The 72,089-nt window shown below is 32.7% G+C and overlaps 6 protein-coding genes across 9 annotated transcripts; all 6 read right to left on the bottom strand.

Annotated features, from left to right (window-relative positions):
• Positions 1 to 461: 461 nt before the first annotated feature.
• On the bottom strand, positions 462 to 5,668 carry LOC131651515 (WAT1-related protein At1g25270-like). The gene is made up of 5 exons (XM_058921175.1): positions 5,346 to 5,668; positions 4,874 to 5,114; positions 4,609 to 4,770; positions 4,157 to 4,308; positions 462 to 690 (listed from the first exon to the last, which is right to left on the bottom strand). The coding sequence occupies exons 1-5, from the start codon at positions 5,666 to 5,668 to the stop codon at positions 462 to 464; spliced, it is 1,107 nt and encodes a 368-aa protein (XP_058777158.1).
• A 10,542-nt stretch (positions 5,669 to 16,210) lies between these two features.
• Positions 16,211 to 16,940, bottom strand: LOC131654112 (WAT1-related protein At1g09380-like). The gene is made up of 2 exons (XM_058924532.1): positions 16,650 to 16,940; positions 16,211 to 16,493 (listed from the first exon to the last, which is right to left on the bottom strand). Exons 1-2 carry the CDS (start codon positions 16,844 to 16,846, stop codon positions 16,427 to 16,429), a joined length of 264 nt encoding a protein of 87 aa, XP_058780515.1. The 5' UTR covers positions 16,847 to 16,940; the 3' UTR covers positions 16,211 to 16,426.
• A 3,897-nt stretch (positions 16,941 to 20,837) lies between these two features.
• On the bottom strand, positions 20,838 to 21,206 carry LOC131651516 (uncharacterized). Its single transcript, XM_058921176.1, has one exon. It carries the CDS (start codon positions 21,204 to 21,206, stop codon positions 20,838 to 20,840), a length of 369 nt encoding a protein of 122 aa, XP_058777159.1.
• A 4,011-nt stretch (positions 21,207 to 25,217) lies between these two features.
• Positions 25,218 to 28,345, bottom strand: LOC131654115 (WAT1-related protein At1g25270-like). 2 transcript variants are annotated; one of them, XM_058924535.1, is made up of 7 exons: positions 28,050 to 28,345; positions 27,859 to 27,921; positions 27,676 to 27,792; positions 27,197 to 27,437; positions 26,939 to 27,100; positions 26,683 to 26,834; positions 25,218 to 26,585 (listed from the first exon to the last, which is right to left on the bottom strand). In XM_058924535.1, the coding sequence occupies exons 1-7, from the start codon at positions 28,244 to 28,246 to the stop codon at positions 26,414 to 26,416; spliced, it is 1,104 nt and encodes a 367-aa protein (XP_058780518.1). In that variant the 5' UTR covers positions 28,247 to 28,345; the 3' UTR covers positions 25,218 to 26,413. The 2 variants fall into 2 exon arrangements, with proteins under 2 accessions (XP_058780518.1, XP_058780519.1); XM_058924536.1 differs by lacking the exon at positions 27,676 to 27,792.
• A 145-nt stretch (positions 28,346 to 28,490) lies between these two features.
• Positions 28,491 to 32,483, bottom strand: LOC131654114 (uncharacterized). 2 transcript variants are annotated; one of them, XM_058924534.1, is made up of 6 exons: positions 32,294 to 32,483; positions 31,060 to 32,161; positions 30,290 to 30,878; positions 30,000 to 30,186; positions 29,365 to 29,421; positions 28,491 to 28,882 (listed from the first exon to the last, which is right to left on the bottom strand). In XM_058924534.1, exons 2-6 carry the CDS (start codon positions 32,075 to 32,077, stop codon positions 28,634 to 28,636), a joined length of 2,100 nt encoding a protein of 699 aa, XP_058780517.1. In that variant the 5' UTR covers positions 32,078 to 32,161; positions 32,294 to 32,483; the 3' UTR covers positions 28,491 to 28,633. The 2 variants fall into 2 exon arrangements, with proteins under 2 accessions (XP_058780517.1, XP_058780516.1); XM_058924533.1 differs by having other exon boundaries at positions 30,000 to 30,189; positions 32,294 to 32,482.
• A 13,272-nt stretch (positions 32,484 to 45,755) lies between these two features.
• LOC131654116 (coatomer subunit beta'-2-like) lies at positions 45,756 to 57,842 on the bottom strand. 2 transcript variants are annotated; one of them, XR_009299225.1, is made up of 26 exons: positions 57,690 to 57,841; positions 57,429 to 57,449; positions 57,260 to 57,321; positions 56,821 to 56,875; positions 56,113 to 56,149; positions 55,626 to 55,951; positions 55,395 to 55,526; positions 54,196 to 54,344; positions 53,742 to 53,810; positions 53,425 to 53,575; positions 53,270 to 53,335; positions 52,609 to 52,797; positions 51,110 to 51,250; positions 50,952 to 51,026; positions 50,657 to 50,833; positions 50,474 to 50,565; positions 50,270 to 50,386; positions 49,644 to 49,758; positions 49,446 to 49,517; positions 48,712 to 48,908; positions 48,529 to 48,622; positions 47,610 to 47,716; positions 47,358 to 47,487; positions 46,967 to 47,196; positions 46,374 to 46,439; positions 45,756 to 46,086 (listed from the first exon to the last, which is right to left on the bottom strand). XR_009299225.1 is itself a non-coding variant. In XM_058924538.1 (26 exons), exons 1-25 carry the CDS (start codon positions 57,690 to 57,692, stop codon positions 46,420 to 46,422), a joined length of 2,751 nt encoding a protein of 916 aa, XP_058780521.1. In that variant the 5' UTR covers positions 57,693 to 57,842; the 3' UTR covers positions 45,756 to 46,086; positions 46,374 to 46,419. The 2 variants fall into 2 exon arrangements, 1 of the variants encoding a protein (XP_058780521.1); XM_058924538.1 differs by having other exon boundaries at positions 47,043 to 47,196; positions 57,690 to 57,842.
• Between the last annotated feature and the right edge of the window lie 14,247 nt (positions 57,843 to 72,089).

A 72,089-nucleotide genomic window follows, 5' to 3' on the forward strand; every position in this document is an offset into this window, starting at 1 on the left:
CATATGAAAAATAACCTTTCAACCAAAATAATTTAGTTATTTTTATTCTATTATTGAATTAATTCTTCTTCATGCTAATTAGGTATTCATGAGCCAATCAAATCAATTCATAAATAAAAAATATTAAAATATTAATTTTGTTTTGGTGCATTTTTTTTTAAGTTTTCTTCTACTTATTTAGTGAACTCATGATTTCATATATAAATTAAAAACTACGAAATTGACATGAAATTTTGAATCAAGTGTGTTGGGCATGAAATGATTTCTATAAAAGAGTTACAATATCGACACATTTTAGGTAATTTTATAGTTAAATAACTTAAATAAAGAGAGAATTTTGGTCTAGAATAATATTATTGGACAAAAATAAAGAGTTTATAAATTCTATAATAATAAAAAGTTCAAAAGTGAATATTCCAAACAAGGGACTTAGTATGAAAAAACAATTTTATCAAGAAACATCAAGCGTCATAATTTTTAATGGTTATTTCCTTGACGCCACTTGACTTAATGTCATTGTTACCTGTCTCAACATTTGTAGCATCTTCAAGCTTTGCAGTAATTATCTCCATTGGTTGAATCTCGACTGATTCTTTTACTTGATTTTGCTCAATAACTTTCTTCAGTTCTTTACTTTTACCCCACAAGACAATGTATAACCCAATCACAATTATCAATGATCCTATTACACTGTAATATAGAAGAAATTTTGTGTAGTTAACAGTAATAATTGTTGGAATATATTGAAGATAAATGAATAAAACAATAAAACTTAATGAATGAGAGAAGTGTAAGCCTTTTGAATTGAAGAAGTGTTGTGTTTTTATTGAAATCAATTGAATTAGTTACATGGATAGGTTATGCAAGTTATATATTAATCAAAGCTTTAAGGCCTAACTAACTCGGAATATAAGAAATTCATAACTAACTTATGTTGCAAGTAACTAACTTTTAACCTAAGTAATCCTAACAAATGATGAATTCCATTTTCGTCACACCTCCTAATTCATATTTTCTATCTCCCTCATTTAGATAAGCTCCTCAAGCAATCATACCTTGCTTTCTTCAAAGGTTTAATGAGTATATTTGTAAGTTGTAATTCTGACTTGCAATATTCAATCTCCAACTTATCTTTGTTCACTTAATCTCTCAAGAATTTATATTTTTTGTAAATATGTTTGCTTCTACCGTGACTCATGAGATGATTAGCTAAACAAATTTCATACATGTTATCAATAGGAAGCGTGATCTTCAAATTTTCTCTAACCTTTCGTTTTTATAGTGCTTAGCAGTCTGCATATGAGGTTTCTCCATACTTAACTTTATAGGACGATATATCCACTTTTAATGCTTACTTGAACACCGTGAGATTAGATCTTCTCCAATCATGATTAGATATCATGCAATACTTTTCCCATCATCTTGATCTCCTCCTCGGTATGAGTCATAACCATATTCCATTGCTTTATTGCTAGTGTTCTTCTGGTTTGGCATAAGTACACAAATATCAATTTTAATATTGATGTACCTTAATACCCTTTTAGCTTCTAGTAGGTGACATGTTTAGGCTTTTCCATGAACCTATTTAGCAAGACAACACTCTGACATATGTCTAGCCTTGTGTTGCACAAATGTTTGAATGAACTAAAGATTTGCTTGTATAAGGTTGCATCTACAAGATCATCATTTGTATATTTGCTCAACTCTTTATATGTCCCCATATGCGTGTTTGTAGGATTGCAATTGATTATTTTAAATCTCTTTACAATGTCTTCTACATATTTCTTTTGATGCTAGAAAACTTCATTTCTTGTAATCAGAAGTTTCATTCCCAAGAATTAAGACAAATTCATTAAGAAAGGGACACTACTTATTCTAGTGGTACATTAATAAAGGGAGACTTTACACATAGTTGTTGTATTTTCCATCCTTTGTATGATGTAATTGCAACCATTATTCTGATGGTTGCAAGCCTTGCAACTGATGCATACACTTTATGAATATAATTAATGGCTAAAGTGCATAATGGGCTATACCTTCATTCTTAACACATTCTTTCTCACAAAATTGTGCAAACTCATTAGAAGTGTATTTACCCCCACCGTCATTTCTTAATCTCTTATACTACATTCTACTTGTTTTTTTTATCAACTAACAACTTAAATCTCTTCAACTTATTGAATACTTCACCTTTTCTTTCCATCAAGTAAATCCATATATATCTAGTGAATTCATTTATGAAGGTTAAAAGTAGCAATTACCTCTCAGTGATGTCACTTCAAATAGTCCATATAGATATGAATGGACAATCTCCATATTTTGCTTTAACTTCATATGCAAGTCATTGGTGAACTAATTCCTTCTCTTCTTGGCTACACAACATTTTTTATACAATTTATTTGGCACTTTAATTTGAGGAAGACCATACACCATTCCCTTCGTATGCATCATGCTTCGACTTTTGAAATTTAAATGGCCATACCTTTGATGGTATATCCAACTTTGGTAATTGATAACTGTTGAAGCAAGACATTGATGGTCAAGCATAATGATCATGATTTTGAAAGTCCAGTTACTTGACATAGGTGCTTTCAAAATTAGCTTTGCATTTGCATCAAATACCTTTAACTAATTATTATCCAACTTTATGGTGTAGTTTTTCTTAAGCAACTAACCCAACTAGTCAGGTTTCTTTCTATAAAAGAAACATATATCACATCGCTGATTATTTCTTCTTTTCCATCTTTCATCTTCACAAGAATGTTCCCCATTCCCTCAAATGTGACTTTGATATTATCAACAAATCAAATAAATTTTCTCACTAATTTATTTAGACTGATGAACCAATCCTTATTTCCACTCATATGGTTGTCATGACTTGTGTCAAGATATCATACATTGCTCTTCTCTTATGCCAAACATGTATTAGGCATAAGCATAACTCCATCAGAGTTATCGTTGCATGCATGTAAAAATTGTTCTTCTTCTTTATCACTTGAACTAAAGTATTTGTTAAAGTAACAATCTCTTACATAGTGACCAAAATTTTAACAGCAATAAAATTTAACATCTTTCATATTAACATTCTTCTTGACCTTCTTGTTATTGGAAGTGCCAATTTTGCTTGACTCACCCTTCTTTGAGTTCTTTCCAAATCCTTCATCATTACATTTCTTCTTTTTCCACTTTTATTTTGCTTTACTAACCTTTGATACATCAACCTTCATCTTTTTGAAGAACTTTGCTTGAACTGCTTGTTATGTTGCTTTCTCTGAATTTCTCTTCTTCAATATCATCTCATTAGCTTCTAATAAGGCTTGTAACTCTTCAAGTTTCATCTCAGAGAGGTTATTGGACTCTTCAGTAGGCACGAAAAATATGATCAAATTTAGAAGTAAAGGCTCTCAAAACTTTCTTAATCTTTTGTAGCTCAGTGATCTTTTCACCACACGATTTTATTTGATTAGTCCAAAACACAAATCTTTATAAGAAATATGCAACAAACACACCATTATTTGTTTTTGCTTATTCTTATATTTCTTTCTCAATGCCTACAATTTAACCTTCATTAGTTTTTCATCGCCATCATAAAATTTCTTGAGTGTATCCTATATGCACCCTTAATTGTTTCTTCTTCTATAATCGTCTCAAATATGTTCAAATCCACACAGTGATAGATCAAGAAGAGACATTTCATATCCTTCTTGCTAAACTCATGATGAGTTGCTCTCTACATGTTAGTTGGATTGACTTCCAATCCAGGTACACCATCATTCACTATCTCAAGAACACCTTAAAGCCTGAATATGGTTTTCATTTGCATACACCATCTACCATAGAGTTCTCCTTTACAAACTGGTAGGTTTGTTGTGAATTAATTTTAGGTTGTGATTCCATTCATCATTGAAGAAAGCTTGCTCAAACTAGTACTCTTTGATACTAATTCACTATCTCAAATATTTAATGTCTAACTAACTAAGTTATCTGACATTAAAATATAACAATTGTCTAATTAACTTGTGCTGTAAGTAACTAACCTACGCTGCAAGTAACTAACTTACAACACAATAATCCTAACAGATGATCAATTACATTTTCATCAATAATAATAAAAAGACATAACAAATTAATAATAAGATGAGTTAAATGTTTGAACCTTCCCAAATAAAGTTTTTCATCTAATAGGAGAGATCCTCCAATGGCCACCAGAACAAGAAAGAGGGGGTTGAAAACAGAAGCATAAAGTGGACCTTTTATACGCACACACCATGAAATCAGAATCCAATTTATTCCCGAGACCACAACACCCTGTAAATACCAAATATTCATTAGCCAATAACAATTTTAGTGCTTGAAAATGCAGGGTTGATAGTTTGATCTCTAAAATTAACAAAAATTTAAAATAATTTTTAACAAATAAGTTTAAAAAATTATCCTAAAGAGATTAATCTAATCACAAACTTTTCAATTTTAAGTATCATTTTGAAATCTCTATCAATTTAAATGAATAGATTGAAAATTTATCATATGTTTACCTATAAACTTGTTAACTATGCAAACTTATATTCAAATTAAGGCACATAATAATATAAAAAAAAACAATGGTACCGCAAAAAGTGCAGTGAAAAGTTTGATATCCCAACCAAGCTTCCATTGATTCCAATCACCTCTTTCCATACATAAAGCAAATATAATTGATTGAATGGAAGCCATTACAGACATCAATGCTGTACTTGTATAATGCCAAGGAAACTTCTCACTCATCCTAGCCTATAATAAATAAATCAATATCAAACATTTTATAAAAATATGATTAGAAGTGTCTATGAAGTTAATTAGATCAAATGTTTAGATAACATGAATTAGGAGTGACCTGAATTATCAACCATATTGAATATGATAAACAAGTTCCCAATGCAAGAGATGAACCCCATATATTATTAGAAGAAACATTTTGTGATTGTGGATGATGTTTCAACAAATTCACATGTGTAGACCATAGGTGAATTTCAACACTCTTATAGAATGTGAGAACCATGGCTCCACTAATTCCCATTATTGTGCCAACCACCTTGGCCTTCCCTATTAATGTTCCAATGTTCAACCTTTCCAAACTGAGAATTAAAACCATTAATTAATTAATACAAAAAATTAATCATTGTGTGATGCAACTAATGCACATTTTTTTTTTTTTTAAATAGGTAATGGAATTAAACGGGAGCAAAAGGGATGCTCCGAACCGATACAAGAAAAAGAACTACTACCTTTCAAAACAAAGAAGAGGTAGAGTGTTCCAAAGATAAAAATTACAAAGATTAACTCTCTTATGGAAAGCACATAACCACCTCCAAGAGCTCAAAACTATATCCGACATACATTCGGTAAAGCTAAAAACTTCATTCTCAAAGATCACCGCATTCCGCTTAAGCCAAATCGACCACACCGTAGCAAGCCAAACGGTACCCACAATCGTACGCTTAACAATGCAAGGAATTTTCCGGAAATTATAGAAGAAATCCCCAAACTCTTCAAAGGACAAAAATCCGGATAATTCAAGCCACATAAACACCCTTCTCCATATGCAAATGGTGACGTTACACGAAAAGAAAAGATGAGATAAAGATTCCTCACCGGAGCCGGTATTTTGACATTGATGCAAGAAATTCATAATTGCAAACATTATGCAAATTGTTGAGATGAAGATCTGAATGAACTTGACTTTTTCATTCTCAGGGAAAAAATGAATGAATAATGATTCTTATTGATTATGCATGAATCAATCAATCAACCAATTAATCTCTCTCTCTTTCCCCCAACAATCAACAACAAATTTCTTTGTATCAAGACATATATCCTAATTTGAATCAACAAATCCACGAACCTTTAAGATAGTACTAGAGAAAATGGGGCCTTTTGCTAGAACAAATTTGAGATACTTAAGCAAACATAAATTACAGTCTGCATCTGTAATTGCATAAATTACAGTCTGCATTTGTAATTGCGGCGGTAGTATTGCTAATGTGGTAGCCTCCGCAACTACATCGGTCGTAATTACGGTGTGAATTAAAATAACCAGTCTGATCGTCATTAGAAACCACATCAGACTTTTTTCATATTTCTTCAAGTTTTCATCAAAATTCAAAATTTTAGAATCACAAAACTCTATTTACTTCTTATGTAATGAAAAATACTAACAACAATTTGTTAATGGTGTATTTGAAACACCTTCCAATTAAAATTAGCGTCGTAACGATGGCAATGCGAATCACAACAACTACAATGATCACAATCGCAATTTAAAATCATACATGTTGCATCCTAATAAAGTGGGAAAAGTGGGTTGTATATACACTATTTGAGGGTATACGCTATATAGAAAATATATGGTCTGGAATTGATAAGGTATATTAATATGGACTATCATATTTTTTGTTAAGAACTTCATCCATGAGGGACTGTGTATCACTATGTTTTCTTAAACCACTTCACCCTTATAGATCTTGTACTTCTCTTACTTCAGAGATTGTGGACAGTTATGTTATAATCTAAGCCCATTTTTATATCATTTGTCGCGATCTATCGTGACCATGAGTGACTCAGCAAGCACATTTTAAAATCTCTTATTGGCTAAACACACATCACCTATATCAAAGGAGAAAGCCATTGGTCACAATAGAGGAGAGTAAAAGACGATCTCTACGTGCTTGGGGATATAGACGAAAAGAACAATCTCTACGTGGTTAGGGATATAGACGAAAAGATCAACATCCATCAAAGGAGGATTGAAGATATATATATATATATATATATATATATATATATATATATATATATATATATATATATATATATATATATATATATATATATATATATATATATATATATATAGGGTATATCATATGAGAATGTGAGAATAAATCTGAACCATTAGATTTTAAAATAAATGGTCGAAATTATGTTTGAATCTTTTTTCTCTCTCCTACATAATTTATTTTAATGATGTAGGAGAGAGAAAAAAAGATTCACACATAATCTCGACCATTTATTTTAAAATCTAATGGTTCAGATTCATTCTCATATGATATGCTATATATATATATATATATATATACATGGTCGGACCCGTGAATCACCAGTCGGGCTGCATAAATTCTATACTTTAACCGGCCTGACCGACCGAAACGGTACGAATTTTAAAACTATAATGACCAACTATGCATCAAGGACGCATGTCAACTCAGGTTTCTCATTCCTATTTAAGGTTCTTAAAAGTATAGTTTTAAAATTCGGACCGTTATTGATTGTGAACAAATATTGGGTTATTTACACAGAGGTATGGAAAAAAAAGCGAAAAACCGAACAATTATACAATATCTTCCTTATGTAACACGTTGGGATTATTTAGCTACTATGTTCACAGAAACAATAACTGTAAACGGACAGGAACAATTGGGAAATATTCAAGTACCTAAAAGAGCCGGCTATATACGAGTAATTATGTTGGAGTTAAGTCGTATAGCTTCTCATCTACTATGGCTGGGACCTTTTATGGCAGATATTGGTGCACAAATCCCTTTTTTCTATATTTTTAGAGAAAGAGAATTAATATATGGTCGGTCAGACCGGTTGAACAGAGAATCGGAGAATAAAGTGGCTTTGTAAGGTCATTAGACCATTATTGCAAATGATCCGGAGAAAATCGGTGTGACCCGGCCAGTTTATTGGCAAGACCAGTGAATCGGCGGGTTTCTTGATTCGGGGGTTGATCTTTTTATGTTGTTTTGGCTTAACTATAATTTTGATTCCTTATTTTTATTTTCTTAAGTTTTAGTGCCTCGATTTTTAAATTCGATTTTATTAATATTTATAATTATGTTAATTATTTATAATCACAAAAATAATATTAAAATTATAAAAATGAAAATTTGTCATATTTTAAGAATCAGACATGTGACATTTCATAATATTAGGATTGTAGCTTTACTAACTGCACCATAAATCTCTTTGATGTTTAATTTGATTAAAGAAAAAAATTACTCCGTTCATAATTATTATGATTATTACAATTCTCATTAATTTATTTATTATTAATTACACAATATAATAATATAATAAATTTAAAATGTTAGAAAATTAATTTTAAGATACAATAATATTTTTAACGTACAAAAGTTTTGAAAAAAATCATATTATTACAAAAAAAAAAAAAGTATATTTTTATATTATAGGAATTTATGCAACCCAGCTGGTGATCCACTGATCCGACCATTAATTCAGTGATTCAATAATTTGATCAATTCGATAATTGGTTCGGATTTTAAAACATTGTATTCAAGAATCTTCTGACAGGCTGAATTTCATGAGAAGAGTTCTCAGCTAGTACAATATCATCAAAAATGACTAATAGAGAAGTAAAAGTAGTATGATAAAACATGAAATATAATGAATTAAAAAGCGGTTTGTTCTTTATTTTTATTTCTTTTCTTATGTGATACTGAATACATAGTTGAAAGATATGCACTTATGGTTATAGACTCTTGCAAAATTAAATATTAAAGTGTTGAAGCATGAGCCATTGATGATAGACAATTTCTCCACCATTAATCTTGCAGAAAATCGAGTGTCTAAACTCAAGGAAAGAACAAGACAAGTGATAAAAGGGGGAGTTTAAAGTGGTGCATTGCCATATTGAAGAGATTAGAAGGAAGCTAGGCAATGTTTCTCTTACAATTTTGAAGTAAGGAATCAATGTTTCAATGTAATTCAAATATTATTAATTGAGTGTGTTATGATTAATTAATGTGATTCAAATATTATTGATTGAGTGTGTTATGATTAATTTTAACTGCACCAATTAGTTATAAATTTGATATATAATGTATTGAACATTTTTGTGAATTATGTTTTTCTCTATTATTTTACATTCTCTCTTTTTTTTTTCCTTCTTCTACATTATGAGTTGATGAGCTTTTGTTAAGTTGTGTTACCCAAAACAGACGGCCAAGATAAAGGTAGCACCAGGAATGAAGTTGTACATGACCGTAGCATATGTTACACCTGACAAAATCACAGCTTCAACGTACAAATTTTGTTGTAAGGTTGCCCTGATTGATGTTGCAATTACACAAATGTTAAAATTAATTTATAAATGACCGAATATTAAAATCACATTTTTAATAATATATACCAACTAATCCTAATTAAAACTAGATCCAAGGTTTAAAAAGGATTAAACAAGGGACAATTTTTTTTTTAAAAATTATTTAAGAAAGAATAAAAAGTGTTTGGGTGTGCGGATAGGATAGAGTTGGAAGTGTTAATAGGTTAAAAAGTGTTTCACCATATATCCAATTAAAATCTCAAGACAATGGATGTGTGAGTCATTTATCTTATATAGTAAATATTTTTTTCATTTCTAATTGATGTGGAACTTAATCATTTACACTTGAATTCTAATAATTTATCACACAAGTCTGAGTCACTCTCATCACTAGCTTTATTCTATACTAAGATCTCACTCCTGCTCCACCACTGAGCCTAATTATGGCTCTAATGCCTGTTGTTAGACCAAAAATTATTATAGAAGATTAAAAAGAAGCAAAAATTAAAGAAAATGAACACGATCAATCTTTGTTAATGCGGTTCACTAATGGTGCCTACCTCTGTGACTATAGAGCAACTATAGTTTCCTTGATTTTTTTTTGTTAACCCTTACATTTGTCGCGAATGGTGACTTCCAATGCAACTCAATTCACGGTTCATCGTAACACCACTCATGCACATGACATCTGATATTCATTTCAACATGTTCAACAAAATTTCCAAGGTCGAACATTGAAGTAATCTCCGCCACAATTGTCGTCGTAAGAACCTAATTTTGTCTCGTAATATCTAAAAACTCTAGGATACCGTCGAGATAAAAAAAGGTAAAAAAAAAAGAACTTATTGAAAACATTTATAATCTAACCGTGACTCATCTAGGGGAACCACCACACAATTATCTAATAACCACTCTAGAGATTTCTGCTTCGCGCCTTCCTTAACAAGGAAGACGGCCACATGTTGCTTATATCAATGGAGGATTACCTAACCCAAAAGAAACGTACAATGGAACCGGAAAGAGACATATTGCAGAACTGAAGACAATAAGCAAGAAGTGGAAGAAATCAACAGACAAAAGGCTCATCCTAGAGTTTAAAGACGTCAAGAAAGTGCGCGACATTCCCGATGAGGTCTTTCTATTGGCAATTACGGCCACAATAGCCAATTAGGAGGTGTCAAAAATCCTAAATGATGGGGGTATTTCATGTGACATTATGTACGCATATCATTTTGAGAATTTAGGCTTGAAGAAGGAAAATATATTACCCCACATTATCCAAGAATTCAACTATTCAATAACTCACCTGTGCATGGGAATGCATTAAGCTCATGGTAATCTTCAAGGTCGTCACAAGTTTTTGGAGGCCCTGTGTATATTAGCCGCAATTTAATCATAAAAATTATTAGAGGCCCTATGTACTCATGATTTAACCTACCTGATATTTTATGAGGTCCTATTTAGCTATAGTTTAACTCTGGACAATTTGAGGCCCTGTGCGGTAGCCCGCTTTGCACGCCCTCAAAGACGGCCCTGGTAATCTTCGAGGAGGAAATAAACGCAAGGATGATAGACATGCAATTCCTGATGGTCCCATGTAAAAGTATTTACAATTGTATTTTAGGAAGGCCTTTTTCACATTCCTTGATATTGTTGCTTCCAACGTCCACCTGAAGATGATACCACAACATTCACGATGAACCGACAACTATTTGTGTCAACCTAATAGAAGTTTATCAATCACATAAAGTTCTGTCGTAGAACCCAAATGCAACAACATTCTTGGATAATGAAAAAGTATGTCAACTTTTCCAAACGACGCCCTTAGATGTCTGCTTTGCGGATTTAGGCGACGAGTATGACCCAGAAACATCTCTCCATAATAAATCTAGAATAAAGATTATGACTCGGGTGATGATTTCATAATCGTCTTTCTCGACGAGAATTCATCCAGAATAGTAAATATTGGAGCTAACATTCCTAGTTTTATAAAGAAAGAACTCATCAAATTCCTTAAGGAAAATGGTGACATGTTTGCCATTTCCCATGATGAGATGTCTAACATCAACCCCGGTATTGTCTTCCATCAATTAAACATCGATCCTTATATCATGCAGGCCACCGAAGAAGATGGGATCACTAACCACATTAGGTTGAAGCCACCAAGACTACCATCAAGGGGATCCTTCAAGTAAACTTCATTTTAGAGGTTAAATACACTAAATGCTTTTCTAACATAATTCTAGCAAAGAAGGTGTCAAGCAAGTGGGGAATGTGTGTTGACTGTATATATCTTAACAAGTTGTTCCCCGAAGACTTATATATGTTTCCTAGCATTGTCAAACTATTATGAAACTCAAGTGGATGATATTTTTTGTCTTTCATGGAAGAAACTCCAGATATAATCAAATTCTAATGCATGGTAAGGACATGGATAAGACAACATTTATGACAGAGCACACCAACTACAGGTACAATGTTATGCCCTTTGCCTGAAAAAATATGGGGGAAATATACCCAAGGATTATGAACATGGTCTTTGAAGATAAAATTGGCAAGATGGTGGAAGTAAATATTGATGACGTGATTGTCAAAATAGGTGTACTTTATCTATGAGGCGTTAGTCGATCCCAAGACACGCTACCACAAAATTGAGAAAAATGTATTGGTCTTGGTGATAGAGCATCAAAAAAGCCAAGGCCCTATTTTTAAGTACACTCGATTGTGGTCCTACAGATCAACCATTGAAGTTGATTTTATACATAGCAGGTTTGGAAGGGTGGATGACTAGGTGATCAATCGGGATTTTTGAAATTTCCCTCAAACTCAAGAAATCCCTTAAGACCCAAGTTTTTGCATATTTTATTGTTGAGATGACACCAGTGACATCAGAGCCATGAATGAAGTGTATCGTCTTCATAAATGGACCATCGAATAACAACGGGAGTGGAGCAAGGTTTATTCTCGAGAGCAATGGAGGGCTCATATTTGAAGTTTCATTGTGCTTCAAATTTCCCGCCGCCAATAACCAGGACGGACATGAAAGTTTTAGAACTATTCTTACCCTGGCATAAAAACTTAGGGTGAAATAAGATATATTATGGCCGAACTCACAACTCGTGATTTCCCAAAGTTAATAGAGAAGCACAAGCAAAAGATCCATTGTTGTAGGAGTGTGTAACTGTAGTAAAAGACACTGTGGGTTCATTTAAAGCATATGCAATTAAGTTTGTTCCAAGGGAGTAGAACATGAAGGAAGATGTCTTATCCAAGGTAGGGAGTAAGAGAGTGACATGCACCAACCATTCTTTTATCCAAAAAACACTTGACAAATCCAGTCTAATCACACATGTGTCATGATACTCTGTACATGGCATGTATTTAGTCGAAGAAACAAAGATAAACAAGTCAAAGATGAGAAAATTTGAGGAATAATGGCCAAAGAATTATGCAAAAATGACCAAGTATGAAGAAATAGGGATTCAGAGAAATTTGGGTGAAAAGGGAGAAAAAAAGCGAGCAACTTTCTGAAAAAAATTCTCTGACCATCGCACGTCACCGTGTTGTATTGCACGCACCGTGTTGTTTATGACGCGTGATAGGCCCTTTTACTGGAAAAATTCTAATGCGTTCTGGTACGATCTTGAGGCTTTAAAAAGGGGAATTTTGGCATCTTTTTAAGGATTCGGGTATTTTAGAGTACATGTGACGAATTTCAACACCAATAAGATTTGGAGCGCATTGAATCCATTGGAGGCCATATCTTCAAGTATTTTCTTATGTAACCTTCTTCTTATCATTTGGTATTGTAGTTAAATGATTATGAGTAGCTAAATATTATTAGGTTAAGTTTTTCCTGATGACCATATTTTGAATCAGTTGGAACATATGTTTAATTTGATATTGCATGATTAATCTTAGTTATATTTCTATTTAATTACCTCTTTTACTTAAAGGACATTATTTGAGATACTTTGTTAATGTGATCATGGACGTATAAGGAATATTGAACCTTAGCCTATGCGTTTGAACTAGGGAAATTATTGTACTTATGTTAGTTAAATAGGGATAGGAGACTTCTAGTAGTGCATCAGAATTAACATATTGTATCATCGCCTGATTTCACTTATGCCGGTTGAATAGGAATGTGAGACCTTTAGTAGAAATTAGTGAGTTATACATCAAGGGATTGGGTATAGTAGTTTTATTAATTCGTCGTGGAAATATAACGAAGTTTTATTCATGTAATGCATTAGACATTAACAGGGGAGAAATAAGGAATTTTACACAAATCTTGATCGTTTTCTCATAACTGTAAGAACAACTTTTCTTTTTTGCAAATTAAACTTGAACCCCCCCATTTGTTACTTTCTAAACATTGCACAGTTTTTGTCTGGTTAAATAGCACTCCCTGTGGATACGATCTTATTTATTACTTCGATGTTATCGGTACACTTGTCGAGAATTCATCAATGTGTCATTGTGGTTGCTGTAACGATAGGTACAATGTAGTCATTATGGATCACGTTGATCATGGCTTAAATTGAAAATGGAACTTTACCAACAGACTACGTCGAGGCTAGTTTAGTGAAAAGGGGATCATGGTCATACTTAATTGTAAGAGGGGAGTTGTACATAAGAGGTTTGTCCACCCCCCCCCCCCCTTATAAAAAGGCTTTCAATAGGGTATTATTGAGAGAATTTAAAATAAAGCTCGAAGGATCTAATGGAAACTGGATGGAGGAGCTTCCACATGTATTTTAGCCATATCAGAATACAACCCACTCTACTACTAGAGAGACACCTTTCAGACTCACATATGACGTTGAGGTCGTCATCCCTATCTATGTTGGAGAGCGTACACATATCCCCCATGAAGAGGAAAATTCAAAAATGATAAGGGAAAACCTAGAGTTACTTTACCATAATAGATGTTTTTCATCCCTCATTGACACTAACACTAAGCAAGTCACTACCATCAAACACAACAAGAAAATCAAGCTCTAAGATTTCCATCCTTATGGCTTATTATTTTGAAGGGTCGATATAGGAGGATGAAATACTGGAAAAGGTAATCTTGCACCTACCTGGGAAAGCCCCTGTTGAGTCCATACAAGGGAGCATACACCATTGAGACTCTTTACGGGGAACTTATCCTAAGAACTTAGAATGCTGTCAAATTGAAGCTTTATTATAGCCAAATCCCTTCCTCGATTTTAAATAAAAAAAGCTTATGGAAATCTCTACAAATATAAAAAGTTTCGCCACAAATTTAATAAATAAGATTTTCACTTCATTTTTCTTTGGTATTATTATTTTTCAAGTACAACAGCGGAAAAACTCAAACCCCTTCGCTAACACTAAATCCTTAAACATAGAGAAATTTATAAGCAAAAGAAAAGCCAAAATTAGCCTTAAACCTTAAACATGATGGTGGAAAGCACTTAAAGACACCACACACTCGAAAGCAAAGGTGGTGCATCAGGTCCACCTCCTCTTGGTAGATAGTCTCTGTAAATCACGTACGGTGGAGCCTTACTTATGTCGATCTCGATTGAGTTTTTCACTCGAGGGTGGGGAAGAAGAACATACCCTTGACCGAACATAGTCCCTATATACCTTCAATAAACTAAAAGTCCAATTCCCTAGAATGATCGCAGATATAGAACCGAGGGCAGTGACCCCTGAAAGGAAATGAAAAGAAACAAGTACGAGGTATCGTCACCTTTCATCTACTATATTAAAATCAGCTAATTAATCCTTGCATGTAATAAAATCATTACAATATAATAATCGATGAAATAAAAGATCGTTCATTGATTAACATATTCTGAGGCTAAAGGTCAATTCAAGAATCTCCCAAGAGTAAAAGATAACTCGATATGATAGTCCTAGAAAAAATGAACAAAGAAAGAAATCACCAAAGAGCTAAAAGATACCTCGCGGTTGGGAATGAAGATCAAATAACACATAAAGATTGCTAGAATATGAAAATCTTAGGGAAGGCAAAAGCACATATGGAATTGAAGCAAATAAAGTAAAAAGAGTAATTGGTTGCACTCCCTCAATTTATTGGCAACCAGTAGCACCGATATCTACAGTACAAAAATCGAGAAAATGTCTAAAACAATCCAAATGCATCCTCGAACTTGCAATGACACTCGAGTGTACTAAAGCATCTTAAGGGTGTCACTTCCCTATCTTATGCGCCTAGATCCACGTGGAGGCCCTCCCCAAAGTAAAGTTTGATGACGACACAAGCATGTAATTCTCATGTTCTCAAAGCTACCAACTCCCGCTCAACTCCTCAATTAATTTTTCCTCTCTCTAGAGAACTTTTCCAACAAAGAAAACATTTCCAAGACAAAACTTCTTAGCGGTTGGTCATAGTATTTTCATATCAAATCCTAGCTTCATGTGTGATAGCAAAGACATAGGGGCAACTGTTTTGGGATGGCCAAACTACCCTTTGAAAACCGGCCTAACTTGGAGACCCAATCCAATCTCAGGCCCATTTCAGCTAGTGAACAGATGTACTCTCGTGGGAAAACTCCGAGCTGAAGCAAGGGCGCTCCATATCTATTAAGATCTATCCAGCAGCCCCTGTGCTGGACGCTATGTTCACCGGAGGTGTTTATAACTGTCGCTCTTGTGTAAATGTGACTTTACATAACTCAAAATATGATTCGTTACACACCTACAAGTTCGACCCCTATAACTTTCCTAACTTTAGCGTAACAATGTTAACCTTGTTGGTACACTCTCTTTGTGATCACTGAGACTTCTATTGTCGTACTAGAGTCCACCGATGACTTCATCGATCTGGTATCTATTTCTTGTTCCACTCTAGAATAATTTTATTAATAATCTTTTAAATGTTGTAAAGAAAATAAATATATAAATAAATAATACAATAGATTTTATGTGAAGTATTTGTATAAAATATTTAAAAACAATATTAAGAAATAGTAATAATTAGCTATTAAATAATACTTCCTCCGTCTCAAAAAAAAAGGATCGTGTATCTTATTAAGTCAGTTCAATTGATAGTTGTTCAGGAACATGAGATGCATAGTCGTAGATTTCAATCTGAGACATCAAACTTATTCATCTTCAAAAGATGAACTCCAGTCACTGTATTCTTTTCTCACCTTTTAATTTTTAATGTGTTTTTAAATTTGATCTTCTAATTATATACCTTATTAATACTCATAATTTACTATTTTTCTCTCTAATTAATACTTATTTTAGGACGATGTTACTTACTGAATATTCACCTTATATCTTACAAGCCATACAAAGTTAATGATTAAATCGATTACATTACCCAAATAATCCACACAGGAATGCTTGAAAAAGAACTTTCGCTGTGATCTTCGGTTTGCTTTTCCTGTGGAAGCACACATACAAACCCATGAATTTAAGACAAGTTCATACACTAAATAAAGTAATAGAAACTTGTTTTTCAACACAACTTAATTAATTTCTTAACATGTGCTCAAGATTTTTTTTTAAAAAACAATGTAATAGAAATAAAGTGGCACACCTTTCAGCGAAATAAGCAAGAGGAACCATGAAAATTGATGCAAAGATGTAACGATAAGCCAAAAGTACACACAAACTCATTCCATTATTCTTTTCAACCAATTTGTACAATATGGTACAAACAGCATAAGCAACCTGAACCATCACCATTAGAAATGCTGCTTTCACTCCATCTATCACCTTGCAAATAGATGACATTTTTATAAAATAATCACCTAGCTAACTAGCTAGAGGCTTTTGTTTTGTATATTAATTAACGCTTATATGTTAATCAATCTTTGCTTTATAAATAGTTATATATGACATTACCATATGTGTGCAAAGAATGATATTAACGCCTATATATATTATTCTCTCACGCAAGCGACAAAAAGATATCATTCTAACTAAGTTTGGTGAGGTCAAATAATCCATATAACCTAACCACACCATAAAATCCAACCATTCTTTTTAATTAATGAATCGAACTAATTTATCAAATACTTCAATAACCGAGTCGACACTACTAAAAATGACATTTGCTTAAAGAATTTTATACCAGGTTTTAAGATATATGATGTGAAAAATATTTGTCAAAGAATTTTACATCAGACATTTATTTTCAATGATGTAAAAAATATTTGATTTAAGAAAAAACATAACACGGTGGCAGTTTAGTAAATAAAATAAAATTTTCTTATAAAGGATTTCACAGCGGGCTTAGATATGCATTGATGTGAAAAGTCTACTGATAAAAAAAATAAAACAGGTGGCAGTTTGGTAATTAAAAGAAGTTTTGTTATATGGGCCCTTACATCGGACCCTTTACTGAATCGATGTGAAATCCTTCCCAGCCTTGCATCAGTTTAAACCAAAACTCTGAATCCTAAAATCATTTTTTCACATACCGTTTCCAAAAAGAAGAACAAAAGAGCAATCGCAAACGAATTCAGAAGGTATAAAAAAAATTACAGGAAATCCACCTCGATTCTTCTAAAAAATAGCCTAATTTTTTAAGAAAGATAGCAATCATATTACATCGGATGCGCCTTGCAACTGATGTAAAAACCTATATTTTACATCAGGCCAATAAGACAACCGACGTTAAAACCTACATTTTACATCAGACCATTAAGATAACCGATGTTAAATATTGTAGTTAGTTTTAAAAAAATAAAATTAACCCCCTATTTCACATCAGATATAACAGTCAACCGATGTGGTTGGTGTATTTTTCACATCGGATTTCTGACCGATGTAAAATGTCTTTGATTTACTACATCACTTGACTTTACATCGGACACAAATCCAATGTAAAATATACTTTTCGCCTGATCTAAAAAGTCTTTCCTTCACTAGTGCGAACCACCAAACTTAATCAAACCAAAACGAAACAAACCAAACGTTGACTATATTACTGCTAGTCTATTTGGTATGATATTTAGGGGTGTTCATTGGTTCGGGTAAATCCGAACCAAACCGCAATCCAAACCAAACCATAGTGTTTGGGTTGGACATTTTTTCAGTTCGGGCAAAAACCGAACCAAACCAATGAAATCCAATGACAATTGGTTCGGGCATCGGATTTTCAATTTTCTACCCGCCAACCCAAACCAAACCAATCATAACTAATTATCATGAAATTTACTATCAAACATTCAATTTCAACAAGAAAAAAAGTGAAATGTTGTATGTGGATAAGTTATGTTATTTTAATTAGTTATTAGAAAATTATTAGTGTATTGGGGTAATTGACCATAGAGTTAAGAAACACATTCATTATCATATTAACTGAAGTAACTAATTATAGATTCAAAAGCCTTTATGTTAGATATTATTCTTGTTAGATATTTTTAATCTATTAGGAAAAAAGTGTTAGTTTAATATTTACAATTAAACACTATTAATACTATTTGTTTATATTATTATGAAAAATTAATTTGCATAAATAAATTATTTTTTTCAAATATTTTTGCATATCTACCCGATCAATCCAATCCAAACCAACCCGTTGTTTCTCGGTTCGGTTCGGTTTGGGCTTTATCACAAAAATTTACAAATCCAATCCAAACCAATCCATATAATTTTAATCGGTTTGGGTATCGGATTCTCTCAAAACCGAACCAAACCGGCCCGCGAACACCCCTAATGATATTACTGTTGCTACTGCAATTGGTAGAATTGGTAACTTGTTTTCTTGCAAGCTTATTTTTATTTTCAATGTGTTTAGTTTTCATTATAGTAGAAATTACTTTTTAAAAAATTAACGGTTAATAGACTATTTTAAATTTTAAATAATTAACAGTAAGGTCTAAAATCTATGAGGTCCATCATCTTATCTTGTAGCTCTACAAATTAAATTAATAGTAAGGCTTAAAGTCCATGAAGTCCATCATCTCAACTTGAAATTTCTACAAATTAAATTAATAGTAGGACCTAAAGTAAATGAGGTCCATCATCTTGCAATTTATACAAATTAAATTAATATAGTAGTAAAGCCTAAAATTCTTAAGGGTCCATCATTTCATCTTGCAAGTTCTACAAATTCAATTAATAATTAGGCATAAAACTTATGAGGTTCATCATCTCATCTTGCAAGTTCAGCAAATTAAATTAACACTGAGACCTAAAATCCATGAGGTCCATCATCTCATTATACAAGTTTTAGAAACTAAATTAAAATTCATGAGGCACACCATCTCATCTTGCAAGTTCTGCGAATAAAATTAGGCAATTTATCTTCTCATCTTTATAGGTTCCTTAGTTTTTAGAGAAGTGTCTTCAAACATCTTCTCATCTTTATAGGTTCCTTAGTTTTTAGAGAAGTGTCTTTAAACGCACCGTTTTTTATATTATTTAATTTTTGTTTGAAGATGCATATCAGAAATTATAAATAATATGCTTTACTATGTATATCCGAAATATCTATGATATTTCAAATAAAAAACAGAAACAGAGACGGTATGGGGAAATTAATAATTGATAATCATAACAACTTGACATTAAATTAAAACACACAACATTACATAGATCATTGATAATCGGAAAAATTAACATTACACGTCTTTATAAACGGGTAGTTTTGGACGTTGCAACATATTGATAATATCTTCGATTGATCTTGAAATCTTCGCATCCACTTCAATTGAACTCTTTGTTTCATATTGGCGAAAAGTACTCCACATAACCTTTAAATTTGCATCCGTCTTCAGTTCAAAGTTGGTAAACTGTATCTTCTCGTTGTAGTGAAACGAGGGTGAACGATATTCGAGCGTGACAGCGTGTCGATTTTATGGATATCGCGGGAGTGTATTCAGTTTGGATATTAGGTCGACGCGAGTTATGTCCTTGCAAAACCTAAACTGAAGTGGCAGCTTCTCACCATTGAAATACACAAATGCAAGGTGGGGATATGTATTTATTTTCTGATATCGTATGTTTTGTAAATAAAAAAAGGATGAGAAACACCCTATTTATACAAGCTTGGATAACTTTGGATCTTACAGACCTTATCTTTTCATCAGAGCACTTTTTAGAGATGTATATTCGGATAAACCTTATTGTTTTATAAAGAAAAGATCTATTCGGATATGAATCTCCGAAAATTTTCTTTTGATATTTTTAATTAAAACGGGGTTTAATGTTGTCTTCTTTTTTGGATTTCAAAAATGCAAATCTCACTGAAATCTTCTCTGTAGATGTAACACCAACAATTTCCAAAAGCGGAAGCCTATACTAGTTGGTCTTATATGTTGAATCAATTATGAGGACGATGGGAAATGTGTTGAACAACTTTATACTTTCGGGATGAGTCCAAAATTTGTCACAAACAATGATTTTATCCTCCCACAAACTGTATACCTAGAAACATAATGGTTGTCATCCAAAAGCTTGAAAAGTTGTTGCATTTTGGATCTTGGACATCTTATCGCCGTATTGTTTAGATAACACGCATTGTATACCTGCTTGACATTTGAAACACTTTCAGGTCTTTTCCGTTTCAAATATGCAAGTATGTTTTTAGGCGCCACACTAACTAAAGACATGTCTGAAACAATTTCTTTCTCCTCTGGTTTAAGGCGACATACGATGGGATGACCAACTAAAATGGATTGTAATGCATGATTGTGTAAATTTGAAATCACATTAAATTTTCATGTATCATCTGCCTTACGGTATGCACTCAATTTAAATGGACACTGATATTTTTTTATCTAGTGCCATCACGTTTCAACTTCTGAATCGGTGGAATATTCGAGCCACTTCTCTCGCATCTCATGGTTAAAAATGTTTGCCTTTGGCTAGAACCATTGTCGGAACTTCCAATTACAATGTTAAACCCCAAATTTCCAACCACCATGCGGACCCATTCGAGGATATGTTCCTGAACAGTAAACAGTTTTTCATTTGTAAATTGTTGACCAACATTTATCTCGACATCAACTGGTCTAACATCGTCTTTCACCTGATCCGGTTTAACATCGTCTTTCAACTCATTCGATTTAACACCGTCCTCCACTTCTTCATGTTTTGCTTCATTACTTACAACAAATTTGGGAAACATATCTGGGAGCACCATATATAATTCAAACCAAAATAGAAAAACAGTTAAAAAAATACAAGAACAGACAAATTCGAAGATGCATCTTCGAAATATATAGCAAATGAATTCAGAGATGCATCTCCAGACTCAATGTACACTTTTTCAGAACAAAAACAAGATTAATGCAAGTCATGAAGGATGAAATGAATGAACTTTACCTTAAATTGCAACTTCTTTTGTTCTCTTTGTTGTGATAAAACACAATAATGATGATTTGGAGTCGAAAAGTTGATTAAGAATGAAAGTTTTTTAAGGGTTTTGAGTTATAGAGGATGAATGAAGTATGAGAGAGGTGATCATGCAAGGTGGAGATATATTCAATTTTCGCTTGACATTTTCAGAGATGCATCTTCAAAAAATTCACAGAATGAATAAGTAATAATTCACATTGAAAAACGCTGGGAAAATGGCCACAAACTAAATTAATAGTAAGACCTACAATCTATGAGGTTCATCATCTCATCTTGCAAGTTCTACAAATTAAATTAACAGTAAGACCTACAATCTATGAGGTTCATCATCTCATCTTGAAAGTTCAAAAATTAAATTAACAGTAAGGCCTAAAATCTACGATGTCCATCATCTCATCTTGCAAGTTCTGCAAATTAAATTAATACCAAGACCTAAACTCCATGAGGTCCATCATCTTATCTTGCAAGTTCTACAAACTAACAGTAAAGTCTAAAATCCATGAGGTTCATCTTCTCATCTTGCAAGTTCTACAAATTAAATTAATAGTACGGTCTAAAATCCATGAGGTTCATCATCTCTTCTTGCAAGTTCTACAAATTAAATTAACAATAAGGCCTAAAATCCATTAGGTCCATTATCTCATCTTGCAAGTTCTGCAAATTAAATTAACAGGATGGTATAAAAGAGAAAATGCAAGAATTTTATTATTCATTGTATGTTTTATTCCATAAGGTGTGTGCTAATCTTTGTTTTGTTGTTTTGTCGAAAAAATAGTCAAATGATGAATTTTTATAACAAGTGAATTTTTGTAGGGAACTTGTTAAGCAAGATAACTTGACTTATTGTGAGACATTCCGTCTCTTCTTCACTCTGGTGTGCGCTTTCTGTCTGTTTGGATACGCTTCAGTATTTATTTCAAGATTTGTTTCCTTTTTCGTTCAATCAGAAGTTTGCAAAGATTGCGTTCAAAAAATTATTTTTAATCCAAATCAATTTGGTAAAGATTTTATCATATCATAATTAGATTTGAAGAAGAGTTAATCATATTTGGTTTAGAAGAAAATGTTTGGATTTGTTTTTAATGAAAAATATTTGATTCGTGATATTTGCATTTACTTGGCTTCTAGTTAAATCCTACTTAGCTTTTTCGGCTAGATCTTGGTTGATATTTAAGGAGTTAATACTCCTTGTTTGAAGACACTTATTTTGAAGATTTGTGTATGTCGTGTTTTGTTTTAAAGAATCTCTGTGTTTTGTTGTAATACTCTATTTTTGTAAGTCTTTTTTATTTTAGAAAGATATTGTGTTTGGTCTATAATTGTGATTTGAATCACTTCACATATAATTGTTTTCTTGCAAATATTTAGGATAGTTTTTGAGTGAAAGTGAGAGAATCTCATATTCAAAGGGATTCTAAGTTGAAATTCACAGACAATATTAAAAAAGGTATTGAATTGGGAAAGTTTATATGAGACCATCATATAATATAGATTATTAAATTAATAAATTTTTTTATTAAGATACTCTCTCTCAACGTAAGTAACGTTGTCCTGAATTGAATTAAGACATTGTCTCAACATAATGTTGTGTGTGTATGTGAGTACTTTATATAGTACACTATTAACATTTGAACTCATCAAACTCTACATATTATTTTGAAGGCAAAATAGTTGACACTTTACTATAAGTATATAATAATGTTTGAAATTGCTTTAGAATAGAATTAACAAAAAAATTCAAAATAATGAATGATTTGATCCCTTTATGGTCGTTGAATATGCCTCCCATGTGATGATTATTTTTAAACTTGTCATTTTCCTTTTGTTTATAGATAATTGTTTGAGAAATTCTTTGGCCACCTCCCTATCTTCTAGTCCACCTCTGGTGAAAACCCCATTATACCCCTGACTTCGGAAATGAACTTCCGAAATGCATGAAAAAGGTGTTTTCGGAAGTTCATCTCCGAAAGCGCCTTTTTTTTTGAAAAAAATGTCTTATTTCGGAAGTTCATTTCCGAAACTACTATTTCGGAAATGAACTTCCGAAATAAAACGCGTTCTGCAGATTAAGCAGAACTCTCCCCCTCCCCCAAATCATTTACCCTAATCATCATCAAACACTTCCATAGGCGAAATTTCTGCAGAAGCAAGTGTGAAGTAGCCAAACTCTTCTTCCAAACTCAACCAAACTCATCATTAAACACTAATTGGTAAGTTTATCATTGTTTTTTCAAGTTTTAGATCTATTTGATTAAACTATATTAGGGTGTTTAGAATCTGAAAAAATGACATTAAGATAGCTTAGTACTGATATTAGGATGTTTAGTAGGCAAAAAAATGGATTTGGTTTAGGTTTTTGGGTCTGCCATTGGAGGTTGCAGAGAAGCTCTGCGTGGGGGTGTTTCGGAAGTTCATTTCCGAAAACACCTCCATCCCAGTTTTCGGAAATGAACTTCCGAACTGTACCAGAAGTTCATTTTTTTTTGTTTTTTCATTTGTCTCGCATATTAATCGATTTCGATTGTTTATAGGATCATGTCAGACCAGCCAGCACGCATCAGACAGGGGAGAGAGTCCCAGACTGCGTCGGCTAGACGCGAGCGGGCGGCGGCGCATCTGGCGTCGACCCAGGGACGGGGGCAGGGACGGGGACGCCGTGTCCGCGTTCCACAGGACTTGGTGGAGAGTTCATCTGCTTCAGGCTCTAGGAGTAGGCTGGCTCGGGTATCTTCTTCCCGCCAGCGAGAGGAGGAGGATGAGGATGAGGAGGAGGAGGAGGTCATACCGGATGTTGACCCTCCAGTCGGGGAGGAGGAGGAGCAGGAGGAGCAGGAGGTGGATAGCTTTCCGGGAGGGCCTTTTGACACTTCCCTGCTGATTCACTACCAGGATCACGTCGCTCGGCGGATCTGGGAGGGAGAGGTATTTTTTTTAACTTAGCCGTTTATTTGTCACCATTTTTTATAATTTTACCGTTTATTTCTCGCTTATTTGTTTTTTTTTGTAACAGGAGAGAGAGCCATTGAAAATGGTGAACCACTCCAGGAAGATTTTCGGTCTCTTTAAACCAGCAGCTCAGTGGTTTAACGACCATGTGCGAGGTTCAGGGCTTTGCGGGCTCTGCATGACCGGGTACACCACCATCAGCACCGGCATGCAGGGGGCATTTGTGGAGCGCTGGCACAAGGAGACGTCTTCTTTCCACTTGCCGGTGGGGGAGTTGACGATCACCTTGCATGACGTCCAGTGTCTTCTCCACCTGCCTATTAGGGGGCCGCTGTTGGACCACTCCAGGATCCAGAGGGTCGAGGCCATTGAGTGGATGATGCACTATTTGGGCCTGCCGCACGAGGTTGCTCACCTGGAGTGCGTCTCGACTTCTGGGCCTCATGTCCGGTTCAACACACTGAGCCTCTATTTTGAGTTCCACCTGGACGCGGCGGCCGAGGCCGAGCAGGAGGGTAACGACCTATTCAGGGAGTACCACCGCGGTTGCGCTCTCCGGTGCTGGTACATGCATGTGGTAGGCGCTGCATGCTTTGTGGACAAGAGTGCCAGGTACGTCGACGTGGCCTACCTCCGCTATTTCATGGACCTGGATACCGTTCACCAGTGGAACTGGGGGGCAGCTACTCTGGCATATCTCTACCAGAAGCTGAATGAGGCCTCCAACTGGAGGACGAGGCAGCTGGTCGGATCCTGCACTCTGCTTACGGTACGTTTGATTTTAACACATTCTCGTATTTATTTATTTATTTATGTTTCGTATTTATTTTTAATACATTATCGTATTTGTGTTTCAGAGCTGGATCATCTCCTACTTCTCCCGCATCCACGGCTTCCACATCGATCCTGCGTACGTTGACGCCATGCCCAGGGCCGCCAGATACGCCCTCCAGAGGGGGAACGATGCGGTGGGACCATACCGCCTGTACCTGGACCGCATAATGCACGACGACGTCACCTGGAGGCCGTTCGCCGACTATGCTCAGGTTGTCCCCTTCGACGGGGTTGCTCTATATTCAGGCTGGTTGGCATGCGGGACCGGCATCATGGTCCGGTATCTCCCGGAGCGGTGCATGCGGCAGTTTGGGTTCGTGCAGATCATACCCAGGTCACCCTTCGAGGCTGCTCCTGACACAGTGACCAGAGTGCAGCTCACTGCCATATGGGAGGAGTGGCAGCATCATGTGGTACCGGAGGAGTACCGTCGCATGCGGGTCACCCAGGTCTGGCACAGTGTGGAGGGGTACGTCACATGGTTCTACCGGGTGTCCCATCCTCTCTTGAGACCCGACGTTCCCGGCGCTCCTAGGCCAGCACACGAGGAGATCCTGGAGAACCGGCAGGCGGAGGATGACCACGCCATTGATCTCCTTCCGATCTGCCAGTGGATAGAGATGCTTGGGCGGGACGCGTTGGATCGAGGTGTCATTCATCAGGGTGGACCAGAGGCAGTCGCCGTGATGGAGATCATCGTCACTGATGCGGGCCGTGCGGCGGGGTACAGGCGGCAGAGGAGGGCCCAGGGTGAGCGGGTTAGGCACACCCAGTAGTGGTGGGGTTTATTCATTTTTTGATTTTGGATTGTATATTTAGCACACTATTTTTATTTATTTCGGTTTGTATATAATATTTTCATATTAGTATTTTTTTTGTTTATTTATCATATTAGTGTTTTCACTCTATCTATTGTTTATTTTATTTGCCGGTAACGTTTAATTAAAATGCGGTTGCGTTTAAGAAAAAACATAAAAAAAAAACACAGTTTCTGCATAATTCGGAAATGAACTTCCGAATTCACCCCCCATGAGGTGTTTTCGGATGTTCATCTCCGAACGCACCCCCCATGAGGTGTTTTCGGAGATGAACTTCCGAATCAAGGAAATTTTTTTAAAAAAAAAGCGCTTCGGAAGTTCATTTCCGAAGCAGGGGTAGTTTGGGAATTTCGCTGGGGGTGACCCCCCATAGGGAGGTGGGTAAAGAAATTTTCTAATTGTTTTCCTTCAAGACAATGTTATCATCAATCTCAAGACTTTTAGCATCTTGAAGCTTTGTGGTTATTATCTCCAAGGGTTGAATCTCAATAGTTTTCTTCAATTCTCTACCTTTACCCCACAAGACAATGTATAGCCCAATCACAATGATCAATGATCCTATTACACTGTAATTTTAGAACAAAAATGTTGTAAATAATAATATAAAAAGTCTTAAAAACTTAATGAAAATATTAAATAATAAGATGAGTTAAATATTTGAACCTTCCCAAATAAAGTGTTTCATCTAATAAGAGAGATCCTCCAATGGCCACTAGAACAAGAAAGAGAGGGTTGAAAACTGAAGCATATAGTGGACCTTTTATGCGCACACACCATGCAATCAAAACCCAAACTATTCCGGAGGCCACAACACCCTACAAATACAAATGTTAACAACTTGTTTATATTAATACATAAATATAAATAAATGATATCGTCAGAGGTTAAATCTTAGATTAGGTTTTGTGATATATTATACCGCAAAAAGTGCAGTGAAAAGTTTGATATCCCAACCAAGCTTCCATTGATTCCAATCACCTCTTTCCATGAATAATGCAAATATAATTGATTGAATAGAAGCCATCACTGACATCAATGCTGCACTTGTATAATGCCAAGGAAACTTCTCACTCATTTTAGCCTATAATCATACACAAAATATATATTTAATACAAGTTGCAAAATGAAGTTAATTAGATACATTGTTTCTATAGTATAAAATTAATAAATGTGTGACCTGAATTATCAACCATATTGAATATGATATACAAGTGCCCAATGCAAGAGAAGAGCCCCATATATTATTAGTAGAAACATTTTGTGGATGTAGATGATGTTTCAACAAATTCACATGAGTAGACCATAGGTGAATTTCAGTGCTCTTATAGAATGTGAGAATCATAGCTCCACTAATTCCCATTAATGTGCCAATCACCTTGGCTTTTCCGGTTAATGTTCTAATGTTTAACCTTTCTAATCTGAAAATTAAAACCATTATTAATTAATTAACACTAAAAAAATTTAACATCAGGGCTAACTTAAAGGTAAATTTACGCAGTTTTTGTTCAATTTCAACCCTGCGCACGCAACGTTGTATAACTTTTCTTGAAAGAGAGTTTTGCCGCTTATTGTAATCTTTCCTATTTCATAGATTTAGTCTCTACATTTACCTGAAAAAATATCCAATTTTTACTAAAAAAAAGTTAATTTACGCACCCGAAAGAGACGGCTAAGATGAAGGTTGCACCCGGAATAAAATTATACATGACCGTAGCATATGTTACACCCGCTAAAACTACGGCTTCAACGTATAAATTTTGTTGTAAGGTTGCCCTAAAATAAATTTTGATTAATTAATGATCATATTTATTTATTTAAAATAATATCGAATAAACTTACCCAAATAATCCACAAAGAAAAGCTTGAAAAAGAACTTCTGCAGTGATCTTTGGTTTGCTCTTCCTGTGGAAGTATAAATCCTGAACTGTTATATTGAATTATTATTTTTTTGCCTTAATAAAAATATTTTCCTTTATTTTCTCACTTCTAATTACTAATGAATCTTATGAATAATAGAATTAAAGTGGCACCTCTCAGCAAAGTAAGCAAGAGGAACCATAAAAATTGATGCAAAGAGGTAACGATAAGCCACAAGTACACACAAACTCATCCCATTATTATCTGCAACCAATTTGTACAATATGCTAACAACAGCATAAGCAATTTGAACCACCACCATTAGAAATGCTGCTTTTACTCCATCTATGAATTTGCAAATAGATGACATGTTAATAAAATATTAATCACAACTATTAGTGTTAAAGAGTTTTGTTAAGTATATTATCCATTCAAACAAAATCTTGTTTATATATTAGTCATAATTGAATTAATAATTCTATATTGAAAAATGCATGAATTCAAGGTGCCAAGAAGACACATTCTGTTGAAACATCAAAGAGGCACATTTCCCTCTACCCCTAAAAAAAAGGTATCGTAATAGAAAGTTTATCAAATAATTTTAAATATTCCATTTTAAATTTCTTTGACCAAGCACTAAGCATAGTAAAATAATTGCAAATATTTATCAAAACAGTGTAAAGATTATGTATTGTGAATGAGTGAATTCAATTTTAACAAAAAAAAGTAAAGAAAAGAATGAGAGTTTTACAAGGGTTTATTTGCTTCTCATGCATCTAACAATAACATCAACAAATTTCTTATACATGTGTTGCTTCAAATACATCTTCTCCACCTTCTTTCTACCTTCCATTCCCATTTGTTTCCTTGCCAACTGGTTTTTCAGCAAATATCGAAGATTCTGTGCAAGGACATCGTTCCCTGCTGCCCGTCCAATTGGATGAACAAGACCTGTAACATTGTGTTCTACTATCTCTTTCGTTCCACCCGCATCAGTTCCAAGAACCTGCTCAAATAACATTAAATGGAACACAACTCAAACGGATGAATTGTTATTAATGTATTACTTATAGTCCATTATTATTAAGCACTAATTTACTGATGATTATTTGTAATAAAGTTGTTGATGATTTATAAATCAACAACTTTAAAAAAATAAAAAATAAAAGTATTCAGTTTTGCTTTTGAACGGATGAGTTAAATCATTCTATTATGCAGATGAGAGATTATTTCATTGTCCTACCATTTAGTTATTTCATCGCCGTACCATTAAACAGTTAAAATGTTGAAAACCTAGACAGAAAAGAAGGTAGTTTGCTCTCTTGTCTTGTTCTATACAAATCCTAGTTCTCTCGCCAGCATCTCTCAGTTTTTATAGATCCTAAAGATACACATTCTGATTCCTAGTTATGCAACTAATATGCTATTTGAGTCATTCTTCATTAACTTATCAAAACTCAAAGTACGTGAATGCACTAGAAGTCATACCGGAAGACCAAATGCCATTGCTTCTATAGTCACCCGTCCGAATGTCTCTCCAAGTCCCTGTTCACCATTTGTTAGTTAGCAACAGCTTCCGATATTGGAGGATATTTCAGTAATTGAACTATAGCTCTAAATGTAGTTAACAGCTGGAATTTATAGTTTCAGCAATTATCTGAAGCTGTAAAATAATGCAATACAAACAAAGCCAAAAATGACATTCATTACTATTTTCAACAAATTTATTGATTACTCAGTAAATCTTATCCTTTATTGATAAAGAACACTAAATAGATTAGATGAGAATTCAAACATCTTAAAATAACGTAAAAACTCATCATACACATGAGAGAGTATTTCTAGAAATGGGACAAGGCAAGAATTTTAAGGTAAGATCACAAGATTCCAAATCAGAAAATAAAATAATATATTTCATCTATCTCAAGTTCTCAACAGATAACATAACATAATAATATTTCCAACATGATTGAACAACTTTTTGCTTGGAGCTATATGAATGTCAGGTGCAAACTAGATTCATAATTATATGCATATACTAATAACGAATGAGATAACAAATAGCGATATGAATGTATAAGAATTCTACCTACTACTTTATAAACAAAATAAACAGGACCTACCTGAGAGTTTATGACATAAACATCTGCCGCAGAGTATAGTGAAGCAACCTGTGTTGTGGATGGAGTCCACAAAACTGATTTTGAAGTGTTGGGATGCTGTTCTAAGAAACTTAGAAGGCTTTTAACATAATCCCCCTTGTTACTTTTAGATCCAACAGAACCAATGAGAACTTTAAGAGATTGTTTCCTTCTGTGATTATCAAAGTTTACATAATCAGTGCAACAAATAAAAAACAGATACCACAAAATCATCAGTTATAAGAACTAATTTCCAGATTCATGTAACCAACCTGCTTATAGAAGTGCTTGAGATATCATTCGAAGCTACTTTGCCTTTCTTCAACAATGGTAACAGTTTTCTAACACGATGTCTTCTTGCCTGAGTAGACAAGCCTTCCTTTATATTTGATAATTTTTTCATTTTCTTACCATCTTCCAACTGTATATGTTCTACTACTGAGCTTGCTGATTCAAGAAGCAACAGCTGGCCTTTTCCGGGGTTGATGCTACTCAGAGATATCACAAGCATATCATTATCGGTCAATCCCATTTCTTTTCGGACTGATTCTCGCAATAACTGTTTTTTCTCAATCATTTTATCGGTACTAAAGGATGGAGTGTTAAGTGTAGAGGGGATGCCAGCTACAAATGCTAGTTCATCATTAACAGACAAAGGCACAATTTCGGGTTGAGATCTCAGTTTTATGTTTTCTTCTTCACACCATTTTAGCCATTGTTTAGATTGTGAATCAGAAAGAAAAACCAACATTTTTACTCTGTGCAAGACACCCTTTGAACGATCGAAGTACTCTCGACGGTTTTCCATAACCCACCAAGCAACTTGACTCCCTCCCGCAGGAAAACGTTCAATATATTTTTCTAGAGACATAAGAAAACAAGGGTTTGTATTAAGACATGAAGAGCATTTACAAACTCATATTGATAATTTCTACTTGAAGAGCAAAAATAGTAACAACAAAACAATCTATAGAAACTATAGCGAATAATAAAGGAAAGAATAAATGATAATCATAATTAATCATAATCAATCTTTTCATACCAATCCATGATGCACATACAGCTGAACCAGCAATTACGAGATCAGCTTTCATTGCAGTTTTAAAGCTGAGCTCTGCTTTGTCCTCCAGCACCTTGATCCGCCTTCTAGAAAGCTCAGACAGCAAACCACCCTTCCTGCTAAGTGCAACAGCTGAAACAGTGGCTCCACAGCTCAAAAGCTCCGTTGCCAACTCCATCATTGAAAGCGGAGCTCCAGTCATGGAAAGCTCGTGGAACACCAAGATAAATCTTCTGGACCAAACAAGCCGCGCAAAGTCCCCCTTCCTATTACATGTCCCGGAACGTTTCTGAGGACTCCATTCCAAAATCCTATCCTCTATCGAACCAAACGGACCAACAAGCAATCCATATGTACTATTGGTCTGGGGAATTTCCGGTTCCTGCTCCTCTATAGTGTTGTTCTTAATTTCCACTGTCGGTTTTTTCTTACCACGGGCTTTACCTTTCGAAGATCGCCTGCTCTTTTTCTTCGAACTCGCTTTACGACGAGACGAACCATCATCATTATCATCATTTTCTTTCTTAGCCAAAGCCAAAGCCACATTTATTGTTCTACCAATCCCACCTTTATTTGTATCTGTACCATTATTAACAGACAAAGACTCATCACTAGCAATTAAATCGCGTCGAACACTCGTCGGATCAGCGTCTGCGCCCGTATTCCTCGGCCCCGTCCCAAATCCAGAAAACTCCTCTTTCTTATCACTATGAGCCCACCTAGACTGAACAAAAAACCCAAGATAAGCCCATAGAGTAATCAAAAGCAACCACAACAACACGCGATTGCTCCGAAACAACACCGAACCACCAAAACCCCTTCCGTCCTTCCTCGGTGTTCTACTCGAATTCAATCTTCGAAACGAAGGAGAATTACTTCTTGGAGTCGATCTTCCAGATAATGTTGATTTAAAAGTACCAGTACCAGCTGATCTTAATGAAGATAGTTTAGCTAAACCAGACTGAAATTCACCTCTATTACTACTTTCCTCAACAATCATGATTCATATATCAATCACTAAGAAGCTTAACCCTATCAAAAATCCCTCTAAATTCAGCACCAAAAAAAGCAATAATGGTTGAAGCTGAAACATGAAAGATTTAATTTGTGAATCAGAATCAATAAAGAATAAAATCAAAATTAGTGATTCAATCAGAGTCCATTGAAAGAGTGTTTCAAGATTGTAAAAGAAGTAGTAAAGAATTGGAAGCATTACATTGGATTTGAAGATCTGTGATTGATTGTTGAAGTTGAGTTCACCACTGTGAGAGTTTGTGGCTACTTGGATGCAGCAAATGAAGAAGATTGAGTTGAGTTGACACTGTCACTGAGAGAGAGAGAGAGAGAGAGAGAGAGAGAGAGAGAGAGAGAGAGAGAGTTCTAACTCTGAGAGACTCACTGAGACAAATTGATAGCACGTGCGTCTGACACGTGTGATATACTGTACTATTTCAGACTGTAATAAACGCGAGAAAATGTGAGTATACTGTACCGTCGGTGGGTCTCAAGTGTTATTATTCAATTATTGCGACCGTCTGATCAATCCGAGGGTCTTGATTACTACTTGTGTGAAACTTCGTCAAGTAGTTAAAGCAGATAATCCAAGTCTTTATAAGTTTTCCTTTTCTGGTCTTCTACTCTTACTTCTTTCATTTTTCTTTTTCCTTTTTTGGGTACGGTTATATAACAGATTAATTGACGTTTTGTCTTGTTTTAAAACATTAATATCTCTCTAGTTTTTTTTAGGGAGTTTCAAAACTATGTAAGTTTGATAAATATTTACAAACTATAAATTATGTTTAAATTAAATTAAAATGAAAGTAATACTTTTAAACATAGTGTATGTCATGTCATGTTCATTAAAGTGTTATATAATTACCATATTATATTATTTTATAAATTTAAAACCCCCTCATTCTAAAACTCGTTTTAGTTTTCAATATTGGTTAGACCGGCCCTGCTACCACCTCTCTTTTTAAGATTCTATCTTCTTTCTCTTTTAACTTTTGCTTTTTCCGTTCTTCCATGGCTTTTGATCACGATCAAGAACTGATCCATCGTGATAATCCTTTAACTAACACCGTCACCGATAAAGTCTCCTTATGGATCCTCGAAACCCCTACTATGTTCATCCCGGCAAAAATTTAGGGGTCGTTCTTGTCACACCACCGCTCGACGTCCACAACTGGAGTCGTTCAATGCGTCGTGCTCTCACATCCAAGAATAAAATAACCTTCATCAATGGAACCCTCACCAAACCCTCTTTCGAAAACTCTAATTTTAAACTCTGGGATTGCGCAAATAGCATGGTACTCTCTTGGATCAACCGCATTTTTCCCTCAGATTGCTCAAAACACAATTTGCTTTGATTTTGCTCTTGATCTTCAGGAAGATATGCGTGAAAGATTCGCAAAAGGGAACCATTTCTGATTTTCCGACCTTCTTCGAGATCTTCATTCCATCAAACAAGGTGACAAAACCCTCTCTCTCAGTACTTTACTGAACACAAAACTCTATGGTACAAACTTGAAGATTTGCACCCTACCTCAACATGCTCTTTCCAAATCTCTTGTAGTTGTGATCTCGCTGAGGCCGACCGCAAATATAAGCACATGGAGTACGTTTCTTGCTTCCTTAAAGGATTGAATGATTCGTACACAAACATCCACACAAATATTGATCGTGGATCCCATTTCAAACATTAGTCGCGTCAATGGTATTTTAAACATAATTATGATATGGCAGAGTCGTGATTTTCTATTGGGTAACCGTGTAAGATAGCAAAGGTCGTGACGACCATAATGAAAATCGGTGATGGTCGGCACATTCTTTAGGATATATAAAGTTATGAATGGTACAATTAAAAAAATCCTTGCTACTATATACATCTCAAATAATTCAATAATACTTAAGAAACCCCACACTGATTCAAAAGTATCTTTTCGATGTACCATGATATTGTCAAAAAATTGTAATTGGGATCAGAAACAAACAAACTAGCAATGGAAGCAGTCACGAGGGCCAAAAAGGGATCTCGAACAACTCTTGAAAATTTTGAAACAAAAGTTACTAAACAATCACTCTCATGAATAGACTCACTCCCTTCACCAAATCATTAAAGTTATTCAAATCGCTACTAAAACTTAAAATCTCCTTAAAATAACTTTGTCAATTCATATGAGCAAGTTTAAAGAAAACAAACAAGTAATAACTTATGAGAGTCCCACCTTAAGAGCGACAATTTTGGAGAAATAAACAACTATGAGTCCATTATTGGCAGATTCATCTTGAGTCAAAATTATCATTTATCATAAACAAATTTACACGCTCTTTTTAGAGTATAGATTACTTAGAATCTAATTCAATAGTTTTTTTACACATGTAACATCCATTTAAGTAGGGGTGTACATGGGTTGGATCAACCCACAAAATTCGGTCAAACCTACCCACAAAAATCCATAAAAGTGGGTTAGGTCAGGTAATTGGGTGAATATGAGTTTAAAAATTAAAAAATCCATTAAAAAATTTGGATTAGGGGTAAAACCAAATCCAAATGCAAAAAACTCATTGACCCACTAATCAACCATGTATTTTTACAATTTTGATGAATAATAACTTAATTGCTGCAATTTTATTCTCTTCAACATTTACTATTTTAGTGAACTATGATTTTAACTAATTTTGATATTTCACTTTTTGGTTATTTTGTTGTTAATACAATTTTATGTCATGTAAGTTTAGTTTGTTGCTAGTATTTTATGATAATTTTTACTAGTTGATGTGCTAAGAAATAGTAAAAATGGATTATCTTATTTTTTTAAGATAAAAACTAGTAATAAACCCGTGCATACGCACGGGTTCTGCTCTGATACGCGCATTTGTTTACATAATACATTTATTTTAAATAGAACATTTAAAAAGAAAAAATATTTAGATCAATAATAAATTCTTTCCCTTATATCATTCTTGGATCATAAATATCATCTTTGTTATATAAAAATATGTAACAAAAATACATTTTTTCTCGTAATCAAATATTATTTATGTTTAGATATCATCTACAAAAATATTTGAATCAATAGTAAATTTTTGTATATCAAAATATTTAGATTAATAGTAGATTTTTTCGTATATAAAAAATTTTTGGATCATAAAAACCATTTTTCGTATATAAAAATATTTATATCAATAATAAATTTTGTCCGTATACAAATATTATTTTTGTTTAGATTTCATTTATAAAAATATTTGAATGAATAGTAAATTTTTGTATAAAAAATATTTAGATCAATAATAGATTTTTCCCCTCTACAATTTTTGAATCAAAATTTTTTGGATCATAAATATCACTTTTCATATATAAAAATATTTAGACCAACAATAGATTTTTCCCGTATTTAAATATTATTTATGTTTAGGTATCATTTACAAAAATATTTAAATCAATAGTAAATTTTCGTATATAAAAATATTTAAATTAATAATAGATTTTTTTCCGTATACCATTTTTGAATTAAATTTTTTGGATCATAAATACCATTTTTCATATAGAAAAATATTTAGATCAATAAAAGATTTTTTTCCGTATACAAATATTATTTATGTTTATGTATCGTTTACAAAAATATTTGGAATAATAATAAATTTTCGTGTATAAAAATATTTAGATAATAGTTTTTTTTTTCGTATACCATTTTTTTATTAAATTTTTTTGGATCATAAATACCATTTTTTATATAGAAAAATATTTAGATCAATTATAGAATTTTTTCCGTATACAAACATTATTTATGTTTAGGAAACGTTTACAAAAATATCTAGATAAATAGTAAATTTTCGTATATAAAAATATTTAGATCAATAATAGATTTTTTCCCGTATACCATTTTTGAATAAATTAGGATCATAAATACTATTTTTCGTATATAAAAATATTTAGATCAATAATAGATTTTTCCCGTATTTAAATATTATTTATGTTTAGGTATCATTTATAAAAATATTTGGATCAATAGTAAACTTTGTATATAAAAATATTTAAATCAATAATACATTTTTTCCCGTATACCATTTTTTAATTAAATTTTTTAAATCATAAATACCATTTTTCGTATATAAAAATATTTATATCAATAATAAATTTTTCCGTATACAAATATTATTTTTGTTTAGGTTTCATTTATAAAAATATTTGAATGAATAGTAAATTTTTGTATAAAAAATATTTAGATCAATAATAGATTTTTACCCGTATACAATTTTTGAATCAAAATTTTTTGGATCATAAATATCATTTTTCATATATAAAAATATTTAGATCAACAATATATTTTTCCAGTATTTAAATATTATTTATGTTTAGGTATCATTTACAAAAATATTTAAATCAATAGTAAATTTTCGTATATAAAAATATTTAAATTAATAATAGATTTTTTTCCGTATACCATTTTTGAATTGAAATTTTTGGATCATAAATAGCATTTTTCATATAGAAAAATATTTAGATCAATAAAAGATTTTTTTTCCGTATACAAATATTATTTATGTTTATGTATCGTTTACAAAAATATTTGGATTAATACTAAATTTTCGTGTATAAAAATATTTAGATCAATAATAGATATTTTTCTCGTATACCATTTTATAATTAAATTTTTTGGATCATAAATACCATTTTTTTTATAGAAAAATATTTAGATCAATTATAGAATTTTTCCCGTATACAAATATTATTTATGTTTAGGAAACATTTGCAAAAATATCTAGATCAATAGTAAATTTTCGTATATAAAAATATTTAGATCAATAATAGATTTTTTCCCGTATACTATTTTTGAATAAATTAGGATGATAAATACTATTTTTCGTATATAAAAATATTTAGATCAATAATAGATTTTTCCCGTATTTAAATATTATTTATGTTTAGGTATCATTTATAAAAATATCTGGATCAATAGTAAATTTTGTATATAAAAATATTTAAATCAATAATATATTTTTTTCCCGTATACCATTTTTTAATTAAATTTTTTGGATCATAAATACCATTTTTCATATAGAAAAATATTTAGATCAATAAAAGATTATTTCCCGTATACGAATATTATTTATGTTTAAGTATCATTTACAAAAATATTTGGATCAATAGTAAATTTCCGTATATAAAAATATTTAGATAAATAATAGATTTCTTTCCCGTATACCTTTTTGAATTAAATTTTTTGGATCAAAAATACCATTTTTTATATAGAAAAATATTTATATCAATTATAGATTTTTTTTCCCGTATACAAATATTATTTATGTTTAGGTAACGTTTACAAAAATATCTATTTCAATAGTAAATTTTTGTATATAAAAATATTTAGATCAATAATAAATTTTTTTTCCGTATATCATTTTTGGATAAAAAATTTGGATCATAAATATCATTTTTTGTATATGAAAATATTTAGATCAATAATAGATTTTTTCCGTATTTAAATATTATTTATGTTTAGGTATCATTTGCAAAAATGTATGGATCAATAGTAAATTTTCGTATATAAAAGTATTTAAATCAATAATAGATTTTTTCCCGTATACCATTTTTGAATTAAATTTTTGGATATAAATATCATTTTTCTTATAAAAAATAAGTGAAGTATAGAGAGATAAGGGTAGAAAACTAAAAAGGTGAAGAGAGAGAAAGAATGATTAAAGTAAGTTATAATATAGTTGAATAAAATATTAAGATTATAATGGTCAATTGTGTAGATAGACAAAAAAACCAACAATTTTAATAGGTGTATAAAAAGTAAGGATGGGTAGTTTTGTAAAAACCAGAACCACTAATTTTCTTATATTATAGATATTGAATATTTTTATGGATAAATATGATGACTCGTCATTTAGTCATTTAATATTAATAAAATAGAAAAAATTATTTGGGCAACCCACTACCCAACCTAATCAGACTTTCGTATATGGATTGGGTATTGGGTTTATTAGAGGTCAATGGTATTCAAACAAACTTTATTTCACCATTAGCACTTGTCATTAATTAGACACTATGTAACTTGTCATTAATTATTAACAATTGTTACTATGTAGCTTGACATTTGTTACTAAGCATTAACACTTGTTACTAAGTACCTTAACACTTGTACTTATGGTAGTGACATTTGTGATTATGTAAATTAGGTTAGGTGTGTTTCAATTAAGCTACCATTTCTGCATGTAAGCTAACACTTGTTATTTCCAATTCCTCTCCATTGCTCGTGTAACATCCCTGCATCTTCCTATTTTGCATGCATTTTTTTCTTTCATGAAATAGTTTATTACTTGAAATAGATTTTCCGTTCATGAAAAGTTTATTTGATCGTAGCTGAATAAGGTTAATGGTGAGAAAGGGCTCATTGATTTGGAAAAATTCAAGTTGGGGTAGATATTGAAATTGAAACCACTAATGCGGTAAATGAGTGAATATATTGTAATGTTGGATAATTGAAGAATATATTATAATGCTAGATTGGATGATGGAGGACTAGATTGTAATGATGTAACAGATGATAATGTTGAAACATGATTCAAGTGTTTTAAACATAACAAACTTTTTAATCAATGAATTATATCATATATATTTATGTGTTTTAAGTACTAACATTTTAACCTGTCAAAAAAAAAAAATACTAACATTTTAAGTCAGTAGGTTCAATCAAATATTCTTTCGTTAAGAATTTTTATTGAAGCAAAATTACACCTAAGAATATAAATGTGCGAAGCTGAGACTAGTCATTCGAGGATTCATATGTCTGAGGACCTAAATTCTTACTTGGTCACCAAATTACAAGATATCATCATTATTAAAGATGGTATGACATAAGGCTCTTGGAAAAGTTAAGAATATGTTAATCACAAGTAATCAATTAGTATTGATTAGGATTTAATTAGCCTTAATTGTAATTATGTTATTTTCTATTATGAACAACCAATTTGCATATAAATATAGAGCATGTATGATCATATTTGACACATAGAAATACAATTACAACATAAGTATCTAGAGTTGGTTGACTCATTGTTATCCGCTAAAAAAATACGTTTTTCCAGCCACAATCGACACTGCCGCCAATAGCGTCGCCGATCCCGATGACCTTCCAGCAAGATACATATACCGCCTCCTCCACATTGGCCAGTCCCCCAAAAGATCGCCTTCACACGCGCCATCACGTGTCGCCTATCTTGTCACACGTGGGTCTCATGCCCCACCCCTCCTGTCGCGCGTAACAGTACGTCCGACAACTGGTTTTGTCATTATTTCCATCCCCTGTGTCACCTTCCTGCCCTCATTCCAGATTTGTAATAAAATTTTCTTTTCCATCCATCAGCTCAAGTGGGAGACACTGATTCCTTCATGTTTACCAAAGTTCCGCTTATCCCGTGCGAGAAACCAACAAGACATCCAACTAGGACATATGGGTTGGTGTTGTCAAGATAATGGTTTCAAGGTCAAGGACTTGAAGATCACCTAACCACATAATCAGATGATATTCCTGTTGCCAAACGCGATAAGTGGAAACTAGCAGGTGCCTCTGTATGCACTGTATTATGGTTTTTCATAACAACTAATCTCTAAGCACAGTACCAAGTCTTTACCACTTGCTATTAGGTTTGGGAGAAGACAAAGAAAGTCTTCTCCAACGATATCCATTGTCTTTACAGTCTCATCCTCAAACTCAACTCTTTGAAATTGGAGAATAAGGAAATGCAAGCCTATATGAGTAAGCTTGATGCGTTGAAGGAAAATTTTATAATCCCAATGCCCTTTACAAAAAATGCAACAACTTATGTTGAACAACACAGTAAGTTTTTCATGATCATGGCACTTGTCGGGCTACCACTGGCCATAACTCGATTTCGTCCATAACCAGATTTTATCAAGATCCATTGTTCCTAACTATGAAGCAGTTAGTGAACAACTGTTGCACTTGGCTACGCCTCATGTTTTTGAACTGTAATGTACTACATCTCCCACTGAATCATCTACTCTTGCTTTTCACTACCATGGTCGTGGTAGACGAAACAGAGTACTCGGTGGTCAACGCCATGGTATTCATTGTAACTATTGCAATAATTACGGTCACATCGAAGTTGAATATCATACAAAGGTAAGAGAACAACAACGACAACCACTAGTTGCTTTTGTTGGTCAATCTACTATCACAAAAGATGTTAATATTATTTCCACTAATTATAATTAGTTCCTTCATTTCAAATCAACCCATCAACCATCATCATTTGTCGTTGTTGCTCAGTATGGTAATCATGTATATTTTGTCTTTACATCATCTCTTGGTCCTTGGTTTCTTGACTCTGGTACCTCTGATCATATGACTGGTAATAAATCTCTTCTATCTTACTTATCTTATTCTGATTATTTTCCTTCTATCACTGTGGAAGATGGCTCTAAAATCAAAGTTCAAAGCCTTGGTCAGGCACGTCAACTTCCAAACTTGTCTTTAGACTTTGTCCTTTATATTTATGGTTGTCCTTTTAATCTAATATTTGTTAACAAGTTCACTCGTACTCTTGATTTTTTTTAGTCCTTTTTAATGATAATTTTGTTTCTATCCAGGATCGGCGTACATGACGGACGATTGGAGCAAGGATAGAGTTCAGAGGATTATATCATTTATCTCCACCAATGGCATGTGCTTCTATTGCTTCTCATGATCTTACACATCAACTTTTAGTTCACCACATCCTTAATAAATTGTGTCTTTTAGTTCCTAATTTTTTTAAGCTTTCGGAATTTGAGTGTCAGTCGTGTCAATTAGGCAAACATATGTGTCACACCTATTGTCAACGAGTAAATAAAAGTGTTGCATCACCTTTCTCTTTAGTTCACTCTCATATTTGGGGTCCTAGTTGTGTCAAGTCAACTTTAGGATATAATTATTTTGTAACTTTCATCGATGATTTCTCACGATGTACTTGGGTATTTCTGATGAAAAATCGTTCTGATGTTTTTCATATATTCCAAGAATTTTATGTCAAAATCAAAAACCAGTTTGACACTTCCATTAAAGTTTTACGCACTGATAATGCTCATGAATATATGTCATCCTAGTTTCAATATTTTTTAACATCACAGTAGATTATTCATCAATCATCGTGTGCTCACACACCACAACAAAACAATGTCACTGAACGGAAGAATCGTCATTTAGTTGAAACCACACAAACTCTTTTACTTCACCACATTGTCCATTCTCGTTTTTAGGGTGATGTTATCCTCAAAGCCTGTCACCTTATCAACTAAATTCCTTCATCGGTCGTTCAAGATCAGATTACATACTCTATCTTGAATCCACATTATGATCTTTAGCTCGTTCGTTTTTACATATTTGGTTGCACATGCTTTCTTCATGACCTCAGTTCAGGTAACGACAAACTTTCTACCAAATCTCTCAAATGTATTTTCCTAGTCCACTCACGTATACAAAACGTTTATCATTGTTTTTGTCTCCAACTTCAACGATATATTGTTTCCTCCAATGTCATATTCTTTGAAACTTCCACATTCTTCTTTGCCTCTGTGTCACCTGACATAAATTATACTTCAGATGTTCAAGATATCCCTTCAATCGTCCTCACACTCATTACAGTCCCTACACCTCCATTGCAAATCTACCAAGGATGGGCACCCCGTCCATCGGAGGTAAGAGACGATATTGATCCACCAGCAGGATCTTCTGCTCCAACTGCTTTTCTAGTTGCATCACCTGAACTTGACGTTCCAATAACATTACGAAAAGGTATTTGTTCTCATCATCTTAATCCTAAATATGCTTGTGTTTTAAGTTATGATTGTCTCTCTATTTCATATGTCTCTTGTGTTTCTGCTTTGAATTGTGTGTATATTCCTAAGTCTAAAGGTGAAGTTATGATAGATCCCAATTGGCGTCAGACAATGGTGGAAGAAATGGGTGTATTGCATTAAAATAACACTTGGGACATTGTACTTTACCTCTAGACAAAACTATAGTGGGGTGTCAATGGGTTTATATAGTGAAAGTTGGACCAGATGGTCAAATCGATCGTTTCAAAGCCCATTTTATAGACAAAGGATACACACAAATATTTTGTTAGACGCTAGGCTTGAGGATCTAGAGGGGGGGTGAATAGATGCCTCAGAATTTTTCGGAATTATTTCAAACTTAGGCGAAAGTGTATCGGGATCAACTTGCGTCTATTCCGAACCTCTATTGAAAGAATCGGATATGTGATAAAACCACAAAATAGTTAAGGATTATTGATGAATAGATCGCTTAGAGAATCAAATAGTTACACTAATGTAAATCGATTAAACTACTCGCTTGATTAACTTGTTTGCAATGACTTGATAATAGTTGAAGCAATCTATCAAACACTTGGTGATAATAACCAAATTGATTATGATTCAATGTATGGTGACTTGTGATGTTTGTGTTAGGTTTTAACACACAAGTTTAACACTTGAACCTTTGATCAATTTGCAATTATAACCAGAATAAAGCGAAATGTAAACGAAAAGATAAAAGCGATAACAACACGATATTTGTTCAGGCAATTCGTCGATCGTCCTCGCTACGACTACATCTGCCCCCAATTCCAAACGGGAATTGGGATGTCTTTCGTTATTATTGAAAACAGTTTATACAAATAAGATAACAAAGCGATAAACGATAAACCAATTATGTTGATCCTTTGAATCTTCTTCCCCCTTAATATTGAGCCAGATCAAGGTCTTCCAAGAGCCTCACTTTGATCCCTTTTCTGCAGTGTCTTGAATTGCTTGAACCCTTGTTCTTCAATCTTCACACTCAGGTGGATCCTTGATGAAACCTCTTGATAAAAACCCCCAAAATTCACCAATCTTGGAGGACAAAACCCGCAGATTTTATTCACCAAAAACCTCACAAATCTTCACCCACTAGGAATCTTCAATTCCGTTCCATGGACGTTATCGATCTTGATCGCAAACCCTCAACACAAAAATGATTGTGTGTAGTTGTGTTGGAGTTGAGAAGAAGATCGAAGATGAGAAGCCTTTGTGTCTCTTTCAGTTGTTGGTGTTGATTCTCAATAATTGACAGCAAACAATATATATGGGAGATGGTATGTTGATGCAGAGCAAACATTCAATTTGGCAGTTTTTGAGAAGATAGGTTGACCTACTTTATTGATTAGGTCGACCTAACAGAAGCATATTTAATCAAGTTGTAATTGTTGCCAGTTAGGTTGACCTGTTGAAGGTTTAGGTCGACCTAAAGTCAGTTGTTGCCAGTTAGGTCGACCTAAAGTCAGTTGAAATACGTTCTTGGGACTTTTCTTCAGTTTAGGTCGACCTAGGAATGTGGGTAGGTCGACCTAACAGTGACATGTGTAAATCTCTTCAGTTTAGGTCGACCTAGGAAGGTGAGTGAGTCGACCTAACAGTGGCATGTTTGAATCTTCTTTGTTTGCCTTAATTTGAGTCGACCAAATGATGCACTGGGTTGGCCTAGTTGATGCAAGACCATATATTGAGTAATTTGAGCTTTATAGGTTGACCTTGACACAGGGTAGGTCGACCTACATTGTCTTGGATAGCCAATGCTTGATTTTCCTTGAGTCATTCACTTGTGCTTTTGTTGTTTGTTCACTTATGATGTTTGCCATGAATCGAAAACTCCTTGGTGAGTATAGGCTTGTACTTACATATTTGGTCTTGAATATGGTGACACTTTTTCTCCGATGGCCAAGATTAGTTCAGTTCGCCTCTTTCTTGCAATGGTTGTCATTCAACATTGGCCACTTCATCAATTGTACATTAAAAATGCTTTTTTTCACGGAGAATTAGAGGAGAAAGTTTATATGGATCAGCCTCCAGATTTTATTGTTCGTAGCAGCTCTAGAGTTGTTTGTTGGCTTCGTCGCTCTCTTTATAGGCTGAAATAGTCTCCATGTGCTTGGTTTGGTCACTTATGCTTTGTCTTGATACAGTTTGGTATGACTAGATGTAAAGCAGATCACTCTATTTTCTCCCTTCTTTCCTCCACTGGTCGGCGCATCTTTCTTGTGGTCTATATTGATGACATTGTTATCCCTAGAAATGATACAGAGGGTATCCAGCATCTCAAAACTCATATCTTCAAAAATAATTTAGACAAAAGACTTGTGTCCACTCAGATACTTCTTAGGCACTGAAGTTTCTCAATCCTCATCAAGCATTACAATCAAACAACGCATGTATACATTAAACATCCTCGGTGAAAATGGTATGCTTGATTGTCATCCTATTGATACTCCTATAGATCCCAATGTTAAGCTTATTTCGAGTCAGGGGGAGCCATTAAAAGACTCGGGAAGATATCGACGTCTTATGGGTAGACTTAATCATTTTATAGTCACCAGATCAGATATTACATTGCGAGTCAATTTTTGAACGTACATTGTTATAGTCATTGGGATGCAGTTATTCGAATTCTTAAATAAGGGTGATGATAGGAAGAGGACTATTATATGAATATAATGGTGATGCTAAAATCAATTGTTATTCAACTGCTGACTAGGCGGGATCACTGTCGGCTAGGAAATATGATCTCATGGAGAAGAAAGAAGCAAAATACAGTTGCATTTTCAAGTGCTAAGTGTTATGGCAACACCTTCAAAGGAGCTTGCATGACTTAAAAATTTGCTCTCAGAGCTTAGGTTAGGAGACCTTCAGGCCACAAAACTCATATGTAACAATCAAGCAGCACTTCACATTACATCTAATCTTATTTTCCATAAATTGACCAAACACATAAAAATAAAAATAGACTGTCATTATATAAGAAACAAGATACTGTCAAGAAAAATAACTACTAAGTTCATCAAGAAAAATGTATTCCCTAAAATAATAATTCTAATACATTTATTATCTTAACATTAAGAAAAATAAATGTATAGTAAAATCATTTTAAAAAATAAAAAAATAAATTTAATAGGCCCCAGACAATGCCAAGGTGGATGTGGGGCGATTACTAACGTCTCCTGTCCCATATAATTAAAAACTGGTTTTTTGTTACACTCACTCCCAATTAAATCATTTTTTTCTCGTTAGATTCGGGACCGTAGTGGTAGAGTCCAGTCGGGAGATTTTTTTTTTCCCATGCCTAGATAAAGGTGAATTAGAAAACATTATTTTTTTATTAATTATTATTATAAAATTATTTTTTACTTTAACTAATTAACATGTCAACTTTTGCATTGTTGACACCATGGTTGTCCTGTAAGTGCCACATATCAATTATAAAAAATTCATATGTGCAAAAGTAGATGCGTTCAAAAATTTCAAGAATTGTGAAAGAGATGGACTAAAGCCGAATTTTAAAATAGAAAAAGTAAAAGGATAAAACCATCAAAAAATAAGTAACCAAATGTGCATTTACACCGAAAAAGGAAATTAGATATCTCCACATGCTTATATCCCCTAAGCTTGCTGTGAATTTAAAATCCTCAAAGTTTTAGGTATTTTCCCAGCTGACTATGAATCTAATCTCCAGGGTTATGATTTTCATTATATAGCACATAATGGAATATTATTCATACTATAAACACACCAATTGCCAAAACAGCAAAAAGATGAAGAACATGGAACAACGTCTTGTCAACAGAAGCAACCCTGGAGAAGGATAATTATTTTCTTTATCAACCATCCAAGTTTACAATCCAATAAAATATATATTTAGAAAACATGGCCAAGAAAAAAAACTATCTAAAATTTAAACAGGCACCCATCTCTAGTTCAACTTTTCTACATTCACAAAGGCACGAATATATTGAGGTAATAGCCCCAAAAGAATGTGCTGTAAACTCTAGTAAATTGTAACCGACCCTAAGGATATACTGTTATACCGCGGGTAAAATGACAAAACTCAGAGCACTACAAAACCACAACACCAGGAAACAGAAACAACCAGTCCGCAGAATCCATTAATGGCTTGTTGAGGAAACCTGCATTTGATATATCAAAAGAAAATTAAACCATTTTGCAACCCATCCAAAAACATGCAATGCAGATATGCAGATGAACACCAACACAGACCTAGTCTTCAATTAATAAACAATTAATTAACACTATCAAATAGTTCATCTGCATAAGATAATAAAAACACATGATACTAAAAAAAACTTATTTGGTTACACATATACTAATGACCTCAATTTGCATTTTATTAGCAAAATTGTCCAAATAATTTGACGATTGATTTTCAAATGCAATATGGAAAGATTAGCCAAACCTCATATAAATATCCCAGAAGCTGGAACCGACTGTCTTGATGGGACCTAGTGATGTGGTGCAAGCACTGTCAACAAAGAAGAATACTTTAGGACTAATAACTAATAAAATCAAAACTAAAAGGAAACATGTTTATTGAGGAGGCGTTCATAATTGGAGTCAACAATTTGGTAAAGGTACAAAACAATTTTTTTCAAATGTGCATTCAAAAAAGCCCAATATCTACAACCATTGTATCTAAAGAAGTTACAAGAAACCTTTTGTATTAAATGTATCCAAGATTTGATGTTAATAAAATAGAGTTGGGTGGTGCAACGATTAATAAAACTGGACAAATTCCCAAGCCCAAATAGTCTAAATTCATGGAGAAAACAGAGTTATGAGATTTAGTCAATTAGTCATTATCGACAGTGGACACTGTTTGAAAATTTCCTTCCTCATTCGCAAACATAAAGCCTAATAGCAGTAAACATCCAATATACAAAATTGAAAGCAATTAGAATTGTTAGGACTCAGTTGGTATTAGTAGTTAAAGCAAAAACAGGTAGTGGTCAAATGGGAGTTAGAAATGGCACTTCAGAATCAATTAATCACCAGAGACAAAATTTTGATTTTCACACCACCCCAACCAATTGCTTTTAGGCTGACGGGGCTCCTTCATTATTCGTACCCCACTCTTCGTCAGCCTCGCTGCCGTTTACAAGTACTGCACCATCTGTTGATTCGGCATCCACTACAACTGCCTCTTCTTGGCTTCCTTCCTCTCCATTTTGTTCCTCAGTGTAGTGTTCTTCCGTAAAGTGCTCCTCATTTTGTTCAGTCAACTGCAACATAGGACATCAAAATAAACTAACAGTTAAATACCACAGACAAACAACTTACTGTGGCTATGATCTGTGCAGCATAAAAATAAAATACAATATTATGTTGTCAATTAGAATTTCTTGCAACCTATTTTTGTGATGTTTCCCTATATTTAGTATACCTCATGATTAGAGTCTCCATTCTCAAGAGGCTCCTCCTCTTCAATCTGCATGTTTCTGAAAGCTTCAACAAGGGTAACATGTGGTTTATCAGCATGGTTGATGTACTGGTCTGCTGGAGGGTAAACATTCCTAAGAAAGATCAAAATTATTGTAAGTAAACATTACATAGAGATGTTCAGCATACACAACACAAATACAAACTGTCAAAGCTGCAAGATACATGGAAGAAAAAAGGTGTTTTCCACACTGACAATGTTTCTGCAGCTTTAGACTCAACAGCAAGTGCAACTTGCCAGTCTTCAAACAGATTTGGATATTCCTCAGGATCAGCCAATGATTCAGCCGCTTTTGGATTAACCTGCACTCAAATATACTCTAGTTAATCTACAACCATTTAGCAACGTGATAAGACTAACCAAAAAAAGCAATTGAATAAGGATAGAGGTTCCTAGCCACAATATCTGGTCAGGATTATTTTAAAAAAAAAACTGCAGAGGATCTCAGGTCTTGACAACAATTTATTTTATGATAAAATGATGGAACCAAATATAATAAAATGTGTACTTGTCTATTTTATAATTAAATATTGAAACCAAATATAATAAAGCTTGTATCTATTCCTGAATTTTCAACCGGAGGCATGAGATTTTTTGGAACTGTAAAGGGGTGTTGTTTTAAGTTATGTTTGTTAATTTGTTCTCAGGAATAATTCTCTTTGGAGTATAATGCTGGGAATCTTATTCTTGGGTTTTATTTTTTTAATAGTGTTCTGCTAACATATTTAACATTCCCAGGAATTAATTTGTAAGAGTGAGGTATAGAGGAAGTTACACATATATTTCAATCTGAGCTCATGTGAATCTCTTTTTACCAACCCTATCTTTTTTTACCAACCCTCCCTTGAGAATTAAATCATGGGAATGTCAAAGTCGTTTCTTTCCTAGAAATATTTTATACACAAGAAAAAAAATTCACAACATAGTAACAAACATTGAAATACATATTTTCCACCTAATAAGCCTGGGAATGTATTAAAAAAACTTGAAACTTTTACATAAAAAAAGATGACATGATAAAGGAGTTGGATTCCCACAATAGCATGCACTCACAAAAATCAGGAAGTCTCATCATAAGCAAATACCATTACCATGCATCTGAACCAGACATTACCTTATTGAGATCCTTTCTCCAAATTGCCACTATCTCTGGGACCTTACTTGGGAGATAAGATCGAGCCATTAAAGCTGCCTCTGGAATTCGATTGCTGCAAAAAGCACAATTCAGCTATATATATAATTGCAGTCTGACCAATCCCCCCACCCTTCCAGTAATATCAGAATTCTAGAAAATTACCTTTCTACCAATAGTTGAAGGCAGTCTTCAAGTTTACCCAACATAAATAAGCAAAGGAAAGCAACATTGTTCTTCCCTTGCTCCTTAGCCTGTGTTGCAAGTCTTGAAATTCCTTCAGCATCTCCGAAAGAAGAATATAGCAGTAACAACCCACTCAAATCCATTGCATGATTCAAACATTCCTCAGCCATTTGTAACTGCAAAATGGAAAATACAGTAAGCTACAGCTGGACAAGAGAAATATCCAACAAGAATCATTGTTAAGTATCACCAGACCAGTTTACAGAATTACTAGTAATTTTGACAAATAAAACATTTAACATCTTACTTATACACAAGAATCAGAATCTAACAATGCAACAAAACAGATCTTAATTTGACCCTAACTAAATCTTGGTTGTCTTTTGCATCTCAAGATCTTCAATAAGAATTATATCCATCATGTGCACAGTGCACATGATCATGTTCAGCAGTACATCTTAGAGTCCAACATGCTTCTGACCAAAACTTCTAACATGCAACAAAATAAATCTTAATTTGGCCATAACTAAATCTTTGAAGTATTTTTCATCTTAAAAGCCCCCGAAAGGTATATCCATCATGGGCACAGTGCACTTGATCAGGCACTCACTTCACTTCAATATATTAGGACATGGACATTTAGGAAAGAAATCAAGCTAAAATGTTGGATAAATTACCAAATTTAAAGATTTAAATCATATAAAGAAAAACACCTTGCCACTAGACATAGCTAACTCTCCCAACTGCTTCCATTTAGATTCACTCTGCACCTCTACTGCAATGTCCTGCAAGGAAAGAGAACATATATTATCTATGATATAAAAGACAAACCAAACTCAAAGAATAGATACCCAAGTTAACAACTTTTACTGGTGAAGCAATATCTCCCTAGAGTCATTACATGAACATACCTTTGCAACTTCTAATCTTCCTAGCTGTATTGCTAGATCAAATCTGTAGTCAGGGTCTGTAGCTACTTCAAGAGCATCCTCTATCATCCCCCGTGATTCCAGGAATCGAGCAACACTACCATAAAATCAAGGATTTCAATTAGGATGCGGATAACATATGGCCAAACTGCAGATCTAAAACTAAACTCGGAAGTTTGAATAAACACTAGATGGCCAACAGAACAAAATTCTAAATCAAAGCAACAGGAAAATCTATGTGCAATAGTTATTTGTACAAGATTATGCATTGCTATTATATAACATTACAAGTAAATATATATGACGGACAAGCAAGAAGACTGTACAAAGTTCAGAGTAAATGTAATAACTGTCCATAAAATATTAAGTGTCAAAAGATTTTTTTGGTCAGCCACAAAAAATTAACTTCCATTTCCCAGCAGGTTGAAATATCATAACCACACTAGCTTGGAATGGACAAAAAAATAGAGGGAAATGGCATATACTAATTACATGAAAATAATCTAGATATTGAGAACGAAAAGCATTTTCTCAACATAATAATCATATTTCTGCATGATGAAAAGAAATTAATTATTACTGTATAATATAATACAAGATAATTGTACCTGTTATGATGCTCTTTAGGAATTGATGGTAGAACTTCATTGGCCCTTTCCAAATCACCACGCATCACAAGTGTTTTGTACTCAATCAAGCTCAAAAGAAGGGTGTATCCCACAACACTGAGAGAAATAAACAATAAAAAGAATAAATAGTTAAGATTTGTGCAACAGGATACTTTATTTAATTGAAACAAACTGTCCACTTACTTAAATTCTTTGTCAATCAAAAACACCCGACTTTGGTTTGCAAGATATCCCAACAAGTACATAGGGCGGTCCAAATGGAACATTGTAGTTACCTAAATCCATAATGTTACAACAATAGGTTTCATGCTCCAGTATTTTAATAAAAAGTATGCATTTTTCCATGAAAGGAACGCAAGTTAATACCTCTCCACCAACACAGTAGTTAAGTCTCCAAGAGGAATTGTTGTAGATAAAGCAATCCCCAACCCAGATACCGGTCCTTACACGTTCATTCATTTCATGAAGGAGCTCAAAAGCATCTTCAACACCTTCCTCGTCTACAGGTTTTCCACTATCTATATGTGATGCAACAACATCACGCTGCACCAATGGAAATCAAAGTGATTAAAGTGCTCATCGGTAAAGATCAATCAAATATCTACTCAGAAAAAGCAAAGCCAAAAATATAAAAAAGGATTAGGTTCTTAAGAATCCTCACATTGTACTTCAGGATGTAGAATGATGTATCACTAGCAATTGTTACTAGATCACCACTATCAGCCCAGTAGAGGTTCTGACACATTCACAATAAAATCAAACACTGAAAAAGAAGACAGAGAAAAGTAGAACTAGATGTCACTTAATCAAAGCACTTACTTTCACATTGACATCAATGCGGTAAATCAATCTGCATTCAGTCCAATCATAAAAGCAGATGAAATCATTTGAACATATTGCCAGTAAAGTGCCGCCAAATATTCGTTCAGCTGAAAATGTTGGTCGGACACTCTTCTTTTCCTGAAATATTATTTAAACTCCTATTAAATCATTCCTAGAGCATTTTTTTCCATTAGAAGAGCTATAACTATCAGAATGCAATTTTTGTGCACTTTCCAGAGTTAGAACCAAGTCAGGCAATAAAGAAAAATAAAATGCAAAGATGTATTGCTATTTGCTTGGGAGCATATTTGTCAATTGTTTCTACTGACAGTGATTGCCTTAAAGAAAGTTAACAGCTAAGCTCACATGTTTTATTTCCATTAGAAGAGCATTTTTTTCCATTAGAAGAGCTATAACTATCAGAATGCAATATTTTTGTGCACTTTCCAGAGTTAGAACCAAGTCAGGCAATAAAGAAAAATAAAATGCGAAGATGTATTGCTATTTGCTTGGGAGCATATTTGTCAATTGTTTCTACTGACAGTGATTGCCTTAAAGAAAGTTAACAGCTAAGCTCACATGTTTTATTTCAAGCTCCTTGTCATAAACAGTATCATCATATATGAACCAACAAATAGATCAGTAAGTTGAAAGAATAACTCTGACTATAATATAATCACTATTGCTATAGGAGTGGGATATCAGTCCAGGAGCCGATCTATACAACTTTAAAAAGAGAACAGGAATAGAAAAAGAATGACTGAGATCCATCAACACTTTCAGAGGACTGCTTCCTCCCTACCCAAGGACCCAGATTTCCTTAGTCAATGACTGAATCCACTAGGATCCTCCTCTCCCCTGTATCAATGATAGAGATTCATCAACACTTTCAGAGGACTGCTTCCTCCTTATCCAAAGGCCCGGATTTCCTTAGTCAATGACTGAATCCACTAGGACCCTCCTCTCCGCTGTATCAATGATAGAGATTCATCAACACTTTTAAGGGTCTGCTTCCTCTCTACCCAAAGGCCCGGATCTCCTTACTCAATGACTGAATACACTAGGATCCTCCTCTTTATTGTATCATTGCACCCCCGTGTTAGATATCCCTTCCCACACCCCTTGCCATAATAACAAGATTTTTACGTCCTAACTCCCCCTTCTTCCCTTTGCCTCTCATCCAGTGTTGTCGATGGCGGTTCATGGCGGAGAGTCAAAATCCCACCATACCGGTCGCTTTGCGGCGCCGTTATTGCGAATTATGGCAGAAAAACCCATAATAGCGGCTGATATTTACCATTGCGGCGAGCCCAAAACCGCCGTGTATATCCGCCATAGCGGCCATGGCAGGGAAATTTGATAACACTGCTCTCATCCCCTCCTAACTTTTATTCTTCTCATGACTTCATAGGGGCAAATTTATTGGTTTTCATCACCATTTACATTAAACCTAATACAACATAAAAAAATAAACAAAGTTCATCAAAGGTTCAAACCTGAAAACTTTTGCTGAAAATTTTAATTTTTGATGTACTTTCTCTGACAGCATACTCTCCATCAGAGGACCAAGCAAACTCTAGCGCTGAACCAAATGACCTGTTTCTCCATGCCAAGGCAGTGTATATAATATACTCACCATCTCCACATACAACAACGAACCTTCCATTAGGATTGTGCCTTAAATTCTGCATAAATTAGCTCAACAGTCAACCACCCACACTTGAAACAACAAATACTGCTGAAAATTGGAACCAGCAATAAGGGCTATAACTATTATTTTAAACCCGCTTCGCTGAATATAGATTGGAGATTAGTCATATTACACAAACTTTGTTCCAAATTACCAACAAATTTGGGTACTTCACGTAGTTTATTCTAACAAATATCAAAGTCATACAAGATACAGAGGTTCCTGCAACGGCAATTAACTGCTGAATCTCAATGTAGATTAACATTACATAATAAAATCTATAACCAGGTCATATACTGCATATAACAAAGTCATGATAAATATGCAAAATGTCTGATTTGACAAATAATGTACATATACCACTTTCCTAAAATCTGTCAAGGGTTGTAAAATGAAAGCATAAATGATAAGAATAGAGAATCCGTGCAAAAGAGCGATGCATAATATTGAGGAGGATATTAACTCACTTGTGGGTAAAGATCACAAGTGCCCAGCTCCTTAACAGCCAAAGGCAACCTTTCTCCATCAGCAACCTAAAATGCATAGTACATGCATGTGTCACTTAAAAAAGAGCTTTACACTTTTTGCCCATACATAACAAGAGGTATAAATGAGCCTATACCTCCAAATCTGCTCCTATGCTCTTTATATTGACTGTCTGAATTTCATTATGCTTAGCCCAAATAATTTTTCCACTGTTGTCCATGCTAGCTACAGGTACTTCTCGACCAAGTTTGACCATAATCGTTCCTTCATCATATCCAATCACAACCCTGCATGAAAGATGCATGGATAATTAATGTAATGAGGGAGGAGTGAACATGAGAACACTTCATTATTCAGGCACTCTTTGACATTACTTCCAAGTAAAAATTATTCAAGTGCCTAAAATATGAGATTAAGAAATTACATGCAGAAATTCTATACAAAAATACTCACCGGCGTGAACTCTTCAAGTATGCAATAGCCCAAACTCTTTCAAGACCATAGTTCAGTGTATTCTCGAGCCTGCACACAGATTGAAAAACCGACAAACATTGAAATGGGTGAGTTAGTTATTCATGAATTCAGAAAGAGACAGACAATATATAGTAGAGCTCATTCTCAAATTTAGTGCAATCTCAACTTTAAACAAAAATCTAGGCATTACGGTCACCAAAATAAACCTTTCATGTAACAATAGAAACTAGTACAAAAAAAGAAACATGAAGAAGCAACACATCAACCAAAACATCATAAAGTTAGCCTCATTTTAAAAAGTCAAGAGTCAACTCCGGGAAAATAATTCAATTTCATGCAACAGATGATGATAATGGTAGGGTAAAAAAGAGGAAAATGCGAAATAGAATAAACATAAAGCTCATAACTCAGTAATCTGAGCATCTCAAATTACCTATAAGTTGTTGAGTGCCATATGCGCACTGTACCATCCTCAGAACCAGTAATGATTATAGGAAGTTCGGGATGAAAGCATACAGCAGAAACATTGTGTGTGTGACCATCTAGGGTCTGGACACAACTTTTGGTCTGATAATCCCATACCTGCTCAATAGGTTCTACAGATGTTATCGATATACATAAAATGTATCATGAGCTATTGTTTATTGTGAGAAATAATAACTTAGAACCGTTAGACCATAATCAGTGCACAAGATTAAAAACAAAAATAAAAACTTTTCGTGACCATATCTTAACTGGCTCCACTGTATGCTACCTCTGTATCCTCCCCTTCCCATGCCACCCTATGCTACCTCTGTGCATCCTCCCCTTCCCATGCCAACTCCAAATTTCTCTGAACAAGAGCTTTTCTTGGTTCCCCAACTGGATTGTGAATTTATGCATGCTACTCCGTATTCACATCATAAAAAAAATCCCTTTTGTATTATTTTTGCGTAAACAGATTTCATTTTTTATTCGATTGCCAAATTCTCAGAGCTATCCTCTTTTGCCGTTGAAGTTTCCAGGAGCCTTAGTGTGCGCCTTTTCTTTGGAATTACATTTCTTCTTTTGATTTTTAATATATCCATAGGTGAAAGGCTTTGACTGGGTTCTGTTATGCCTCACTGCTATGATTTTTGTTTCAAATGAAGTGAACCAAAACCAGTTACTCGGTATTAGTTTAACTGTTTATTAAATCTGGAATAGTCTTAGTTTGAGAAGGCACTAATTTTTTTTGAGTAACTTTGAAAGAAAAAATGGCGATTTAAAAGATGGGTATTTTTGCTGCAGACTACTATTTATTTATTCTAATATGCCAATGGACTTCTACAACTTTAGTCGCAGAAGGCGGCTGGGTTTCCTTTCCAATTAGATTACTTGGAAGCTTAGTTTTTTCACAAAGTTAAATAGAGACTTCGCATCCGTGAGTGCATATTTTTTCACTACATAAGTATCTAGCGGAATATGTAAGGAGAAGAAGATCCTTGTGTTAAAGTCGGCAGAACGAATATTAAGTGGAGGTAGCATTGGTCACATGACCCATGGAATTGAGTTTTTTTTAATCTTGACCACTGATTGTAATCCAACAGTTCTGCTTTCTGATGAAAACATGTGAAACAAAAAAAAAAGTGAAAACAAATATTTAAGCAAAACCTTTGCTGTATGATCGTCGGAACCGGTGATTAGATAAGGTTTATCACCGCCTGTAAAGTAATCAACGCAATTCACTCCTTTCTGGTGAGCATCCAATGTAAAATTAGGATCAGGAGAGCCAAGATTCCAAATCTGAAAAAGAAGATAACAGGTGCAACATGCATTATACTGTGAGTATGGGCATAGAAATATTTAAAAGAAGGAAACAACTGGCAACGATCACAGATATACCTTTATAGTACGATCAAGAGACGCACTGGCAAAGGTGTTTGTGTCTTTAGGATTAAATGTCACTTGCATAACATAATGAGAATGTCCTTCGAATATCTGGGTACAAATCCAGCCTTTTTCCCAATCCCAAAGCTTTATGAGCATGTCATCAGATGATGACAGAACATAAGGAAGGGTGGGATGAACTGCCACACACCTAATGTAATCTGTATGTGCTTCAAATACTTTGACTTTATCCATTGTGTTGTAATTATATACACGAATAAACATATCATCAGCTCCAGCAACAACCCACTGTTTGCGTGCAACAAACTTGGCTGATCTAACTGCAAAATCATGTGGGAAAAAAGCCCCAGTGGTCCTCAGAGTAAGAATATATGAGTAAAAGTATGTCGTCTAGCAAATGCATCAAGTGTTTTCAATCAAAATGCTTCAAGGATTCAAGAGGAAGACATGCAAACGGACAGATAAAAAAAGATTCATATACCTGGTAACTCAGTAACCTCAAAGGATTTAGCCATGGTCTGAAATAGCATAAAAATATTAGAACTGACTGATTACACAAGCAAATCTCCATAGAAAATAATAATGCCTCATTTCGCAAAGTAGAATTGTGAAAAGAATTTAAAATAAAAAACAGGAGAGTCGCAAGCTATCATCTCTTAATATCAATCTACATATTAAAATACATTACTAATTTACGATCCCAATACACAGACTCGGGCTGTAAATTTATCAAAAGTGAGATTGTTTACTAGAATTTCTTTGGAAACTCAAAGGACATTGGTCATTTTGCGTCAACTATGTGTATGAATTGATAAAACAACTCCAACTATCATCTACTTTGAATATAAAAATAATAATTTTAGCAATGCTTAATATTAATAACCCTTTATGCAACACGACTGCAGAAGTATTTGGATTCATATTGTAGGTTCAATCAATCATATAGCTACTTGAAATTTGCAGGAAACCATGAATAAAAAGGTCCCTCCAATCGTGAATCAGCAGCTCATTATATTTAGGCACCGTGCAAAAGGTGGCTTGTTTGAATATCAATCAACAAACACCCGTGTCTGACTTGAATGCCAATCTATGGTATACCCCGTTTCATTTCTCAATTCAGTGAATTTCATTTGTAAGTTGTAACAGCATACAACATCTCAGTTTATGAAACAATCAATCACATGCATACCTGAGATTGGTAGTTCCAGATACAGACGGTTCCAGAGTATAAACTTGCCAGAATCCTGCATTAACAAAAAAGGTAATTCAAATAATTAAAATAAAAATAAAAACTTCAATAGTAGCATCATATAACAAACAACGACAAAGTGGCGTCGGCTACATGGATCAAGATCAAGTTTCGTCATAATGTTCTATCTAAGACCATGCTTCTATCCAAATCGTTAATCTCAATATTTTTTTTAAAAAACTTCTCTCAAGATCATATAACAAACACCGCTAAAAAACTATTAGTGACTAAATCTCAATAAACCATCCTAGTGGAATCCATGATTGAGACATATCTAATGATGAAAAAAATTACAGATATTCCTAATTTTAAAATTAGTCAGGGATCATCATAAATTAATTTCAGAAACTAAACAACGCGGCAAAAGGTGAAGCATTACCATGGTTCTGTTGGATGTAGATCCACACATTTCACTCTTTCCGACCTCTGTGCAAGCTTTCGCTGATCAAAGATTAAGCAAACACATTAGCTTAATCCATATTAACCTCGGTTTTGCGAAATCCAACGCAGCAAAATAAACAACAAATCAAAATTGAAAGCAAACATACCTTGATTTCGAGTCTGAGAGGCTACAAACACAATGCAAGCAACAAACAAAAACCAAAACGAGTCAGTTACACGGTTTGACACTAGATCCCATAGAAATTCAAATCGTAAGAGCTAGCTAAGCAAATCAATAACCTCGCATTTGAAGTTAGCGATACAAAAACGATTGAAATCAGAAAATCGAACAGAATTGGATCAGATCTAAGGTTGTTAAGAATGCGGAATCGATTGAGAATGAACAACAGATCGAGATAGAAGGTTACCATGATTGAATATTGGAGATTGAACTAGCCTCTGCCGTGATCAATCGTCGGAGATCAGAACGCGAATTATTCGTCGACGAGCTCAGTGAGGAAGAGAATGGCGAGACAAATGTTTTTGTATATTGTGGGAGATCACAGTGTAAATACAATGGGGATGAAAATATTGCAGTTAGTGTGAGATTACGGAAATGCCACTGGATCTATAATTCGGTGGGATATGGATTGTACGGAGATCTGTGAATGTTATGGATCTAACGGATGTTATATAGGATGTATACTGTTGATTACGTATGGGAAAGTAGAAAATGGTTTCTTTGGTCCTAAGTAAGTAGTATTACAAAATAAAAATATTCTCATTTAAGTAAATGATTTTATAATCATTTTTAATAATTATTTTTTAAAATTTTGAATTTTAAAAAAAATAATATATAAAAAAAATTGTGCTTCTTAAGTTAATTTTATTGTATAAATGTGATGCAAAAATAAGATTATTAACGGCACAAGAAGTTACTGATTGATTATTAACGGGACAAGAAGTTACTGATCAAAATATTTTTTAAGGTACACGGGGATGTGAAGTTATTGCTCAAATTAATATTTGTACACGGAAATATGAAGTTATTGATCAAAATATTGATTATTAACGGGACATGAAGCTACTGATCAATTTTTTTATTAATTATATATTCAATTATTATAATTTTACGGGTAACCAGATATTTTTCTATTAAAAAATATACATCTAAAACAAATGCACGTCTCGTACCATAACTCGTGCAAACGCACGGGTTTGTTATTAGTAAAAACATTCAAAACCAATCTACTATAAAGCCTAAGAAATTGACATAACAGTCAAAATTATCCTTCCCACTAAAAAATATTACACGACAAATTAGATAAAATAGTAAGTAACAAAATCACGCTATCACTTTTCTATTGTCCAATAAAAATCAAGATTTTTGCCAAGTGTCAATTGCAATGTTTATGATTTAACTTTTGCTCCCCCAACACACAACTTCTACTTACTTAAAATTTCAAATTTCTTTCACATTTTATTTTCCTACACTTTCTTACTTTCATTTTTATTTTTCATCATTTACTTATTATCAAAAAATACATTAATAATCTATTTTTTAATTTTAATAAAATTAAATATTTATTTATCTCACGGGTCACTATTTTTATCGATTATTACACATTTTCTCTATCTTAATTTAAATTTCAAATTTTTTCTCATATTTTTTCTCCATACTTTTTTACTTTCATTGATTTTTGTATCTATTTATCTATTATCTCTACAAAAATAATTTATTTTTTAATTTTAATAAAATTAAAAGTTTTGTTATCTCACGGGTCACTATCAACACAATATTTATTTTATTTTAATCAATCAATATCTTTATTTGAGATAATATCTTTATTTTTTATTTTTTTTCTTTCTCCATCTCACGGTTCTCTTTTTTTATGATTATTTAATACAATTAAATTTATATGATTATTGTTCACTTTACATTTGTATTTAAATATATTTTATATTGCATCAAATAATTTTTTTATTTCACGGGTCATTACCAACACTGTATCTATTTTATTTCAATCAATAATTACTATTAATTGAGAGACAATTTTTATTTTTAAACGTTAAAATTTCTTTTTTTTATCTCCATCTTACATATTCTTTTTTATATGGTTATTTAATATAATTGAATTTATATGATCATTTTTTATTTATAACTAAATCATTTATTTTAAATTTATACGTATCTAATTAAATTTACCCGTGCGGAAGCACGCGTAACTTACTAGTTAAAAGTTTAAAACAACATATTCAGTTGTATACCACTCACTTTTTAAATTCGGAAATTATCGTTGATACATTCGGAGCAGAGTGGCTTGAGCACGGGTTCGCGGGACGGCAGTTCAAGACACCATAATTTTAGGGATACTAAAGAAAGTATATATATATATATATATATATATATATATATATATATATATATATATATATATATATATATATATATATATATATATATATATATATATATATATATTATGAAAATATTTGTTAGAATTTTCTTTTAAATATTGTCTAATAAAATTATAGGGGCACTAAAAAGTCAAAATTAATATATAGATATAATTTTTCTTAACTAAAATATAAAGTAGAGTAAAATCAATTAATTACCCTAAAATAAAATCATTAATATATCTATAATTTTAGCAACTAAAGAATCTAATTGGGGCAATAAAATTAAAATAATTATATAAGGAATATGAATCATTGAAAAGACAGATTTATAACTCTTTATTAAGACTCAAAATTCACATAAGGTTACCCTAGTTTATGAATTTGTGTTCTTTCTAATTCTCAAATCTCAATCTAATTATAATCTCTCCATTTCTCTGGTAAAACATATGTGTCGATCGTCATTCAATAAGAAAATTGAAGTTAGAGGCCACCGTTGCGAAACCAATTTAAGATGGAGAAATTCGAGTATGTTTCTTACGATCATTTTTACTTCATTTGTTTTAGGAAGTTTTTTGTTCAGAACGTAACTATTCATATTGTTCTAATGGAGAAGAGCAAGATAGAAATTGGCTTGTTTATTCAAAATAATTGGATAGAATTTTTTATTTTTGTTGTAAGTTATCTGGTACAAGTGGTAGAATGAATCGTTTAGCAAATGAAGGCTTTAATGATTTGAATCATAATTATGATTAAAGAACATGAATCAAGTAGTGCACACATGTCTTTCATGAGTAAATGGATTGACTTACAAATTAAATTTAAGAAAAATATAACAATTGATAAACATCTTCAAGAGCTTATAAAAAATGAAAAAAGGCATTGGAATGATATCTTACTTAGGATAATTTTTGTTACTATATATCTAGTTGAGCAAAATGTGGAAAACCGAGAGGATTAATGTGGAAAACAATGAAAACTTTCTTTCTCTTGTTAAAATGATTGCTAAATGGGATCATGTCATGCAAAAATATTTTGAACGTATTAAGAATAATGAAATTCACTATCATTATCTTAGCAATAAGATTCAAAATGAATCTATCATATAAGAAAAGTCTACCATTTCCTCATCTCTTAGCTATGCCACATCAGCCTCTCTTCTCACAAAATTCCACATCATTCCTTTCCCATTGTAGGATTAAACTTTAAACCTCCAACCTCTCATGATCTCGCAGTTACAAATTATTTACTTTCTCTGGCCATTCACATTCACAACTGCTTACCGCACTAATGACCTCATATAATGCTTCTGCCTTCCAAGCCCTCCACCTTCCACGTTTCAAAACACTTTTATCATTACTATATATAACCATCATACTTTCACAGTATCTATCATATTCATCAAACCTAATCGTGGAAAATCTTGGTTTATACTATTTTTGCAATTACAGCCATTCCCACGACTATTCATGTGGAAAAGTTTGGTTTATACTATTTTTGCAATTACAGCCATTCCCACGACTATTCATGGACAAACCAAAATTTAACATTTTTTTCTTTCTTTTCTTGATAGAAAATATCTTTCATGTTATTTGCAGGTTAAATTTGTAGTGTATCATTCTGAAGTACTAATTGGCGGCGTTTCATGTTATTTGCAGGTTGAATTTGTAGTGTATCATTTTGAAGTACTAATTGGCGTTTCATGTTATTTGCAGGTTGAATTTGTAATGTATCATTCTGAAGTACCAATTGGCGTCACTCCATAGTATATGATTCGTTTTTTACATGGGTTGTTTCCAATCCCTATTTTCTATTTTTTTTAGTAACAATTTAAATATTGTCCTAATATGTGTTTTGGATTTTTTTTCTGGTACAGACAGTAGAAAATATCGTCTATACGATTTGTTTGAAATAAATATTCTTCTTTGACTGTCCCGAAAGTTTGAGCTGTCCCGAAAGTTTGAGCTGTAGAAGTAGAAATCAAGTTGGCTGATGTCAATATACAATGGAGAATCTGCTTGAAATTACTGGGTTATGTTTGCGCAAGTTTTTTCAAAAATGTAGATATTATACTATGTAAATAACATGATATTTTATATTAATTCATAGAATGAACTTTAATTTTTTATATTTTAAGTGCAAATATTAATTAATAAATCTTAATTGATTGATTTTATGTTTGAGTGATATTTATATTAAATCTTAGTAATTATAGAAATTGTAGATATTATAATATGTAAATAAGATAATATTTTATATTAATTCATAGAATATTTTAATTAGGTCAAATTAAGAAATTAAGGTTATCAATATATACAAAGTTAATTTTATAAAATATTATTTGAAATTTATTTATTATAAGGTCGAACAAAACAAAAAATAAAGATAAAATATTACAAATTAAAAATGTATACATAATTTTGAAATTTATAAGAAAATAGAATCAAAGAGTAAAGAAAAAAGCATTATATTTGTTTAGGTAAATAAAGAGTTTTGAAATGAAAAGACATAAATCATTTACCTATAAAAAAATTAAATATCATAATCATTTTACTTGATTGCAACTTTAGTTTTTGATTTAATCTGATTGCAACTTTTGATTTATTATTTTTAATTTTTTGATTTAATGTGATTACAATTTTTAACTTCTTATCCATAATAATCCAAGCATTATGGTCGAATTGAACGTGATTTTAATGAAGCAGCACACCTATTTTCTTGATATGGAAATAATTGGTATATTATTGCAAATTTTAATAAATAAATTTTATTGATTAATTGATTTTATCTTTGAGTGATATTTATATTAAATCTTAGTAGCTATAAAAATTATAGATATTATAATATATAAATAACATAATATTGTATATTAATTCATATAACTAAAGAATATTTTAGTTAGGTCAAATTAAAAAAATTAAGTTTATCAATATATATATATATATATATATATATATATATATATATATATATTTATAAAGTTAGTTTTATAAAATATTATTGATATTTATTTATTCTAAGGTCGAACAAAAAAATAAATAAATATAGAATATAATAAAATATTACAAATTCAAAATATATACATAATTTTGAAATGTATAAGAAAATAGAATCAAAGAATAAAGAAAAAAACAGTATATTTTTTTAGGTAAATAAAGAGTTTAGAATGAAAAGACATAAATTATTTACTTATAAAAAAGTTAAATATCATAATTATCTTTAGTAATCATTGATCGATTGATTGCAACTTTTAATTTATGATTTAATGCATGTGATTGCAACTTTTGATTTCTTATTCTTTTAGTACTTACCATATGTATATTTAAATTATTAGATTTGAGAAAATATTGTACTTTTATATCTTACAAAATTATATTGTTTTTACAATATTGTATGATTTACCTAAAAATAATATAATTTTGAGTAAATATTGTACTTTTGTATGATTTACCTAAAATTATCTAACTTTGTAAGATATAAAAGCCTTTTTAACGACCCATACCTTAAAATCAGTACGTTGGGAATAATTTAATTGATATAGAATCAATACATTAAAATCATATCAATTACTTACCAATATCTTAATTGGTATAAAATAAATACGTTACAAATATATTTAGTACTCCAATTATATTGATGTTGTATCACCAAAAATTGAGTGAATCATATTATCATTAAAAATTAATAAATATAATTTATGTCACTTGATTTCCTTCAAAATTATTTAATAAGATTTCTTACTAATACTACTAAATTATTTAAAATATAAAATATGAAAGTTATATATATATATATATATATAATTGAAATTTTTTAGAGATTATTAAATAAAATAAATATATTAGATCTATTGACTTTTTTTAAAAAAAATATTTAAAAATAACTATGGGTGTTAATAAGCATAAGTAATCGAATGAAACATAAGTATTGTATGAATAAATAGTAATAGAATGAAACATAAGTAATGTATGAATAAGTAGTAATAGAATGAAACATAAGTAATATATGAATAAATAATATCAAAATTGTATGATATATTTTATTAATCATACAATTTGTTTGTCATTTATAAAATTTAAAATTTAATTGAACAAGTTCATCAATAATCAATATATATATTTATCTATATATAATATAATATAATTGAAATATTATCATTAAAACTTTAATGGGTCAATTCTATCCAAATACAAAATAATATATTACGGATACACACGGGTAATTATATGGTACGCACATATGGTACTGATATTAACACATTTAATTAAATGTAATAACGAGAATAAGTTTACAATTGATTTAAATAGTTGGCTTAATTGCAACTTTGGTCCCCCTATTTTGTCTTTTTCTCGATTTTAGTCCCCCCATTTTTAAAACCACGATTTTGGTCCCTTTTTGAGTTTTCTAATGAAAAAGAGACAGGAATAGGGACTAATTTTGCAGAAAAAAACAAAATAGAGGGACAAAAATTGCACAGAAAACTTAAAAAAGGGACTAAAATAGTGATTTTTAAAATAGAGGGATCAAAATCAAGAAAAAGACAAAATAGGAGGATTAATGTTGCAATTAAGCCTAAATAGTTTTATAAATAATTCCAAAACAAAAATATTTATATATAGGAATAATTAACTATTGATTCAAATATTTTATATATGGAATAATATATTTGATTTGTAAATCGAGTTTACTCAATTATATTAAATATTTATTATTAATTGTATTATATAATTTGATAGAATATTTCTTCATTATAATTTGTCAATTTAATATTTTTGTTATTATAAAAAAATTTAATTATCATCAAATATTTTTAAACAATGTTAAAATTAATTTATTTTTGTTTCAAAAATATCATCAAAATATTGAATATTAATAGAAACATGAAGTTACTGATAAAAAAATTGAATATTAACGGGAACATGTAGTTATTAATCAAAATATTGAATATTAATAGATTTTTTTTTTAATATTAATGGGTACATGAAGTTACTAATCAAAATATTGAATATTAAAGATAATATTAAATTACTGATCAAAATATTAAATGTATTGAATATTAACGGAAACATGAAGTTACTGATAAAAAATGGCATGTTAACGAGAGCATAAAGTTACTGATCAAAATATTGAATATTAACGAGAACACGAAGTTATTGATCAAATTATTGAATATTAACGGGAAAACAAAGTTATTGATCAAACTATATTGAATATTAACGGGAACATGAAGTTATTAATCAAAATATTGAATATTAAATAGAACATGAAGTTAGTAATCAAAATATTGAATATTAACGTGAGTATTAAATTACAGAGCAGAGTATATAATATTAACGAGAACATGGAGTTACTGCTAAAAATATTGAATAATAACGGAAACATGGCGTTATTAATCAAACTATTGAATATTAACAGGAACAAATTTGAAACATTAACAGAAACACGAAGTTAGTGATCAAAATAATGAATATTAATGGGAACTTGAAGTTATTGATCAAAATATTGAATTTTAACGGGAACATGAAGTTACTGAACAAAATATTGAATATCAACGAGAACACGAAGTTACTGATCAAAATATTAAATATTAAGGGGAACATGAAGTTACTGGTCAAAATATTGAATATTAATGGGAAATGAAGTTTATTGATCAAAATATTGAATATTAGTGGAAACACGGAGTTACTGATCAAAATATTGAATGTTAACGGGAGCACGGAGTTATTGATTAAAATATTAAATATTAATGGGAGCACAAAGTTAATGATCAAAATTTTGAATATTATCGAAAACATTAAGTTACTATCCAAATTTTAAAAATTAACAGGAACAAATTTTGAATATTAACGGGAACACAAAGTTACTAATCAAAATAATAAATGTTGACGGGAACACGGAGTTATTGACAAAATATTGAATATTAACAAGAACATTAAGTTACTGATAGTTTTTTTGAATATTAACGGAAACGAATTTGGAATATTAACGGGAACACGAACTTATTGATCAAAATAATGAATATTAACGGGAACAGGGAGTTACTGATCAAAATAATGAATATTAACAAGAACATGAAGTTACTGATCAAAATTTTGAAAATTAACGGGAAGAAATTTGAAATATTAACGGGAATACGAAGTTACTTATCAAAATAATGAATATTAACGGGAATATGAAGTAACTGGTCAAAGTATTTTTCTATTAATTATGCATTTTGAATGAATCATTATTATAAATGGAGTTTGTAGTGGTTTCTCATTGGCCTACAAGACAGAGCTGATAGTTTGAGATTGGGCTGATAGTTTGAGATTATAATTGAGCCAAAATAATTAATTTTCTCCTTAGCTAGCAAAAAATAATCGATTCTCCTTAGCTGATAGTTTGAGATTGGGCTAATAGTTATCACTAATTGAATTATATAATTTGATTGAATATTTCTTCATTATAATTCGTGAATTTGCGATTTTAAAACTTTTCCTTCATTATAATTTGTTAAATAAAATATTACTATTTTTATAACCTTTTCAATTTTACCCAAAACTTAATCTTTTACTAATATCTTTTATTTTTTTCAATCACAATGCGCGAAAACGACGGTTACCCGTGCGAACGCACGGGTAAGACACTAGTTGATTAACATGTTAGGTAATGAAGTCAAAAGTGCAATAGTCGAAAAAATCAAAGAAGCAAAATATTTTTCTGTGATTCTTGATTGTACTCATGATGTAAGTCATCAAGAATAAATGACTCTCATTATACGTTGTGTGGATGTTTCTACAAGTCCAATAAAAATTGAAAAGTTTTTTGTAGAATTTTTGAAAGTCTATGACACAACAGGTTGGGGATTGTTTGAGGAATTACAAAATGTATTGGAAATTCTTAGTCTAGATATTAATAATGTGAGAGGACAAGGATATGATAATGGATCAAACATGAAATGTAAACATCAAGTTGTCCAAAGAAAATTATTAGATGTTAACCCTATAGCATTACATAAATCATGTGGTTGTCATAGCCTTATCTTGACACTTTGTGATATTGCAAATTCTTGTACTAAAGGTAAATATTTATTTTGGAATGTTACAACATATTTATACTGTATTTTCTTATTCAACAAAATGTTGGAAAATTCTTAGAGACAGTATGAAAGGTTTTATTCAAACTTGATTTCTTTAAAGACTTTTAATTGTTTTTCTAATGCATGCATAACTTATAGAATAATATTGACTATTCCTATCAGTGTTACATTTGCTGAAAGAAGTTTTTCTAAATTAAAAATTATTAAAATCTTATTTGAGATCTAATATGTCACAAGATATATTAAATAGTCTTGCGTTGATTTCAATTGAAAATAAATTTTTGAAGAACCTTGATTATGAACGAATTATTAATGATTTTGCAACAAAAAATGCTAAGAGGATGATATTTAAATAATTTTAAAGGTTTGGTTAATTTCTTTATAGGAAAAAAGATCGGATCAAGAAGAAGAAGAAGAAGAAGTCTTTTTATAGTGGTTTATGTTTTGATGTAGTATACCATTGATTCAAAGATCTATATATGTATTACTTTTGCACAATGTGAAATGAAAATGTGTTATTTATCCAATTATTTCTTTTATCTTTATGTATTTATTATTTAAAAAAATTATAGGGGCACCATTCTTTTGATTCACCTAAGGCACCCAAATTCAAAAGACCGACCTTGATTTGGAGATGTTTTTAAGTCTTTATGTTTTTAAGATTCACCCTAACTTTTTAAAAAATAGGGTTTGGAGATGTATCTTCTTAAACTATTTGGGTATATACAAAGATGCATCTCCTAAATAACCCTTGTGCTCACTTAAGGAGTTTGTTTTTCACTCATATGGTATTTTCAAAGATGCATCTCCGAAAATGGCGGGAAGAATATTTTATAAGGCGCCACCTTGCATGATCTTCTTCTTCATGTTAAAACAAGAAACCATTATCAAACCCTTGAAAAAGTTTCTCTCATTCTCATTCAACTTTTCAACACCAAAACATCATTCATGCAGTTCATCAATTCAAAGGGGGCAAAACAAACTGGAATGTAGGTAACAATCAATCATTTCATCCCTCATTTCTTGCATTAATCTCAGTTTAGGGTCTCCAAGGACATACTTCTCGATGATCTGAAATCTAAACTGAATACTTTTTAATGATATCCAAAAAATCATAAAGTTGTCAAGCTCAAGTATCATTCACCATCCATTGACAACGAAGGGGAGATACGATTTACCATGTTTGAACTGAAAACAAATGATGATTTGAAGGTTACGTGGAGTAGCTTTTACTGTTACTCAACAAAGGATCTAACTAAGTTGGATGCGACGATTCAAAGATCGGCCAGAAATATTATAAGGATGTTACGACGTCTTGAATCATCTGTTTGTAATGACATGTAATGTTAAATTTATATAATATTTATCTATGTAATGTTTATATATGTAATGTTTGTATATGTAATATTTATTTTGTTGTTAATTTATGTTGGTTTTCCATCATGCTATTGTTTCTGCTTGCTTTTGTTTTGAAGTACCAATGCACATTCCGGAGATGCATCTCCAAAAAGTTAACAAACTAATGAATTAAATGGATTACGGAGATGCATATCTGAATCAACCTTTTGTGCATACGGATATACATCTCTGGATCAAATTTAAATATAACCAGGGTTTCTCAACCATTTCGTTGAGATGTGTGTGGAAAAAAAGGTGCGTTGGGAGATGCATCTTCAGATGCTATGGGGCGTTTTGAGACTTTTCATGGTGGTGTGGGATAACTCATAAGGGTAGAAAGAGTATTTCCCATTAAATTTGAAATAATTTGAAGGATAGAAAAACACTTAGAAAGGGGGGGTTTGAATAAGTGTAGTCGTAAAAACTTGAACGATAAAAACAATTTGCACAGTTATTTTTATCCTGGTTCGTTGTTAACTAAACTACTCCAGTCCACCCCCACGGAGTGATTTACCTCACCTGAGGATTTAATCCACTAACCGCAACAGATTACAATGGTTTTCCACTTAGCCCACGACTAAGTCTTCTAGAGTATCCTGATCACAACCTGATCACTCTAGGAACAAATGCTTAGACACAAGCTAAGACTTTCTTAGAGTATCCTGACCACCACGTGATCACTCTAATTACAACTGCTTAGACACAAGCTAAGACTTCCTAGAGTATCCTGATCAACACTTGATCACTCTAGTTACTTACAAATTAATGTAATCAAATAAGAATTTTACAATGCTTCTGAAAAGCTATAATCACAACAGTGATATTTCTCTTAACGTTTAAGCTTAATCTCACTAATATATTACAACAGCAATGTAGTGAGCTTTGATGAAGATGAAGTTTCTGAGCTTTGAGTTGAACAGCGTTTCAGCAAGTTTTTTAGAATAAGTTCATTCAGGATTGTTTTTGCTTGCTTCTCATCAGAACTTCATATTTATAGGCACTTGAGAAGATGACCGTCGGGAGCATTTAATGCTTTGCGTATTCCGTACAGCATTGCATTTAATGTTTCACGCTTTTGTCAACTACCTCGAGCCTTGTTCACGCTGTGTCTACTGACGTTGCCTTTAATAGCTTCCAACGTTCCTTTTGTCAGTCAGCGTAGCTTGCCACCTGTACTTTCTTCTGATCTGACGTTTGTGTATACAACGTTTGAATATCATCAGAGTCAAACAGCTTGGTGCAAAGCATCTTCTTGTCTTCTGACCTTGAAGTGCTTCTGAGCGTGATACCATGATAACTTCAGTGCTTCTGCTTCTGATCTCATGTTCTTCTGATGCTTCCATAGACCCATGTTCTAATTCTGCCTTGACCATCTTCTGATGTCTTGCCAGACCATGTTCTGATGTTGCATGCTGAACCTTCTGAGACAGTGCTTCTGAGCGCTGATTTGTGCATACTCTTTATATATTTCCTGAAAGGGAAATTGCAATGTATTAGAGTACCACATTATCTCACACAAAATTCATATCCTTGTTATCATCAAAACTAAGAATATTGATCAGAACAAATCTTGTTCTAACAATCTCCCCCTTTTTTATGATGACAAAAACATATATAAATGATATGAATTTGCGATCAGAAAGAGAAGACGGCTAAAGACAATTTACACAGCTATAGCATAAGCATGTGAATATGTCTCTGAAGAATAGAAAAACACTTAGAAAGGGGGGGTTTGAATAAGTGTAGTCGTAAAAACTTGAACGATAAAAACAAATTGCACAGTTATTTTTATCCTGGTTCGTTGTTAACTAAACTACTCCAGTCCACCCCCACGGAGTGATTTACCTCACCTGAGGATTTAATCCACTAATCGCAACAGATTACAATGGTTTTCCACTTAGCCCACGACTAAGTCTTCTAGAGTATCCTGATCACAACCTGATCACTCTAGGAACAAATGCTTAGACACAAGCTAAGACTTTCTTAGAGTATCCTGACCACCACGTGATAACTCTAATTACAACTGCTTAGACACAAGCTAAGACTTCCTAGAGTATCCTGATCAACACTTGATCACTCTAGTTACTTATAAATTAATGTAATCAAATAAAAGTTTTACAATGCTTCTGAAAAGCTATAATCACAACAGTGATATTTCTCTTAACGTTTAAGCTTAATCTCACTAATATATTACAACAGCAATGTAGTGAGCTTTGATGAAGATGAAGTTTCTGAGCTTTGAGTTGAACAGCGTTTCAGCAAGTTAATTGTTAGCAAATCGTCAACCTTGCTTCTCATCAGAACTTCATTTTTATAGGCGTTTGAGAAGATGACCGTTGGGAGCATTTAATGCTTTGCGTATTCCGTACAGCATTGCATTTAATGTTTCACGCTTTTGTCAACTACCTCGAGCCTTGTTCACGCTGTGTCTACTGACGTTGCCTTTAATAGCTTCCAACGTTCCTTTTGTCAGTCAGCGTAGCCTGCCACCTGTACTTTCTTCTGATCTGATGTTTGTGAATAAAACATTTGAATATCATCAGAGTCAAACAACTTGGTGCATAGCATCTTCTTGTCGTCTGACGTTGAAGTGCTTCTGAGCGTGATACCATGAGAACTTCAGTGTTTCTGCTTCTGATCTCAAGTTCTTCTGATGCTTCCATAGACCCATGTTCTGATTCTGCCTTGACCATCTTCTGATGTCTTGCCAGACCATGTTCTGATGTTGCATGCTGAACCTTCTGAGACAAAGCTTCTGAGCGCTGATTTGTGCATACTCTTTATATATTTCCTGAAAGGGAAATTGCAATGTATTAGAGTACCACATTATCTCACACAAAATTCATATCCTTGTTATCATCAAAACTAAGAATATTGATCAGAACAAATCTTGTTCTAACAATCTCCCTCTTTTTGATGATGACAAAAACATATATAAATGATATGAATTTGCGATCAGAAAGAGCAGACGGCTAAAGACAATTTACACAGCTATAGCATAAGCATGTGAATATGTCTCCCCCTGAGATTAAAAATCTCCCCCTGAGATGAATAATCTCCCCCTGAAATTAATACTAGAAGAATTTTAATAATAAAAGACTTCCCTGAGTATTTCAGTAGAGACGTTCACAGTGCTTGATCTTCAGAACATTCATGACTTCTGATTTCTGCTTCCATGGGACAGCTTCAGAACATTGAATTTCTTTTAGATCCTCAGAACATTCACAGCTTCTGACTTCTGCTTCCATCGGACAGCTTCAGAACTTGAATTTCTTTGATCTTCAGAACATTCACAGCTTCTGATTCCTGCTTCCATCAGACAGCTTCAGAACTTGAATTTCTTTGATCTTCAGAACATTCACAGCTTCTGATTCTTGCTTCCATTTGGACAGCTTCAGAGCTTGAATTTCTTCTTACATCACTTCATGCTAGATTGTATCAGAACATTGTTGAATGTACCAGAGCATCATTAGAGCATCTCTACATCCTGAAATGTTACAGAACAAAACTAAACGACAAAAGTCAGCATGAATGAATCAGAACATAAAATATGTTTCAGAATACATAATATGTATCAGAGCCATATAAGCCATATAGAATGTATCAGATCCATATAAAATGTATCAGAATAAATAGACATAATGTTTCAGATCATATTCTATCATCAGAATATCTGAACATTCTTCCTTCTTGCTTCTGATTCTGAAGCTTCATAGCACTCAGCTTACTTCAAGAATCCAAGAACTTGATTCATCTTGTTGCTTCTCATGTTGATCTTTAAAGAGAATCTTCAATTCCTGCAACAACACAACTTAAAGCATAGAACTTTGCAAGTTCTGTTAGTAATGTGGGGCCTTTTTACCCGGTAACTGATAATATTTAATCAGATCATTTATCATATATTTTCTCCCCCTTTTTGTCATAACATCAAAAAGAATATAAAAGATTCAGATGT

Source organism: Vicia villosa, linkage group LG2 (assembly GCF_029867415.1).
Source record: "Vicia villosa cultivar HV-30 ecotype Madison, WI linkage group LG2, Vvil1.0, whole genome shotgun sequence".
Classification (NCBI taxonomy): domain Eukaryota; kingdom Viridiplantae; phylum Streptophyta; class Magnoliopsida; order Fabales; family Fabaceae; genus Vicia; species Vicia villosa.

What these genes read in the sequence shown, in the direction of transcription:
- LOC131651516 (XM_058921176.1), bottom strand. Translation starts at nt 21,206, where the DNA reads ATGGTGCTCCCAGATATGTTTCCCAAATTTGTTGTAAGTAATGAAGCA.
- LOC131654114 (XM_058924533.1), bottom strand. Translation starts at nt 32,077, where the DNA reads ATGATTGTTGAGGAAAGTAGTAATAGAGGTGAATTTCAGTCTGGTTTA. An exon ending in TCAAGCACTTCTATAAGCAG is followed by an intron (nt 30,190 to 30,289) that starts GTTGGTTACATG and finishes TGATAATCACAG; the next exon opens with AAGGAAACAATCTCTTAAAG. An exon ending in CAATGGCATTTGGTCTTCCG is followed by an intron (nt 28,883 to 29,364) that starts GTATGACTTCTA and finishes TTATTTGAGCAG; the next exon opens with GTTCTTGGAACTGATGCGGG.
- LOC131654112 (XM_058924532.1), bottom strand. Translation starts at nt 16,846, where the DNA reads ATGTCATCTATTTGCAAGGTGATAGATGGAGTGAAAGCAGCATTTCTA. An exon ending in CTTGCTTATTTCGCTGAAAG is followed by an intron (nt 16,494 to 16,649) that starts GTGTGCCACTTT and finishes GTGCTTCCACAG; the next exon opens with GAAAAGCAAACCGAAGATCA.
- LOC131654116 (XM_058924538.1), bottom strand. An exon ending in CTCTTGATCGTACTATAAAG is followed by an intron (nt 55,527 to 55,625) that starts GTATATCTGTGA and finishes CTTCTTTTTCAG; the next exon opens with ATTTGGAATCTTGGCTCTCC. An exon ending in GAAGATTAGAAGTTGCAAAG is followed by an intron (nt 49,518 to 49,643) that starts GTATGTTCATGT and finishes CTTTCCTTGCAG; the next exon opens with GACATTGCAGTAGAGGTGCA.
- LOC131651515 (XM_058921175.1), bottom strand. Translation starts at nt 5,668, where the DNA reads ATGAATTTCTTGCATCAATGTCAAAATACCGGCTCCGGTGAGGAATCT. An exon ending in CAATATGGTTGATAATTCAG is followed by an intron (nt 4,771 to 4,873) that starts GTCACTCCTAAT and finishes TATTTATTATAG; the next exon opens with GCTAGGATGAGTGAGAAGTT. An exon ending in GAAAAACTTTATTTGGGAAG is followed by an intron (nt 691 to 4,156) that starts GTTCAAACATTT and finishes TCTATATTACAG; the next exon opens with TGTAATAGGATCATTGATAA.
- LOC131654115 (XM_058924535.1), bottom strand. Translation starts at nt 28,246, where the DNA reads ATGTCATCTATTTGCAAATTCATAGATGGAGTAAAAGCAGCATTTCTA. An exon ending in ATCTTAGCCGTCTCTTTCGG is followed by an intron (nt 27,438 to 27,675) that starts GTGCGTAAATTA and finishes TTTAATTTTCAG; the next exon opens with ATTAGAAAGGTTAAACATTA. An exon ending in GAAACACTTTATTTGGGAAG is followed by an intron (nt 26,586 to 26,682) that starts GTTCAAATATTT and finishes CTAAAATTACAG; the next exon opens with TGTAATAGGATCATTGATCA.